The 72,089-nt window shown below is 41.5% G+C and overlaps 1 protein-coding gene across 1 annotated transcript; it reads right to left on the reverse strand.

Annotated features, from left to right (window-relative positions):
• Nucleotides 1-21,607: 21,607 nt before the first annotated feature.
• Nucleotides 21,608-51,199, reverse strand: STMND1 (stathmin domain containing 1). The gene is made up of 5 exons (XM_070405689.1): nucleotides 50,727-51,199; nucleotides 39,498-39,678; nucleotides 35,270-35,421; nucleotides 26,809-26,940; nucleotides 21,608-26,201 (listed from the first exon to the last, which is right to left on the reverse strand). The coding sequence occupies exons 1-5, from the start codon at nucleotides 50,805-50,807 to the stop codon at nucleotides 25,917-25,919; spliced, it is 831 nt and encodes a 276-aa protein (XP_070261790.1). The 5' UTR covers nucleotides 50,808-51,199; the 3' UTR covers nucleotides 21,608-25,916.
• Between the last annotated feature and the right edge of the window lie 20,890 nt (nucleotides 51,200-72,089).

The following is a 72,089-nucleotide window of genomic DNA, read 5'->3' on the forward strand; positions in this document are numbered from 1 at the left end:
CCTATTTTTTTGTTCAGATCAGCGGAAAATATATTTGTAATATAGTTCAGTAATAAAATATTTTAGTAATCAGTTTATCTGTGCCATGAGATGAAGAAGATTGAAAATTGCTGGGCGATCTATATCAACATAGATGCCAGAAAGAATGCACAAGGCAGGGCCTGGGTTGGATGAAAATGAACTCTGGAAACAATGTGGTGTTTGGGCCTCCTGGATGGTCAAGAATCCTGCCCTTTCCAGGGTAGCTGAAGGAATGGCAGTGACCAGCTGCCTCTGGAAATTCTGATCTAGCTTCCTGAGAATTTGCCCGACCTCTATGGGCAGCCACTGTACCCCCAGTGGTGCTTCTGAGCCTGGCCTGTCATTTGCTGAACGGTATTTCATTCCAGCCATGGACTCAACCGGGCCCAGGGCCAGGGGCGGCCCTGCCTCTGTTGAGAAGAGTCAGGAATGCTTTCCATTTAATCCTGTCTCAGATAACATTCAGATGCTTTAAGCCATAAACATAAATCCAATTCTTCCAGGTCTAATGTGTGTTTGGGTTTTAATATAGAGGATGGGAGCTATATTTCATTATTGGCTTCAACAGAAAAAGTAGGCAGTAAATATCTGTAGGACAAAGCCTGTGAAGCCATTTCAAAGCTTATAATTGTCTTGATAATTGGGGGGGAATGGAGTAGAATTCAATAAAATGATAAGGTAGAGTTTTTAAATTCTAAAGACAATATCTGAATTGATAGTTATAAATATTGTTCACCTTTATTTCTCAATTAGCAAAAGGGAAGAAAACCGTTTCTGATTCCTTCAGATCTGGACCATGAATGAACAGTCATTTCTGCCACAGAATGAGACTTGTTTCTCAGGGACATTAATTGTGGTAAACCCACCCATGTATGAGTTTGTCCAGAGCACCACCTACTGAACAGACTGGTACTACTGCAGAAACCTGAGGGAGGGATATACATGGGTCTAAATTTCTTGTTAAGAGAAATAAAGTGAAAACCCATTTTTGTCTCTAGTCTTTAAATGATTTTTCTAATATATTTTCTAACATATATTTTGCCTTAGTAAATACATCATAGCGAACATAACCAACCATTTCTCAGGCAAGTCAGAAGCAGATGGTGCTGTAAGGTCTTCCTCTTGAGAAATTGGTATTGTAGGTTGGTAGTGACAGAAAGTGTAGAGATCGTCACAAACTATTTCAGCCTTTGTGTCTTTCGAACAAGTCTCTTTGTTTTTATATATTTTACCTCTTAATGACAAAAACTGGGTGCAGAAAAGTTCCATTAAGTTAATGCCACTGATTGTTTAAGTTATAAGTAGCAGTTAATAAAGTGGTGGATATATAGGGTGTCCCCAAAAATGTATACGCACACTTTGAATAATTATAAAGGCAGTATTTATTAAAATACATTTGTTTTTAAAATTGAGCTATCAGCTGTTAAGTGTGTATATATTTTTTGGGATACCCTCTATGTGTATGTACATGTCTCTGTGTGTGTGTCTATATATGTATACACATACACATAACATTCAGCGTGTACGTTGCTACCTAAACCGCCCAGCTGTGAGCTCCCCGGGGGCAGAGGCCCCTGCAAATGGGCAATTGTCCCCTCAGTATAGGCATAGTGCTCCTACAACTGTGAATTTAAAGCAGTGGTTCTCGACCTTGGCTGCACTTTGGAATCCTCAGGTGAGCTTTCAAAAACGATGCCACAATCCACCCCCAGAGACTTATTTAATTGGTGAGTAGACAGTGCTTGGTATTGGGAATTTTAAAAGTTCCCCAGATGGCCGAAGCTGGTTTGGCTCAGTGGATAGAGCATTGGCCTGCGGACTGGAGGGTCCCAGGTTCGATTCCGGTCAAGGGCATGTACCTTGGTTGCGGGCACATCCCCAGTAGGGGGTGTGCAGGAGGCAGCTGATCGATGTTTCTCTCTCATCGATGTTTCTAACTTTCTATCCCTCTCCCTTCCTCTCTGTAAAAAAATCAATAAAATATATTTTTTTTTAAAAAAAGAAGAAGTTCCCCAGATGATTCTAACATTCAGTCAATGTTGGGAACCACTGATTTCAGGAATGAATTCTCCAGTTGCAGAAATAGCAGTATCCCTTCTCATAGGAGGTAAAGGGCAGCCAGAAGAAGGAAGTGGGTAACACAGAGGCCCCTGGGGATTGGCCTGGAACCACATGGCAATGTGAATGTTCCTACCGAGTTGCCTATTGTAAGAGTAGAGCATTGTGGGAATTTTCCTGGCCTGTAATCACAGGTAGTTGAGATGAGTGAAAGAGGTTGAGGGTGTTAGGAAGTTCCAGGAATAGACCTCATCTCTGCTATTGGTTTACAAACTATCCCATGAACAAACAATTTGCAAAGAACACATGAAAAATGTTTATTTTCAGTAGTAATCATGAGTGAGAATGAACATTTCCTCCCTCTTAATTACAATAACAATTATTTTAATTATAGTCAGTGTTAACAGGGAGAAAGTGAGAATAATCTTTAATTGACTAAATTTATTCTGCATCTCAGTTAGGCACCATGAATCGAGGACAATAAAAATGTTCTTACATCTTTTTAAAAAATTCGCACCCAAAGATATGTTTTTCATTGAGTTTGAAGAGAGACTGTGTGTGTGTGTGTGTGTGTGTGTGTGTGTGTGTGTGTGTGAGAAAGAGAGAGAGAGAGAGAGAGAGAGAGAGATCGGTGTGAGAAACATTGATCGGTTGCCTCCCATATGCACCCCAAACGGGGATCAAACCTTTAATCTGGGTATATGCCTTGACCCAGAATTGAACCCACCACCTTTTGATGGACAGTAGGACATTCCAACCAACTGAGCCATGTTGGCCAAAGTTGTCCTTACCCTTTGACTCCATAATGTCTTTTCTGAGAATCTGGTTTAAGGAAATAATTCACAAGTTGGGAAAATCTATATGGACAAAAATGTTTACCATGGTTATATCCAATAGTGCAATATCAGGAACAGCCAAATTACTAAATAACACAAGAAATGTTAGAAAGGTTATATAGGCGATATATCCATTGGGTGGAATATTGTGCAACCATTATAAGAACGGATGCAACTGAAAATGCTGCACTTAAAAATATTTATGTTCTAGTGCTAAATAAATTATGCTATAATGCTCTTTGTAAACTATAATTTCAACTGGGTTTTGAAAAAGTCACCTGGGACATCTTCAGTTCGAAAATATTCCTCTCCTAGAGAGCTGTTATTCTGACACACCAGACACTTGTTTCATATATTGATTCATCTATAATGGCTGTTTTGTTTTCAGCTCTTTCATCTAAACTCTCTATATCTTTTTAAAAATATATATTTTTATTGATTTCAGAGAGGAAGAGAGAGAAAGAGAGAAACACCAATGATGAGTCATTGATCGCCTGCCTCCTCCATGCCCCCCACTGGGGATCAAGCCTGCAACCGGGGCATGTGCCCTGACCAGGAATTGAACCTGGAACCCTTCAGTCCAGAGGCCAATGCTCTATCTGTTGAGCCAACCTGGCTAGGGCTAAACTCTCTATCTTTTGCAATAGCTCTTGGTCATTTTCATCAGAGGATACTCTAAGTATAGACAATTTTTTATGTTTAACTATCTATTTTGTACTTCCTCATCATAAGAGCCAGAGATCAATGAAAGAGGAGGCAATTAAAGCCAATGAAAGTTTTCTCTTTGTATTGCATGAGGAGAAATACGAAACCCATTCCATTCATCTTTTATGTGATCTATTCTCAAATTAACATTTCTGGGTGCTTTAAAATTAAAGACCCTTGCTGACTACCTTAAAAAGCAGTATGGGGCCTGGTTCATTACTCCAGCTTGAGTAAAGATAAAAATAACAAAATAGGAAACTGGATGCATGGAAGGGGAATTGCTACAAAATGAATAAGAATTATCTCTCAAATCCATCTGTGAAAATTCCAGAACTTATATGGATATTGGAGCATGGGAGTCGACTTGAAACAGTTTTGTCTGAGAAAGCAAAGCTGTTGCTTAACACAGAGGCCACAGTTCATTTTTCTGCTAATGAACCCAGCCAGAGCTCTTAGATTGTACAGAAAATGTGCCATAGCCAAGCTCTAAGCAATTAATTAACACATAGTGAACTAAATGAAGATTAAGTTGTGGTAGAGTACTTGTAATCTATTATTAACTTATTATGAAAAGTTATTAACCTATTATTTAAAAATGAGTTAGTCCAAGTCATTTCCTACATTGTGGTCTGAAGGATATAATTAAAGTCAGGCTAGATCTGATAGCATTCCTTTTTTTTTTTTTTTTAAGGGAAAAAAGGAATTTTGTTTTCTCTCCTAACTGAAAATTCCCAAGGCTTATTGTTTCTGGTATAACTTGACCGAGAGGCTAAATTTCAGTCTTTCTCTGTCTTTTGGGTTTTGTCTCCTTTGTGTTGAATCAGAATTCCATTCCTTTAGGGAGAATGGAAAGCACTCTAACCAGATGAGCAGCCACCCTCAAAGCAAGGTGATGAAAGGTGGCAATTTGGACCCTAAGAATAATTATTTATTATTAATTAATTAATAATTGTGGTGGTAAGAAACACATAACAAAATTTACCACCTTAGCCATTTTAAGTGCACAGTAGTGTTAGGTATATTTACATGGCTGTATAAAGTTCTCTAGAACTCCCTCAGCTTGCAAAACTGAAGCTCTACACCCATGAAACAACTCCCATCCCCCAACCCCACCCAAGCCCTTGGCCACCACACTCTGCTTTCAGGCTCTGAGTCTGACTACTCTAGGTACCTCATGTAAGTGGAACCACACAACATTTGTCTTGTTGGGACCGGCTTAACTCATTCAGCATCATGTCCTCAAGGTTCATCCATGGTGCAGTATGTGTCAGGATTTCCTCTTTTAAGACCAAATCTCTGTATTTTTTATTACTATTTTTAGCATATAAATATGTTCAGTGATTCCAACTCATTATAATAAAAATAACAAAAATAATCATAATTTCCTGTCTTTCCTCAGATAAACCCTCACACTTCTGGTTTTTCTCTTTTTACTCATCATCATCATCATAAAGCCCTACTCTCTACCCCTTGCTCCCTCCTTTTTACCCTTTAGGATCTGATTCCTACCTCACCACTCCTTTAAAACTATTTCCTTGAACAGTATTAGAATTCTCTTGAATAAATATTAAATATTTGTTTCCAAAAACAGAATCTGCTATAGCAGGATGTACTCATTGGAAATATACCTCTATTTTTTGGTTTATATTTTCTACCAGACAGGTTCTTTTGCATGTTCTCTTCTTTTCACTTTCTTTGAGTTTAGTATTGTTTTTAGTTGTAGAACTCCTGTAGAGCAGATAGAAATTATGCATACTTTAGACAGCTCTGCTCAAATGCCTAATTGCTCTTATACAGTGTAATGGATTCTATTTGACATATTCCCTACCTTATTTTGAGACAAATTTATTGTGCCTTTCCAGATTTAAGGCTCACTGTTGCTTTTAACTCAGTTTTCTGTTGTCTGGAGGTCTGAAGAGGGTAGAAACAAAGCCAAGCTCAGGCTGAAGTCTGAACCCAGGAGACATGAATTCTAAAAGGGTTTTGAGATTCTATCAAATGTAACAGGGCCCACTCCACCCAACAAGGGATACATCCAACTCCCATGAGGCTTGGCTCATCCCCCTTTGGAGCCCTCCCCACCCCCCCCACCCCCCCACCCCCGTTCAATACGATGTCTTGAAGGGTGGGAAGTCATTTAGTCTTTCTAACATCTTTCAAGGACTCCAGGAGAGAGAAGGACTTCTAATCTGGAAGACTATGATTTTTTTTCCTACAATTACCCCCTGGATTCCAATCCAAACTCTTGGTTTACTGCTCTGCAAATCAAAAGGCACCAATGAGAAGACTCAAGATTTTCTTGATTCATTCCCATTTCCCCAGCAGTGCTTCGGGGGAGCAGAAAGCATGTGGGAGTCACACCAGATAGTCCCACTCCAGAATCACCTGCTCCTTTCCTTGCTTCTTTGTCAAAGTGTGTGACATGAAGGTTGTTCCTTTCTTTTGTTTAATTATGCCTGGTAAGTTTTTATTGTTTCCTTTTGGCTTTTATCTTTTTTTTCCCCCAATTTCTTGTTTGTTGCTTTAATTATCGGGGAGAGAGTGTAATAATTGGCTTTGTTTGGCCATCTGTGCCTGGAAGTTCCACAGTGTTGTCCTCATTATGAAATATAATGATATTTTCTCAGTACTCACCCCCTTCCACTTTTACACATTTTCATACAGTGGCTTATGCCCTTAATGGCCTAGGGTCTTTCTTTTTCTGACAATACACATTAAAATGAAGGTAATGGACTACTTTGCAGTTCTTAATGCTAGTTGCTCATTTGAATCACCTAGGAACATTTTAGAAATGCTTCACTCTCAGGAATTCTTAATTTCATTTGCTTGAGGTGGATCATGAGCATTCGTATTAAAAAAAAACCACAACAAAACCTGTCTATAGCAGATTTAATAAATGGCCAGAATTGAGAACCATGGGTCTCTGGGTAGTGACAGCCCCTCCCAGCTGTGATGCTGTAAGACTCCCTTCCAATATAAAGAAGGCAGGTGGTACTTACCAGAAATCCCTCAAAAGTGCAAGTAGTTGAAGAACCTTAGCAAGATGGAAGATTCCAAGAACAGAAAACACAACATGTAATGAAGATATAAGAATAGTAGAAGAAGAAGAGCCCAAAACAGGAAACTGATTCTGTTTGGTATGTCATATTATATACTAGAGGCCCGGTGCACAAAAATTTGTGCACTTGGGGGGGGGGGGGGTGTCCCTCAGCCCGGCCTGTGCCCTCTTGCAGTCTGGGACCCCTCGGGGGATGTCCAACTGCTGGCTGGCAGTCAGACATCCCTCTGGCAGCCCAGGAGCCCTCGGGGGATGACCACTTACCAGTGGGGACCAGGCCTAAGCTGCAGTTGGACATCCTTAGCCCTGCTGAGGAGGTGGGAGAGGCTCCCGCCATCACTGCTGTGCTGGCAGCCGTCAGCCTGGTTTGTGGCTGAGCAGACCCCTGTGGGAGCACACTGACTACCAGGGGGCCGCTCCTGCATTAAGCGTCTGTCCCCTGTTGGTCAGTGTGTGTCATAGTGACCAGTCATTCCCAGTCGTTCTGCTGTTAGGGTCAATTTGCATATTACCCTTTTATTATATGCCTGGTGCATGGGTGGGGGCTGGCTGGTTTGCCCTGAAGGGTGTCCCAGATCAGGGTGGGGGTCCCGCTGGGGTGCCTTGCCAGGCTGGGTGAGTGGCTGATGGCTGTTTGCAGGTGCTCACAGCCCCTTCAGGGTGGGGATCCCCCCTGGGGTGCCTGGCCAGCCTGGGTGAGGGGCTGAGGGCTGTTTGCAGGTTGGCCAAGACCCCCAGCAGGAACCTTCACCCCATGGGTGAGGGGCTGATGGCTGTTTGCAGGCTGGCCACAGCCCCTTCAGGGTGGGGGTCCCCACTGGGGTGCCTGGCCAACCTGGGTGAGGGGCTGATGGCTGTTTGTAGGCTGGCCACAGCCCCCAGCCACCCAAGCTCCCAGTGGAGGCTGGCTGGAAGCAGGTATCTGGGATTTATTTATCTTCTCTAATTGAAACTTTGTTGCCTTTAGCGAAGGCCACAGCTGGCCAGGGCAGGCAGGAAGCTTGGCTTCCTCCATCACCGGGGCAACCAAGCCTCCTGCTTTGCTCCAGCTCCGTGGCTGCCAGCTGACATCTTGGTTGGGTTAACTTGCATATAGTCGCTCTGATTGGCTGGTGGGCTATCTTGGGGCATAGCAAAGGTACAGTCAATTTGCATGTTTCTCTTTTATTAGATTAGATATTTTTGAAAACACCCAGAAAATTGTGGTAACCAGTGAGATTTGAGAACTGGTACTCCAGATATTCTGTGCTTCTCTTCTGCCAAAGAGGTGCCAGAAAGTTCTCTCTAATGCATCCTGTACTGCCCAAAGTCTTGTCCCTGGCATTTTGTGTGTGTTTTTCTTTCCTCAGGGCTGAGCTCTTTGGAACAAGCTATGAAGCTTCTATCTGCCTTTACTCCACGACACCTTCCACGCTGTTACTAGAACAGAGGTTCTCAAACTTGAGGAGCCTCAGAAGCAGCTGTAAGATTGATGTGACCGATTCCCAACCTCCTGACCAGCATTTCTGATTCTGAAGTCTGGGGTTAGGACTCTAATTTGGGTGTCTATCAGGTTTCCAGATGAGGCTGCTATTGCTGGTCTGGAACCACATCTTGAGAATCACCATGTCAGAGTAATCATCCTCAGACAGATTGGCACATTCCGTCATTGGCTAAAGCCCTTTCATGTTTACAGGGCAAAGCCCAAAGTTCAGCAGGGGCACAGCAGGTCAGATTTTCCAGGACACCTTCCTCCACTTTGTATCTCCAGTTCAGGAGAACCAAACACTTGCCCATTCTACCATTGTGCCGTGTTCTTTCACACTTTCAGTCTTTGCCTATGCAATCCTCACCCGGAGTCTTTTTCTCCTGTTTCTATATTGGGGTAGACTCCCACTCATCAGTCAAGATTCTGCTTCAATGTCACTTTCTTAATGAAACTATCACAGAACCCTTCAGAAACAGTTTCTCTTCTCTCTGTTCTAATTTGGGATGCTTTGCAGTGCATTTTGATGAACTGTTTGCATATCTCTCTAATGCAGTGGTTCTCAACCTTGGCTTCACATTAGAATCACTTGGGAATCTTTTTTAAATCCTGATTTCTGGGCCTCATCCTCCAGAAATTCTGTTTCTTTGTTACTAATGTTGTGGCCCCACCCCATAAAAAAGAAACAGAATTTCTGGAGGATGGGGCCCAAAAATCAGGATTTTAAAAAGATTCCCAGGTGATTCTAATGTGCAGCCAAGGTTGAGAACCACTGCTCTAATGCATCATGAGCTGCTATAAATAAAACTAAAGTTTGTTCTCTTTACCCCTATAGTCTCTGTGTTTCTAAAACCTAGCACAGTGTCCAGCATAAAATACATGCTAAATTAACACCTTTTGCATGAAAGGCTAGATAGTCAAGGGTAAATTATAAAAGCAAAAATTTCATTGACTCTTTCTTTCATTCTTTTTTTCTTTCTTTTTAATTCTTTATTGTTTAAAGTATTACATATGTCTCCTTTTTCCCCCATTGAACTCTCCCCAGCCGTTCCCACCCCCCAGCACCTGCCCTCACCCCTCTACTGTCTGTGTCCATGGGTTATGCTTATATGCATGCATACAACTCCTTTGGTTGATCTCTTACTCTTCCCCCTCTTCGGCCCCCCTCCCCCACCTTCCCTCTGAGGTTGGATAGTCTAATCTATTTTTGTTCATCAGTTTATGTTGTTCATTATATTCCACAAATGAGTGACATCATGTGATATTTATCTTTCTCCAACTGGCTTATTTTGCTTAGGATAATGCTCTCCAGGTCCATCCATGCTGTTGCAAATGGTAAGAGTTCCTTCTTTTCTACAGCAGCATAGTATTCCATTGTGTAGATGTACCACTGTTTTTTAATCCATTCATCTGCTGATGGACACTTAAGCTGTCTCCAAATCTTAGCTATTCTAAATTGTGCTGCTATATACATAGGGGTGTATATATCCTTTCTGATTGATGCTTCTGTTTTCTTGGGATATATTCCTAGAAGTGGCATTACTGGGTCAAGTGGTCAAGTCCATTTTTAGTTTTTTGAGGAAATTCCATATTGTTTTCCACAGTGGCTGCACCAGTCTGCATTCCCACCAGCAGTGCACGAGTGTTCCTTTTTCTCCACATCCTCGCCAGCACTTGTCTCTTTGTTGATTTGTGGATGATAGCCATTCTGACAGGTGTGAGATGGTACCTCATTGTTGTTTTGATTTGCATCTCTGAGATGATTAGTGACTTTATGCATGTTTTGATATGTCTCTTGGCTTTCTGAATGCCCACTTTTGAAAAGTGTCTATGTAGGTCCTTTACTCATTTTTTGATTGGATTGTTTATCTTCCTTTTGTTAAGTTGTATGAGTTCTCTGTAAATGTTGGAGATTAAGCCCTTATCGGATGTAACATTGGCAAATATGTTCTCCCAGGCAGTGGGCTCTCTTGCTGTTTTGTTGGTTTCTTTTGCTGTGCAGAAGCTTTTTGTTTTTGTGTAGTCCCATTGTTTATTTTCTCCCTAGTTTCCATTGTCCTAGGAGATGTGTCAGTAAAGGTATTGTTATGACAAATGTCTGATATTTTGCTGCTTATGGATTCTTCTAAGATTTTATGGTTTCCTATCTTAGGTTTAAGTCTTTTATCTATTTTGAGTTTGTTTTTGTGTATGGTATAAGTTGGTGGTCTAATTTCATTCTTTTGCATGTATCTGTCCAATTTTCCCAGCACCATTTATTGAAGCGACTGTCTTGACTCCATTGTATGCTCTTGCCACTTTTGTCAAATATTAATTGAGCATAATGGCTTGGGTCGACTTCTGGGTTCTCTGTTCTATTGACATTTTCTTTTAAGCATAAAAATAATTGAAGTGAAAAGACAGAGTCAGACTTTAGTGGGGGATGGGCATATCGTTTAGCTGGATCTGTCAACTGTTTTCAGGAAACAAACTATGGAAATATGCAAAGTTCCAAAAAGAATTTCCTTAGACCACTATATTCTCTGCACAGGAATTAATACCCTGTTCACCATTTCTTACTCCAACCTCCCAAAAAGGCTTTAACATTTTAGATCTGATTGGTACGAAAGAGAGTTTGGGTGTGATCTCACTCTTTTGAGGAGATAAACTGATTATTTCACCTGACAAAAATCTAGAGAAATTATTTAATAATACCCTTCACATTTGAAATTTAAGACACACTGTAATTTGGAGAATGGAGACCCAAAATCCTTTTTTTAAAAAAATGAAATTAATGCATGTATCTTAAGGCTTATAGACATTTAAGTAGCCACAGGAAAAATTTAATGTGGTTCAAAAAATAAATTACACTCATCCATTCTCAGGATTCTCAAACATTGGCTAAGCTTGGAAACCTAAATCTATAGATGACTCTAAGGGTGTGGATGTTTTCTGGCACTGACTGGTATTTTATAAAACATGTCATTGGGTTCAGCCTTGTAGAATGCATGCCATTGGGAGTTGTACATTCAGATAAAAGCTGGATCAAGGAAAGGGGATTGTTGGCAGAGCACATGTAGGTAATTGATTTGCCAAAGCCTGTGAGTTGGTTTGTTCTGAGTTTTAATCTTTCCTTTCAATAAAACCTCGGCCAATGGCTTGTATATCTGATTATACTTGTAGTTCGGAAGGGCAAAATAGCTGTACATTATGAGTGTTTTGAGGTATTTATGTGCTGAGAAATATTCTGGGATTCAATCACTACTCAATGCAGAGTAATCATTCATATATTCACTCATCTGACAGTTTGTATTGAGGGTCAAACATGTGCCAGGCATTCTTGTTGGCCTTGGGAATGCAGCAGTGAACAAAACAGACGCGATTCTCCACCCGCATGGATCTTGTATGCTAGTTGGGGAGAAACAGGCAATAAACCAAATATGTATGTCTCTCTGTGTGTAATCACTATGGAGAAGAATAAAGCTAGCGTTAGGCTAGAAAATTATGAGAATGATGAAACTGTGGTCAGGGAAGAGCTCATTGGCCTGGAGGAGGTGGAAGAGCGAGGTGCAGCTATAGGGCAAGGAGCGTCCCAGGCAGAGGGAACACAAAGCACAAAGGCTCTCAGGTTGGAACACACCTGACATGTCTGAGCAACAGGGAGGAACTAGTGTGGTTGAAGCAAAGCAAATGAGGGAAGTGTATCAGGAGATGAGGCCCAAGAGAATACAGGATGGAGGAGGAAGCTGGTCATATATGGCCTGATAGGCTATTGTAATTAGTTGGCTTCTACTTAGTGTGAGATGAGAAATCTTTGTAATGTTGATTAGAAAAGTGATAAAATCTCTTATGTTTTAACAGGGCCAATCTGGCTGCTGTCTTCTAAGCAGCCTGAAGAGAGATGGTGCAGAAGCAGGGAGATGAATGATCCAGGTGAGAGATAGTTGTGACTTGGACAAGAATTTTAGGGCACAGGTGGTGAGCAGTGGTTAGACTCTGTATGTATTTAAAAGAAGAGCTGAAAGCATCTGCTAAAGGACTGGATAAAAAATGTGAAAGAGCCCTGGCCAGTGTGGCTTAGTTGGTTGAGCATTGTCCCATGCACCGAAAGGTTACTGGTTTGATTCCCGGACAGGGCACATACCCACGTGGTGGCTTTGATACCCATCAGGGTGTGTAGGGAAGGCAACCAATTGATGTTTCTCTCTCTCTCTCTCTCTCTCTCTTTTCTTCCTCTCTTTAAAAAACAACAACAAACCAACAAAACAAAACCCCCAAAGCCCCCAAACAATAAAAACATGTAAAAAACAGTGAAAGAGATATGTCAAAGATGACTATCAAGGTTGGGACCTGAGCCATGGGGAAGTGGAGGTGCCATTCATTGAGATAGGAAAGACCTTGGGAGAAGCAGAGCGCTGTATTTAGAGCAGGTCATGTTAAGATGTGGATGGGATATCCAAGGGGAGCCTGGACTTAGGAAAGATGTCTGTGTTGGAGATACTAATTTGTTTGGTAGTTATCGCACATGGAAAATATTTGAAGCCATCACACTGGATGAGATCACCAGAGGTGAGAATCTAGATAGAAAAGAGAAGAAGCTAGAAGAAAAACATTCTGGGGTCTCCAATGGGAAGAGATTAGGGATATGAGGAAGTCAAGGAACCGAGAAGTAAGGATGTGGGAAGGATGTTGAGATCATCAAGAATTAAGGCAAAAAGAGTGTTAAAGAATTCAATAGGGACTCAGGTGCTAAAATATTCAAAGGATAAGCCATTCAAGGTTTTGCTTATCATGCAATCAAGTAGAATGACTCAACTGGTATAAAATCCAACAGATTTTTTTTTCTACAATTGTGCCTCATATTAACTTCTATTAACTATCCTTTATCGCCACCTGCTGGACATAGACCAAAACAAATAAGTACAGAAGGATGAGGCCTCCAAGGAAAGTCTCGGTGATTTTCATAAATTTCAGGAGGGTGGGAAAAAATAGAAAAGTTCTCAGGGTACTGTGATTAATTAGATAATCACTTTGGAATGTAAACAGAGGCAATCAATTTCACAAATCTTGGCTTCTGAAATATTTAGGAAAGAAATAGAAGGAAAAAGGAAGATGTGTAAGAGAGAAGCAGAGTTTGGGGAAGACTAAAAAGAGGCACACAAAGGGAAAAGAGGAAAGGATGACAGAAGAATTGTTTAATTATTATATAATTTGTCTTTTGGGAAATATACTATCTATTTTTAAAAATTTGTCATGTATACATGTGCTTCCCCTCCCCCAATAGGTTAAAATTTTTTTGTAATCAGCTATCCCATTTTAAACATTGCTTGTGACATGTCCACCTTACTTGTATCTATTACAAGACCAGGCAAAGAATAGGTGCTTAAATTTTACCAAAGGCTGTAGAATGAAGAAGAAACAACCAAAAATAAAGGTAGTTGTGCAACAGTGTGAATACGCTTAGCAAAACTGAACTGTGCAATTAAAAATGTTAAAATAGTAAATTTTATGTGTTATTTAACCACAAATAAAAATTAAAAATAAATATTTTCAGAAGGCAATGTGAAGGATCCTCCTGGTAATGGAACTATCCATATCTTGACTGCATCAGTGTCAATACCCTGGTTGTACTACAGTTTTGTGGGACACCACTGAGAAAAACAGGGTAAAGGGCCCACGAGATCTCTCCTTATTATTTCTTATGACGACAAAATAAAAAGTTTACTTTTTAAAAAAAGAATGAAGATATAATAAAATATGATTTGGTATCAAAAAACAAACTGATCAAAGACCAGAACAAGAATACATTGGATATGGAACAACTGAATGGGCAGTCGAAAGCTCATCAGTGTACCTTTCTCAAATTCTATGAAGTTGAAGCAAATTAGTTACATCTCTTGGTGGTAAATAGTTGGCAGGAACAATATCCGGAGATAATCAGACCCAAATCCAGCAGAGTGAGAGGAGAAAGGACTGTGCACCTTTAGGTTAATTCCTAAGAACTTCTTGTGAGAAATGCCATAATGAAGAAATCCAAAAAGCAATGTGAAAAATTCAAAATAAGATATTAGTAAAATGAACCCTCCATTGAATTAAAATAATAACACTTTCTGATCCATGATTTACATCATCTCTTGCCTATCTAGCATCCATTTGCTCTTCTCTCTTCTGAATAAAATCCAGTTTTACTCAGGTGTCTAACCCTTTCCAACTTGCCTCAGGGGAAGTGATCCTATTCCCCAACTTTTAGGGAGGATTTGGTTGATCTAAAGGTAACTCCTGCTCTGCTGATAGTGGCTCAGGAATTGGCATGGACACTATCCAGGGATATGAAATGCAAGGAGACACTTTCAGGTCCTTTAGGAAATTTCCTCATGTTTTTGCAGGAGAGCTTCTGGAAGCAACTCTTTTCTGCCAAAGTTAAGTAAGGAAACATGTAGCCCCAATTGCCACTGAAAACCATCCTATGACTATAGGAATATTAATCTTAGAATAAAACTGATGGTTGTGGGTAGAAGAGCAGAGAGACAGAAAAATCTGGCTCTGAGGTGACAGCTGAGCATTGGATCAACCAACTATGGACTTTCCATATCTTGTATGTTCTGGTTATTGTGAACAAAAAGTGTGTAACAGTGGGAAATTATAACCCATCCTGCCATTCTTTTGACATTGTTTTCGTACATGCTGACTCTGACTAACATGTAGCTTGTTGATAAGCAGCATGTTTGTATAAGAATCCTAGGAACTGACTTCAAAGGATGCAGACTCTGACCTTCAGGCATTCCAGCTCTAGGAGATTTGCTGACCTTCAATCGTAGAACCAGGATGACTTAAAACCAGGATGATGCACACCAACCATCACTTGACCATTTTTGAGGTCCTTATTGGAATGGACTGTACTGGTCTGCATGTAGAGAACTTTTCAATCCCCTCCCTTTGATCTCCTTGTTCTACTTTCCCTCTTCCTCCTTATAAAAATGTCTACCTGCACAGAGATGTTAAGATGGGCTTTGCGACAAGAGTCCCCATCTGTTCAAGTAACCGGCACTTGAATAAACCTCCTTCCTTTCTCACCAGCACCTGTCTCATGAATTTGGCTCTCACAGCAGCAGATAGCCGAACCTTGGTTTTGGTTACAGAAGTTCTATGGAAAGTAACCTCACAGGGTGTTATCTGATTATAAATTCCTAACTGACAGGTCATGGTGAGTAGTCATGCCCCACGCTTCTTTAGTAAAAGGCTTCTCTTTCCTTAATCAAGCCTTGTCCATTGTTTCTGTCCATCTAGGTTAACAAACCTTTGAAATACCCCCTTTCAGATGCCTCCTTCTAAAGCATGAGAGCACATAATCTTAACTAGCCTGTAATCCCATCCCTGCCTTGCCTTCTCCTGCCTTCATTAATCTTCATGCTCCCTCCTTAATTTCAAATGCATAATAGAAACTGCATAACCTGTTCTCTGGAGCATTTGAGATCTTGCTCCCTAGCATATGTCATCAATTTGGCTCAAACCAACTATTATAAAAATTCTCTACAGATTTGGTTATTTTTTACGTGGACATTATATATCTCAGTACATTTCTTTATTGTTTAAATTGGTGTGAATTGGGCTTTTTACAACTTTTAGGTGAAAACATCTAACTGATAAGGTGACTTGGTTGGTGATTTATTCCAGCTGCGACAGTGTTGGTTTGAATTGACAACAATGTTGATACAGTCCATTCCATCCATGGGGCAGAGGAGGAAAACAGCAGGACCATTTTGAGATATACTGAAAAAACATTTGGAAAAATTCAAAACATATTTGTGGGTAAGAAACTTTTCACTTGTGAAGCAATAAATAGAAACATACTTACAAGCCCTCTCAGAGGACACAGAAGAAATGTAGCCATCTAAATGTTGCCATGTCCTTCCCTTTACTCCCAGCTCCAATCTATGTGAGTCTCCTGATCCAAACAACTGGAGGGCTCTACAGGAAGTCGGATGAAATCAACGTCTCCAGATGGATTCCAGCAGAGAAAGCCAGCACAGGGCTTTCTCTCCTAGGGGCGGGATGATTGCCTGGAGACCAGTTTCAGGGAGCTCAGGACTGGCAATAGTGGATTTGGGAAGAACACAGCTTTCAGAGATAAAAGGAGTTCCTGGCAAAAATCACCATCCACGTGGTAAAATGTGCCTGGTTCCTGGGCTCCAAAACCTTAAGAAGCTGCATGGTTTAGCTTAGCCCTCCCTGCCCTTGAGATTGGTAAAGTACACGGAGACCCATGTCAGGGCACCTTCCTCCACGCACATAATGAAGGGTGTGGCAGCAATCTGACTTCTACAATGAAACTCCTAGAAGTGGAGTTTGGTTTGCCTCCCTCTTCTTGTAACTGCTGCCTTTTAGGGTATTTAAACAATCTTACCTGGGTGCTCCACTCAGACGTGCAACAGCAACAACAGTAACAACAACAACTCCCACCTAAGGAAGGTCATCAGTTAAAGACAGGATAACAAGTTGTAACACATAGCAAATGTGCCCAAGGACATGAAGCTGCTGGAGGAGACAGAAAACAATTTAGTGGAGGTGGGAGTGGGGGTGGGGGTGGGGGGACAATAAGATCAAATGTCATTGGTAACACAGAAAAGAATTTATGAAGTGAAAAGGTAGAGCTTACCAATGAGGCAGTCCCAAAGATAAAAACAAAAAAGTTCACTGTTATGGCCCAAATTACTAGGCTTGGAAAAGCAAGTCCAGGAAATATCTCAATGACTAGAGAAATAAAGTATATCAAAAGAGAAGAGAAAAGACATTTGGAGACTAGCTTAAACATTTAATTCTGTAACAGCGTTCTAGAAAAAGAGGCAATACTACAAAAAAAAAAAATAAGTTAGAGAGAATTTCTGTAAGTTAAATTGATAATGGTGGCCTGAAAATCCAAAGGGTATACTGACTTCCAGACTGAGTGAATGAGGAAAGATACACTTTTCAGAAAATCCCAATAAAATTCCTGGATCTAAAAAAGAAAGAGAAAATCATAAAGAACATATCACTACCCAAAGGGGGGAAAAAACAGACTGGCATTGGACTAGAAGCTAAAAGAATAGAATCAAACCTACAGATTTGTGAAAGAAAATAACTATAAGCCACAGCCTTTTACCCAACCATGATATCCCATCTCATATGTTCAAGAAATTTGAAGCTATGCATGAATTCAGACATTATAAATGAGGACTTTTCTCAAGGAAATGCTCTAACAAAACCACAAACCCAAACAGACATTAAGTTAGGGTAAGACGAAGATGACAAAACAGCCATGAGCAATGAAACTGGAGAGAGTTACATCTGTAATATATCCACATTGATCTACCTGAATGAGTAAGGGTAGACTGTCAGGGAATCTGGGTGTAAGTGCAAATGTGGACTCTTGAAACAAGAGATTAGTTTATAGATAATTGACCACTATTAAATCAAAAGTGCTAAATTATCTCAGGAATGAAACAGGAATTGGAGAGAATAGTAAGTATAATCATCCTAAAATTTTTAACTTAAGACCAGGTGAAGAAGGCGAAGGAACATATTGAAAAATATTCACTGGTCTTCTGGAGGCGATGTGGAATGTAGCAGTTAGTTAACTGTTTCTCTGGAAGGGCAGCCACCGCTGGGAGGGCTCAAGCTGCCTGGTTGTTGGGAGATTCCAGGGGGCATTGTGAGGATCCTGGTGGTCCACTGAGAACCCAGGCTCCCCTTCATGTCCTCATTGCACTGGCCCAGGGGAGTGCTGCCTATACTCCCTGAAGTCTCCTTGATCATATGAAATAGCAGGCTTTTATCAGGCCAAGTGACATGAAATTGCCAATAATTGGACCCTATTTAACCTACTATTTTTATATTACAGAATGTGGAATGCAACATTTTAGTCCAGCCAGTATCCAAGGCCATCTGCTACGGACATCACTTTTTCCCGTTGCAGTACTGTATGTTATGCAGGAGATGTTAGTTTTTCTAGTTACTGATTTGCAGGCCAGCAATTATTCACCTTGGGTTGAGGACTTCAGTCCAAATGAGTTTGCCTCAGCTGCTGTAGCTGGTGAGTACTTGTTTTTCTGTTGTGAATTTCCAGATTTCAACAAATTTGGAAGGAGAAAAAAAAAAAGCACTCCCTCCTTGAAGAATTAAAAAAATGGTTCCAAGTTGTCAAGTAGCCACCCACTGTCACAATATTTCTGTGAAAATAGCAATTCCCTGCATTGTCAAATTCTCACAATGGTAGACACAAGATACAAAATGAAATTTTCCATTTACAGAACTTATGAGATGAAATTTAAGACTAATTTAATAAGGTAGCATTTGTATGTTGACTATAGGATTATTTACAATGACTTAAAATATTGATAAATTAAAAAGAATCAAAGTCTCCAACAACAGGGATTGGCTAAATAAATAATAGCATCTTCCAACTTTTTTAGAATTGCAAATCCTCTTAAATGGCATTTCCAGCAATTTTGAATGGCACGTGAGAAATATCTGATTTAAGTAAAAATACTTTAAAATATTTGATGGCTATAATAAAGACTTTGTTATAAAATTCCTTTAAATACAGAAGATGCAATCAGGTCTGGCAGATTATTAGTTAATTAAAAATAGTCAAGCAGACAGGAAGTCTTACGAAACAATGCATATATACCTTAAATATTTCATTTTAACCTAAAACATTGACATATACTTTCATTTGAAAACACTTTCATATAATACCAAGGCATGATCAACATTCTCACCTAAACCACATCCACAAAGCCTTACCAACAGTTTTAGTTTCCTTAAATTAGAGGGTAGAATTTGTACATTTTATGTGTAGAACCTTCAAAGATGTTTAAAATAATCTTGTTTATTCCTTTACAGATTCCTTTTAAAAAATATTTAAAATTAAATATAAGTAGTCAATATAAATATATTAGTAGGTTTGGGACTAAACATAGCTGACTTGGTAAATATCAACTGGACCCCTGGGGCAGGGGAACTTGAGCCCGCTGGGAAGGTGGCAGCTGACAGTGGGCATGCCTACAGGGTGCACCCCTGAGTGCGCATCAGAGCCACCGGGAGGGCTGGTTAAAACCGGGATCGGTGGCCCACAATCTGATACAGAAGGTCTGGGGTGGGGCCTGGGAACTTGCATTTGTTACCGGTTCCCAGGGGTTGCTGATATTGCTGGTGGGGAGCCACATTCTGAAAACCACCAGCAGAGACCAATCCCACAAATCAGTAAATGAAGTTTGGTTAAGTGACAATCCTCTGTAAGTCTTGCTCCCATCTAACAAAGAAGCACTGCTGTTTAAGCAGGAAAAGCATAAATTGTTATGCATTTTTAAATGGAATATTGTGTTTGATTTAAGGATTGAGTTGTATTACAAAGAGGAAATCTATGTATTAATTACTGGGAATTAAATTACTGCTTTCACTACTCTGGTGTTTAGAATGGCTGCATTTTGTGCTTAAAATAGCTGATTATTTTTCTGACTATAATTTCTTGGTGTGTTTTTGAAAAATGTGTTTCTAAATAACAAGAGAAAAGCTTTCACATCCTCAACTGCAAACACTTTTCTGTTAATAACACTTTGCAAATGTGGTTAGCCTTTATTTCTGATCAATAAGAGACCAACTCAGACATCGAATATAATGATCACTCTATTTCTCTTTATTACGTGGGCCTTTGAAACACACCTGAGATCACAGTGTAATAAGGTGAGATGCAAGTGTGAGGAGATGAATTCACGTCTTGAATGAGAGAAGAGTCTGCAAGTGGATTTGCAAAACGGGCTGCCTCTGATCTCCAGTGTTCATTTGCTCTAATGGTCTGCCATGGATTTAAAAACAAAAATGGAAACATGTTCTGTCTTTAACTACGGGGGACTTCCTTGTAACACAATAGGGAAACTAAACATTATTATAACATTATACTGTGGAAATAGATTTGTTTACATAGGAAGATACATCGTTGAGTGAAAAAAGCTAGCTACAAAACAGCTTATGTAGTATGAGTCCGTTTTTTGTGAGGAGAATTTGAAGTACGCATAACAAAATGTTCCTAGCAGTTATCTTGGTGGGAGGGAAAGATGGATTCCTGGTGGGTTTTTTTGCTCATGTTTTTCAGTATTGCCTATTACATATTAGTTATGTAATTTGCCAAAAGGCAGAGATTATTTTTAAAAAGCAAATACGAGTGACACAGAAAGACCATAACTGTCATTTCCTACAGTTTATTTTAAAGTAATGCCCTTATTTACCTGCCTGAGATGTAAATTGCACTGTTCTAAAAGAAAGCGTGGTATAGACAGGTTATGTGGGTGCAAAGTGATTTATCTGCTGACACACCATAGCATTATACATCTTTAGAATATAGCCTTTATCATATAGTTACTCCTTCAAATACTAGCTGTTTACTAATAATGGAATAACAAACACGGAAATAAGCAGTCATAAATTATTAGCAGTCACTATAGCAACACTTTATGATAAATTCTATGTTTGTCTCTGTGATTGCAAAATTACTCTGGCTGACATAAAAATCTTGCAATGTGTATTATTTTTAATGTATGTGAAATATTTTTAATATAACTTAAAAACATTATTGTAAATATAAATTAGTTATCCATAAGCCCCCTCCCCCCAAAAAACCCTCACAACACTGGAGGATTTACTATACATCAAATTATCCTCTATTTGACACAGCAAGACCATCTTTCTTGAGGAAATCTATACAGGCATTTTTTCAGCTGCCTAATTAAAATGATTATAGAGACATTTACCCAATCTTGTCTTCCTGATTCACAGATTCCTGAAAGCTGTGGTTTGATTTTAGTTGAAATACTCAGGTGGTTGTTCAAAACTTTATTTTTTTTTAAGAATGAGAAAACCAATATGTTATTTCAACAAAAAATTAAGATGATTCTAGAGCAGCCGTGGGCAAACTACGGCCCGTTTGAAATGAATAAAACTAAAAAAAAAAAAGACCGTACCCTTTTATGTAATGATGTTTACTTTGAATTTATATTAGTTCACACAAACACTCCATCCATGCTTTTGTTCCGGCCCTCCGGTCCAGTTTAAGAACCCATTGTGGCCTTCGAGTCAAAAAGTTTGCCCACCCCTGTCCTAGAGCCTCTACGTTAACTTGTATGTACATATGCATGACCAGTGGACACAGACAATGGGGCAATGAGGGCCTAGGGGTGAAGGGATGGGAGCGGGCTGGAAGAGGTTAATGGGGAAAAAAGAGAAACTATGTAATACTTTCAACAATAACGATTTTTTAAAAATCTCAATCTTTCTTTTCCATTGCAATCAATAGAAATCACCCTTCAAAAAAAGACGAAAGATGATAATGGCAGTCACATTTACATTTGAAGTTTTTTTTGTTGTTTTTTGTGTGTGGTTGATAGTTCATTGGAGGCAAAACAGGTTCAAACACAAGCATCTTTTTAAAAAAAATACATTTCATTTATTGATTTCAGAGAGGGAGGAGAGAGAGATAGAAACATCAATGATGAGAAAGAATCATTGATCGGCTGCTTCACCCCCATCTGGGGATCGAGCCCGCAACCCAGGCATGTGCCGTTGGCCAGAATCTAACCTGGGACCCTTCAGTCTGCAGGCTGACGCTCTATCCACTGAGCCAAGCCGACTAGGACAAGCTTCATCTCTCTTTGACGCTGGTGTTTTGTGAAGGTGGGGATGCTTAGTCTCTGAGCCTCTGTTTCTCTGTCCCTAGCCCTCTGCTGGTTTTGGACTATACTTAGAGCTTTACAGAAGTTCCCACTATCCAAGTGTTCTACATTTTCATTGTCTCACTTCCCCTCCTGTTAAAGTAGACAATCTCGCTAAGAAAGTACAGTTGTCATTTAGAGTGTTACTCCTTAGTATGTTTAATTCTATACATGTATAGAGGTTATCAAGCCAGAGGACAATGCTTACATCTATATTTTAATTCAACAAACATGTCATCCAAACCACCATAAATAATCAGGCAAGAGCATAAGACTTCAAGAAAAAGTATTTGGATATTTATCAATTTTAGAAATTTCATTTACAACAATTATTATAAGTTTGAATTTAATGTATTTCGGTCATTTAATTTTATTATTTACAGTGATCAAAATGATATCCAAATCTTTCCCTATGTCCTAGTATAATCATTTTAGCTACTTAATATTTTATGAGATTGGCACATATCATCACAAGATAATCTTTATAGAAAAACTTCAGGACAGATGAAAAACATCATGTTGCTCACATAAGATTTTATATAAATAATATTGTATAAATATTATGACATAGTCTAGTTTACACAGTACTTTTAAACACATTATTTGATTTGGTACAACTCCATGAAGGTGGCTATCCCAAATTAACATATAAGGTAATGGAGACACAGGACTTTCCAGCTCACACTGTAAAAGTAACTCTGGACTCTCAGTTCTGTTCCATTGGTCTGTGTGTTTGTTTTTCTGCCAATACCATGCTGTAATGGGACTATATCAAACTAAAAAGCTTTGTCTGCATAGCAAAGGAAACTGCCAACAAAACAAAAAGGCAACCAACCTAGTGGGAGAAGATATTTGCAAACAATAGGTCTGACAAGGGGTTAATATTCAAAATATATAAAGAACTCATACAAATCAACACCAAACAAACAAACAAACAAACCAATTATAAAATGCGCAGACGACTTGAACAGACACTTCTCCCAAGAAGACATACAAATGGGAAACAGATATATGAAAAGATGCTCAACTTCACTAGCCATTAGGGAAATGCAAATCAAAACTATAATGAGATACCACCTAACACCTGTCAGAATGGCTATTATCAACAAGACAAGTAATAAAAGGTGTTGGAGAGATTGTGGAGAAAAAGGAACCCTCATTCGCTGCTGATGGGAATGAAAACTGGTAGAGCCACTATGGAAAACAGTATGGAGGTTCCTCAAAAAATTAAGAATAGAGTTACTATATGTCCCAGCAACCCCTCTTCAGGATATATACCTGAAAAATTAGAAAATATTTATTTGCAAAGACATATGCACCCTTATGTACATTGCAGCATTATTCATGGTGGCCAAAACATGGAAATAAACTGAAATTTCTTTCAATAGATGATTGGATAAAGAAGATGTGGTAGATATATGCAATGGGATACTATTCAACCATAAGAAAAGATGAAATACTGCCTTTGAGACAACATGAATGGACCTTGAGAAATAAGTCAGACAGAAATCACTAAGAACCATATGATTTTGCTCATATGTAGGATATAAAACTGAAAGCAACAAATGAACAAACAAGAAAAATAAACAAAAACTCATAGACACACACAATAATATGGTGGTTACCAGAGGAAAGGGGGTGGAAGGTAGTAAAGGGTACAGGGGTTTAAATATATGGTAATGGAAGATGATTTTACTTTGGGTGGGAGGCACACAGTACAATATACAGATCATGTATCATAGAAATGCACATTTGAAACCTATATGGGTTTATTAACCAGTCACCCCAATGAATTTAATTAAAAAAAGTAAAGGCTTTGGTTCTAAAATGAGTTTTGAAAGAAGCCCCCTCCACCACCTCCATCATACCTCACTGGCTGCAGGAGCCGGACTATAGAAGCCCAACGTGTCTATTGCAATAACCCAAAGGGAATGTATAAACAGGAGGTGCTAAGAGGGCCTCAGATCAAATCGCCACTCTCCCCCCTCTCCCAGCCACTTGTTCCCAGAAAAACAAGCCATCTCCTGGGGCTGTCTTCCTGCTTCTGGAAGATGTACGCTAAAAGGAAACTACGAGAGAGGGGCACTGACCCTGATAGTGGGGTTGGAGGAAGTGGTCTGAGTGGTCTGAGTGGAGACATAAACAACAAGAAGGCATTGGTCAACTAAAATAGTGAGTTGGGAAGAGGGGAAAGAGGGAACCACATGTGCAAAGACCCAGAGGCTAGAGGTAGCGTGATGAATTTGAGGAATTGGCAGTTTAGTATGGTTGAATTATGAAAGCTGAGATCATTCCCAGTCACAAAAAGAAGTCTGGACTTTATCTTGACAATGAAAGGAGCCAAAAAGGGTTATAAACAGAGGACTGTTATATATAAAGATCAAGGAAACTGTTGAAGCAATCTAGCTGAATGATAATAGGGTGGTCTAACTAGGTAGTGGCAGGGGGAAAACTATGAAAATGGATGCAAGAGAGCCTTAGAATGTAGACCCATAGACCTGACAATTGATTGGATGTGGGTGATAAGAGAGAGGGAAGAATCAAGGTATAATTACAATAGGATGAGGGCCCCCAAGTTCTTCAGCCTGGAGTGCCTGCAGGGAAGTAAGGCACTGGCCAGGTATATGAAGTATACAGATCATTAAAATACATAATATAGCTTGTGAACCCTGAGAAAGAAGACACCTATTAAGAAGGGCTTCTGGTGGCTAATGGGATCAAATTTTTAAAAAAAGTCTAGCAGCCATTTCTATACAAGGACTTCTCACACAAACTGCACTTCAGGGAGAAGTTTGCACTGAACTACCTGCCTCTGCACTGAACTGCCTGCTTGCACTGTGTTTCTGCTATCAGGGCCAGCCCTTATAAAAAAAGTTCCTGCGATCTTATTTCAACCAACAGAAGCCCAATGCACAACATTCATGCACTGGGGGTGGGGAGGGGTCCCTCCGCCCAGCCTGTGCTCTCTCACAGTCCGGGATCCCTCAGGGGATGTCTGCCTGCTGGTTTAGACCCACTCCCCACACTGTCCTCAGAGCTACCTTGGAGGCTCTCACCAGCCGTGAGTCCGGCTTCTGGCTGAGTGGCGCTCCCCCTGTGGGAGTGCACTGGCCACCAGGGGGCAGCTCTGTGTTGAGCATCTGCCCCCTGGTGGTCAATGCACATCATAGCAACTGGTCATTCCGCCATTTGGTCAATTTGCACATTAGCCTTTTATTATATAGGATAGGACTGAAGCTTTCCCCAACAAATTGGAGTTGTGCAGCTCTGATCAACCAGAGTGGCCCTATTCTGCCCAAGCAGGACAGTGCCTTTTGGATCAATCAAACTGCAAGGATATGGTGTCCTCATTTGCATGAGGACAGACCAATCAGGGACTAGGGGTGGAGACTTCAGTCCTTATAAGCCAGCTCCTCTGTGGCTCTGAAAGTGCTCATTCTCTTTCCACCAAAGACTGAAGACGGGGTAGAAACTGAATTAGCCAGAGCAAACCAAAGCACCGTGTAGCAGACCAGCACAGCAGTGAGCAGACCAAAAGGAGCAGGGTAGAGCTGTCTAGCTGGAGAGGGCCTGGCTCCAGGGCTGCCTCAGAGCCCTGCTATTCTAATAGCATGCTCTATCACAGTTGAGCCCTTTTGCACTGAATAAACTTTCCTTCTTCACTGCACCCCAAATTTGGGATTCCTGTTGGAATTGAATTGGTGCCAATGGCCATCAGTTGACAAGATCCATGCAATTTGTCTTACAGGACCCTCAGAGGGTGGACACAGCCAAGGGGCAGGAGCAAAAAGGAAGGGTTTCATTGGGCACAAACACATTAATGTAAGCTGGAGGTACTAATAAAGACATCTTCACAATGTTTGAAGCCAACTTTTAATATCGAAAGCAGTCAAATCTTCCTTTTTGTGAAGCTAGCATAACCATTAGCCATTTAATTTACTCAGCTAACTAGCCCATGCAGCCAGGCAGTCAAAGAAAAAGATAAGACATACAAAGCCCGGCATGACTGGGGGAAACGGGTGCTTTTTCACAGAATTCACATAAATGGCTCTTTAGAATATGTGATCTTCTTGGTTGTAGGACATGTCTGACTCCACGATGCCAATACCTTCATAACTGTAGTCTCTATCATTTGAGGTCACATCACTTTTGCTCTTCTTTCTTTTCAATAGCTTTCCTCCCTGCAGGTCCCATGGCTCAAACACGGCAGAACTCACAGGGTTAAGTCCTTTGGCAAATGGAACCTCAGCCCCACCCGGGTCAGCTGAGTCTGAATGATTGGTGGAGGGCAGAAGTCGGTCACTCCGTAGTCTCTTTCTCATTTCTTCTTCTTTTGTCTGAAAGGCAGCATTGAAGAATGAAAAAGAGTCCAAATAATGTTCTCTATGTTTTCATTAATATTGCCTGTGGTTAACGTTTATGGCTTCCCAATTTCATTATTTAGTCATTTAACAAACCTACGTTAAGGAATTCCTGTTGAAGAAGACAGGCACATTTCCTACCCTCATGCAGCTCCGAGTCTAGTTGGAAAGGCCCCAGAAGAGAGATGGCAATGAAGACTGTGGGGGGGATATCAGGACCACTTGTGCAGGGGCTGCAGGTCTGTGATGGTCTGTCAGGCCTCCTCTCACCTCCCATCCTCCATCCCCACACGTCCCCTCACCCCTAGCCCCAACTAAAGTTTTTCTTTTTTCATATGAAGAAAAGTTGGCACTTAGTTCTGAGAATTGGATATTGCTTGCTTAGGCTATATTGATGAAACTAATTCAACCATTTTCAAGATATTGCCTTATTCCTTCACCATACACATGAAAAAAATTAAGCATACAGTGTAGGAAGCATACAGATAATGAAGATAATACAAATCGACACAATTTTTCTAAACGCTGCTGAAAGGAAAGGCTCATCTCAGCAGGCAGCGCCGCCCCGCCCCAGCCCAGGTACCTTCCTGCGCTCGGCCACCGCCTGCATCTTCTCCTCTATGTCCTTCATTGTGAAATCTGTTACTTCCTTTTTGATCTTGAGTTTTTTCAGCCTGGCTGGTGGCTTTCTCAGTGGCTTCTCAGTCATGTTCACCTGGAGGAAGACACGGAGGAACAAATGTACTCATTGGCAAAGAGAGGCCGAAGGTAAAATAAACACAGTTTAAAATGTAAAACCTAATGCCGAAACCGGTTTGGCTCAGTGGATAGAGCGTCGGCTTTCGGACTGAAGGGTCCCGGGTTCGATTCCGGTCAGGGACATGTACCTGGGTTGGGGCCACATCCCCAGTGGGAGATGGGCAGGAGGCAGCTGATCGATGTTTCTCTCTCATCGATGTTTCTAACTCTCTATCTCTCTCCCTTCCTCTCTGTAAAAAATCAATAAAATATACTTAAAAAAAATAAATAAAATAAAATAAAATGTAAAACCTGAAACTCTAAACTTTACAGTGTCCAATTTAAAAAACAACATGAAATCTGGTAACAACAGAACTGAGTCCTAAAGAAAAAAAAATCTATTGGTGCCTAGAAAAAAACAACAGGGTATCACCAAAAAAACATGAAAGAATGCACTAATGTCCTGGAATGGGGTGAGAACTCAGGAGAAGGGGAAAAAAAAACTTGAGAACAAACACAAGATAGGAAAAGGTGGCGGGTGAGTGATGAATTTGTGAGGCAAGGTCTAAAGTTAAACCCGATGATTTTATAATATGCCACAAACTACCAATGACTTTCCTTTGGGCTGGAGATTAGTTCCCAGCACTTCTGGTCACGGGGAGGGGAGAATTAACGATTACTGGGCAGCAGCAACCCTGTGCTGGACTTTGCTGTTGGTACATCGACAGCAGAAAAAACCACCCATTTCACATGAATGACAAAACTTTAAACAGTTCAAAGCAGTAATAATGGCTTTCCAATGATAATTTCTAGTTTCAAAAAAAGTAACATTGTTGTAAAGCAGTGGTTCTCAACCTTCCTAATGCAGTTCCTTTCCTTATGTTGTGGTGACCCCCAACCATAAAATTATTTTTGTTGCTACTTCATAACTGTAATTTTGCTACTGTTATGTATCGTAAATATCTGATATGCAGGATGTATTTTCATTGTTACAAATTGAACATAATTAAAGCATAGTAATTAATCACAAAAACAATATGTAATTATATATGTGTTTTCCGATGGTCTTAGGCTACCCCTGTGAAAGGGTCTTTCAACCCCCAAAGGGGTCGCGACCCACAGGTTGAGAATCGCTGTTGTAGAGGGTTTATAAAGAAAGTTTCACATTTATTCTTTTAAACATTGGGTTAAAATAACATACATTAATTATAAAAAATTAAAATGATACATAAATAATCTCCTAATACTCTGTTTGGCATGTGGTCTCTGATCATGACCACTTTAAATTACATCTGTAATTTTTAGCCAACCATAAATGGGATTATACTGCAGACATTGCTCTGCAATTTGCTTTCCTCACTTTATATGGACGTCTTTTTAGCTCACTATACATGGATTTATTACGACTGGGGGAGGTCTTAATGAATTCCAAGGCTTCCTTATAAAGTGAACTGAATAGATAATTTCTCTAAAGATGTTTAAAGACAAAAGAGATATTGATATCCATTGTAATATCTAAAAGACTGTCTCGTCAGACTGCAATACTGTAAGTACTGAGAAAATAAATCAGAGAGAGACAATTTAGCATAGCAGAAAAAGCACCAGAAAGACCTGTGTTTGAATCCTGGCTCAGCCATGGTGTGGCTTGGCATTAAATTCTGTAACAATTGCCTTCGTCATTTGTAAAATAAGTTTAATAATACTTTTTCATGGGATTATTTTTTTAAGCAGGGGAGGAAAAGTAGATCTTAGCCACTCAGTAAATGGAAATTATTTTTGCATGGCCAGGGTTGCTCAGTGATTGAGTATCAACCTATGAACCAGGAAGTCATAGTTCGTTTCCTGGTCAGGGCACATGCAGGCTCAATCCCCAGTGTGGGGCATGCAAGAGGCAGCCGATCAGTGATTCTCTCGCATCATTGATGTTTCTCTCTCTCTCTCTATCAGAAATCAATAAAAATATATATTTTTTAAAAAGTGCAAATTACTTTTCATTTGGAGAAAACAGTGATTTTTTTTTAATAACCACATGGAATCGTAACCAAGATATAGCATTTGTCACAAAAGGGAGGAATGAGAGTTGGAATTGCAGGGCCAACAGGCAGGGGGGCTGGCTGGGCTTTAGCCTCTGGCCTACCTACCACTCATACTTACTGTGTAACCTGAGACTGGGTACCTTTGCTCTTTGTGCTCAGTTTTCTCAAATGTAAAAATAATGAGGGGATTGAGGTTGGCTTAGCTTCCTTCCAGCCTTCAGATCTGTGATTCTCAGAAAGCCTCTTAAAGGGGAAATATTTGTCAAAGTTTTGGATCAGTTATAGCCTTGAGGCAGTTTTATGTGGTGAGTTGTTCATTATAAATAACTGGGATGGTCCTAGCTGGCTCGCTCAGTGGTTAGAGCATTGGCCTGTGGACTGAGGGTCAAGGGTTCGATTCCAGTCAAGGGCACATACCTCAGTCCCCCTTGTGCGGGAGACAACCAGTCAATGTGTCTCTCACACATTGATATTCCTCTCTCTCTGTCTCTTCCCCCACCTTCCATTCTCCCCCCACCCCCAAAAAAATCAATGGAAAATATATCCTCAGATGAGACTTAACAAAACAAACGAACAAACAAGTCACACCTAAAAAAAATGGAATGTTTGTCAAAGCAACTTCCCCTCCCCCATCACTATATTATTTTTATGACAATTGGTTTGTGGGCTTCCTACTGGCAAAAGCCATCAGCTGAAAAAGGGACCTATTTGCTAGGGAGGTTCAACTAGCGATGCCATGAAATCAGTATGAAAACAGGTTTTTGGGGAGTTCAGTCATAGAGGCTCAAAGAACATGAGATGATAACCAGGACCCTATAAAGCAGTGGTTCTCAACCTGTGGGTCGCGACCCCTTTGGGGGTCAAACGACCTTTTCAGGGGTCGAACGACCTTTTCAGGGGTCGAACGACCCTTTCACAGGGGTCGCCTAAGACCATCGGAAAACACATATATAATTACATATTGTTTTTGTGATTAATCACTATGCTTTAATTATGTTCAATTTGTAACAATGAAATTGGGGGTCACCACAACATGAGGAACTGTATTAAAGGGTCGCGGCATTAGGAAGGTTGAGAACCACTGCAAAGGAAGCTTCAACTAGGGCTTACACAGGAGTCTGAACCTTGACTAAAATAATCAGATCAGGAGTTCTGAGAGAATTTAGGATTTCCTGCTTGGGTGGACTTTTCCTGTGCCTTTATCCCAAAATGATGCCTATAAAATCATGTACTTCCTCCCCATTTTAGAAGTTAATCCTACCTGTGCAGCCCAAGTCCTTTCCTAAGTTTGACATTTTAAGTGAAAGTATTGAAAGACCTAAGGAAAAATATCTGTATTCTTTACCACTGAATATTATGAAGTCAGAATTTATCCACTGTTGGCACTTAAAAATGATAACAAAGATCACACTATACTTAGAGAGTTGCTACCCATAGAAACAATTTAAAAAATCAACTTTAAAACTTAAAGAGCCCTGGCTGCTGTGGCTCAGTTGGTTGAGCGTCCCCCCATGCATGGAGAGGTCCCAGGTTTGATTCCTGGTCAGGGCACATGTCTGGGTTGCAGGCTCGATCCCCAGTAGGGGCTTGCATGAGGGAGCCGATTGATGTTTCTCTCTCATTGATGTCTCTCTCTCTCTCTCTCTTTAAAGTCAATAAAAATGTATTTTTTTAAAAAAAAATCCCTATAGAAGTTACTAGTTCCATAATTTTAAGAACACCATTGGAGGACTGCCATGCCCTGAGATGCTGTGATAAGATTTGGGTCTTTTTTTCCAGCCAATCTAACTGTATAATATTACCTCTTGCCTCCACTGTGTACTCCTCGGAGCTTCCTTAATTAACTATTGACCTACAGATGAACCCACCTTGGCTATGGCCCGTACTGGAGCCTTGTGCATAAAATAGGCCAAAGCTTCTGGGAAGAGACGTATCATTCCTGCTCTGTCACTGCTAAACCTCCTGGGGAAGGTCAGTCTGAGTGTTATCTGGCATTATTGGTCTTTACCCAGTGACTTCAGCAAATAATGTTAGAGACTCTGATGCAATGTGGACAAACACCCTAACTGCACTAATGGTTGCCAAGTACAGAAGTTGCTGAGAAGGGAATAAACTCTGACCAGAGACAGGAGGAGTCAATAGAAAATTCAGAATCTTATGTAGGGAGACTCAGGATGCCCTAAGAGATAGGGAGAAATAAGTTTGGGATGAAAGACACTTAAAGCAGTTAATACCTATGTGGATAAATGAGAACGAATCACATCTCGCTAAAGAGATCCATCCCAATCCATACACATCTATAATAATAAAAGTGTAATATGCTAATTAGACCAGATGTCCTTCTGGACATCCTTCTGGACAACTTTCCAGATGAAGCCAGGGCTGCAAGGGAAGCCCGGGTCCTGGGTGCCAGAGGGAAGCTGGTGCCGGCAGCTGGACAAAGGAAGGCCTACTCTTGCATGAATTTCGTGCATTGGGCCTCTAGTATTTACATGTGTGCAGAACACCAATGCAAATAATACAGCCAGTTATGTCTCATTAGAATGTTTTAAAATATACTGATTCACTTAGTCTGATATTTAGCTTCTAAATATTATATTTCTTACATATCATTGTATTTTCTCTGAGTGAACATAACATCTATTAGTATAATATGCCTGAAAGCAGGTTATCCAGAGGGCATTATGGAATTGCTATAGTAGTTGCCAACAAGCAAAAGATGAAATTAAGGGGGGAAAAAAGGGCAAAGGGGGCTCTGTGGTGGACTTCTGGGGAGAGACTGGCTCACAGGGGAGTCCCCTGACTCAGAAGATGAACGAAGGACCCTCACTTTTCAGCATCTTTTATTACATGTTACTCTAAATGATAACTGAATTAAAGAGAACCTGGCTATGTCTAAAATGCCCTTGTATTTAAGTATACTGTTGGTGTACATAAATCTTGTTTCTAAAGTATTCTCATATCTATTACTCTTTTCCCCCCAACATATTTAAAATGTTTTTTTAAGCAATAAAAAAATAGTGTTTACATGTCTGACTGGATTTACCACATTGCCCTAACGGAAGACATTAACATCCCCTTTTGACCATCTTCTTTTTGTTTCCCTTCACTCTGGTTTGTTTTTTAGCCAATTTTTATCATTTGTTTCCCCCCCTCCCTAAAAATATTATTAAATATTAGATAGTCAAAAGTATTAGCTATCTAATAATATTTCCATTCTTAATATGGGTCCCTTTTTGTCCTTCAAGTTTAATTCTCATCTTTTCACAGTGGCCTTATACCTTTCTTTAAAATATGCAGGCACCTGGTGTCTGACACACTTCTGTTCTCAACTACACATGAATTGGAGATTTTACCTTGACAATGAGTGATCATATCTCTCCTTCATTTCCTTATGCTTCCTGGGTATAAGCTTAGTGTTATAACTGCTAATATGTTATATTTTTAGGAATTCTTCAGAATTCTCTTCACAGCGACTGGGGGATTTCAATTTCAAAAGCTTCAACCCTTGCCAGCTCTGGGATGAATTGGAAGGCTGTGTGCATGTTCCTTGATACTGCAGGGCAGTGGGTCTCAGCCTGGGCTGCCTCTGGGAAGCACCGGGAGCTTCCAGGCCGGCCACTGGTCCCAGGTGGAGCCTGGGCACTGGGGTTTTGAAAGCTTCCTTGGTGGTTCGAGTGTGCAGCCAGGTTAAGGACCACTGCACCAGGCCAGTGATGGCGAACCTATGACACGCGTGTCAGAGGTGACACACGAACTCATTTTTTTGGTTGAGTTTTCTTTGTTAAATGGCATTTAAATATATAAAATAAATATCAAAAATATAAGTCTTTGTTTTACTATGGTTGCAAATATCAAAAAATTTCTATATGTGACACGGCACCAGAGTTAAGTTAGGTTTTTTCAAAATGCTGACGTGCCGAGCTCAAAAGGTTCGCCGTCACTGCACTAGGCAATAATAGGCACCGCTATGGATTACTGCCGGCCTGTTTAAATCTTAGGCCAGGGCACCTTGGCCCAATTCCAAAGTAAAATCAAAACAACCCCGCCCCCCCCACCCCCCCCCGCCAAAAAAACAACACAAACAAACAAACACAAAAGAGCTGTATTATTCTTACCTACCTCTGCAATCCCATCACATTTAAATCCTGAGAACACTCCAGCTATGCTCCTGACAACCATTCCATCGCTATAGAATATGAAAACAGCCTTCATCTTTGGCTCACTTAATGATGTTATTGCAAGTCAAGCCCACAGTTTTCTTTTTTTTAAAAGAGACATCTCTTTCATGATGTAGCTCATGTTAATTAACCCTGTTGGTGCCTTTGCAAGGTCTGAGTCCGAACTCATTCATCTCTGGCGTTTGAATCACTGGAAAATGTTTGAATGTTATTCCTGTTGGCATTAACATCAAGGTTCCAGGGCATTTCCCTTAAGAAGGCATTGTTATGCCCAGATTCCAAGATCCCCAAAGTACCACACTGGGAGCCAGTTCGATGCAAAAGCAGAAGGTCCTTTTATTGGGGGCTAGCCAACCCGACTCCACTTCAGGCCAGGCCAGGGACCCGGAGCAGAGTCCCCCCGTGTGGGAAAAACCGGCTTTAATAGGGGGGTGGAGCGAGGGGATTGTGGGCCCTGCCGATTGGCCAGGCGTAAGCCGGGTCTTATTACACAGGATGTGGTCATATCTATGGCGCGCACTTCCCTTGATTGTCATTGGTTAGTTTAAAATCCCGGGCGTGGCCAGCAGAGGCCTGAGCTTCCGGGAAGAAGGCCGCACGTGGCCCCAACATGGAGGATACAGGCAAGATGGAGGGCATAGCCCTTGCCCTTTCAGGCATCACTTAGCTACTCAACATTTCCACAGTCTATCCGCCTCCAGATTGCTCTCCTGTCTTTTTCTTTTGACATACCTTCATTTTTTCTCACCCCCACCCTCGAGTCTACAGATAGGAAAAAAATCTGTCCTCTCTCTTTCTGTATTAAAGCTGCATTGTATTTGGGACTTTCAAACAAGGTACTCCAAAATGCCTTATATCATGCCACTATACAAATGTAAATTGTCACTATGTTGACATTATCTTTTCCATTTTATGGTGCATTTTTACCTTTCCCTTTCCCCACATCCTCTTGTTATTGGCAGCCATTTACAAGGTTTAGCAATCTCCTCATCCCCCCCCCCCACCACCGCCCCCCCCCCCCCCCCCCCCCCGCCCCACCTCCAAATACTTTCTATAGGGCTTATTTTCCTTCTTCAAAAGAAAATGCCACTTTAGATTTTATTCATAAATACTCAGCATTTCCTAAAAAGAAGAGAAAATTGCCTTTATTCAAACACTTAGTGACTTGGTCTAGGTGAAAACTATTTAAATAATGTATCTTTTTATTCCCAGCTGACTGTTTTCCCTACAACACAAGCCATTGATATGATTTCTCGGCTCTATTGCCACCATTTCTGTCTCTTTTTTTCTTTCCCATTCATTCCATCCCCCCCGCCCCCCCCCCCACCCCAGGCTTCTTTTCCTTGTTATTTCTTCTTTTATCTTCTTTCTTTTGACTATGCGTTAGGACTATTGGTGGTGCCTAAGTGCATTGGCTTAAAAAACAAACAAATAAGAAAACAAAACAAAATAACAAAAACAGCAACAGAACCTGCTATCCTCTTCACAAATTTGCACAGAACTTATTTAAAAATTAAAACCTCAAGACTTTGGCCACAATAAGTTAAAATCAGAGTAAACATATTACTCACACTAAAGGAAAAATAATGAAGATTAGTCAAGATGAATCAACAAAGAAAAATAAGAGGAAAACCATTTCTATAATTGCATTTTCTCATATTTGACCTTAGACTGTGTATATAAATATATAAGCTTATCTGGTTTAGCTTTGGTATTAAGGCTTATTTTCTTATTAGATAAATCAGAATTCAGTTTTATATTCACAGTTCCTAGTACATAGGCAATGCTTAATAAAAATTGCTGAAAGAATGAGGCATGTTATTCAATGGGGCTTATTGTGTCTCAAATTTAGTAAAACCCAAGATATGTTTTATTGAATTCATTAATCATTAATGATTAGGGCAATTCTGAATCCATAGAGAAGGATAGCGTGCAGAAAGGTGAGGGAATTTATGGGAGAAAAAACTGGCTAAGATAAATGCTGTCTGTACTGTGACTATAAGATGCATATGCTGGAAATAACTTGGGATCAATCATATTCTATTGCTATTTTTAACTATAAGCTAATGTTAATTATAAAATTACTTGCCGTGACATCGTATGATTCTCCATTTCTAGATACTTTGCTGTGGCTTTGTATTATTCCTTGAACAATTAATTCCTCCAGGATGTCTGATGACTTTTGTCGTTCTCTATTCTCTAGGGGTTGTGGTTTATGGATTAATCCATTGGTTGTTAAGTCTTCCAAGGGGGAAAAAAAAGCAAAATTTAAGCTTGAAGAGATTATCAATCAAATGCTAAGTGAATGCCATACAAGTCATGCTACTTAATTAAATCTTACACTCAACCCTCCTAGCTAAATATCTGTTTGTATTATAAATCTTTGAATCCTTTGAAGTTCAAATTCTTACTGTTCTAACAGAGGATACACATCAACATAATATACTGTTTACTGAGCAGACCCCATATTAACATAACAAAAAGTCTTTCATGTGCTGCTATGTACTAGCTTTTTGTTGTAACAACTCTTGTACACTTGGGTACAGCTCCATGGGTTCGCTGCACTAATTACAAAGCTAAGCCACAGCTAAGAATGAGATGTGCTTTGGGTGACTCTTCTGAGCTGCAGTTGGTTTCTATGCTTTGTATACAAAAAGATAAACAGCATGATGTCGCCAAGAGACTTCTAGTTCTGCAACTCTGAGTTTACAATTACACCATCTGCTAAGTCTCCATAAGTAAAAATATGCCTTTTTGAGAAGAGTCTTTGAACTTTATCAGAATTGGAGTCAAGTGGTATCAACTAAATTTTTATTAGTAATTCTAAAAGTGGCACTGAAACAGTTTATAGGGGAGCTTTTATAAACTGTGCGGAGACAACCCCCATTACAAATCACTCAATTATAGAAATAAACAAGCAAGCATTCATTTTTACAACTTCACATTGTAAAACAAAGATGCCAAGGGGTGTCTGCAGAAATGAGCTATCTTCTATTTTGTAACCATCAGGAAGTCTGGATAGTAACCAAGTCCATTCATCTAGTGGGTGGAGTCCTTTCATGAAAATGTATAACCTGGGACTCTATTAAGTACTTTCTATGTTTTATAACATCTAAATTAGACATAAACTCTATAGGAGAGATATTATTAACTCTATTTTATGAAAAAACCTGATATGAGAGAGGCTAATTAACTTGCTCAAGGTGACAAGGGTAGTAAGTAAATGAACTAGGATTTAAACTCAAGTCTGTTTGATTTCATCAGTCATGTTCTTCACCACCTCACTGTACTCTTCCCAAGCATGCCAAGCACACGGGCTCCCATTTATCACGATTCACTGCTCTTTCAGGATATTTCTAAAAAGAATGTCATCGTGGACACCGGTCACTAACACAATGAAATTATCTTAATCATTTCAACCAATTCTTTTCTGAATCCACTGAAGTATTTGGCTTGACATTTACAGTCATTAACCTATACAGAAATCCTTGGACTATGTCAAGTCATTCTGACCAATTTTCATTATTTCTTGGGATATTGAAGAATTTTGGGGAAATATTTAAAAATAACATTGTATTTTTTTTCTGATTATAAAAATAATACATCATAAAATTGGAAAATGTAGAAAAGAATAAAAAAGAGATAATAAAAATGTCCATTCTGTGACCATTCAGAGATCACCATTGTTAATATGTAAAATTTTCTTTTAGTAATGTGCCATCACACACTGTGTTTCCTATTCAGTGGAACATTTACATTAGCATTTTCTCTGGCCACTAGAAATTCTTCATAAGCATAAGTATAAAAAGTGAAGTCATACAAGAAAATACGGGTGAGTTTGTTTTTGACCTTGTCGTAGGGAATGGCTTTCTAACTGACTCAAAAACCAGATTCAATAAAAGAAAAGACTGATGAATTTTACTACATTAAAAAATTTTGCAAGGCCTCCAAAAACACAACCCCCCAATAAAAGTCAAATATAGATATCGCATACCTCCTGACTGATGTACTAAGCAGGATACAATATAATTTTTGATATTCTTGCTAAAAGTGCATAACTCGGACCTAATCATGAGGAAATGTATAAGACAAACCCAAACTGAGGACATTCTACAAAATAAATGGTCTCTATCTCCAAATATATCAGGGTTATAAAGGACAAAGAAAAACCGAGGGATTGTTCCAGATTAAAGGAGACTAAAACCACATGACAACTAAATTAAACATGTGATTCTGAATTAGCTCTGGAACCAGACACTTATAAAGGAGGTTTGTAAGACAACTGACAAATCTGAATATGGTTTGCAGATGAGATAGCAGTGCTGTGTCAATGGCAGTTTCCTGACTCAGACTCTTGTACTGGGATTTTGCAAAGAATGTCCTTGTTTTTAGGAAATACTTGTTGGTGTATTTAGGAGTAAATTATCTTTATGTCTTTAACTTACTCGCAGAAAGAATATACTTGTATATGAGATGGGGAGAGAGGGAAGGAGGAACAGAGGCAAGAGAGGACCATGAAAATGCAAATGTGGTGCAATGTTGACATTTGTGGAATCTGGATGAAAGAATATAGGCATTCTTTGTTTTCTGCAACTTTTCCTCAATCTGAAATTATTCAAAATAACATTTTTTTCTTTTTTTCCTCATGGGAAATACTTGGGAAATGTTAGTGTGAAACTTGGAATTTTTGCCCCAGCAGGTTGCTCAGTGGTTATAGCATCTGACCACGCACCAAAGGCTCGCCAGATGGATGGTTCCTGGTCAAGGGCACTACCTCAGTGGCAGGTTTGATCCCCCCAGTTGGAGCTCATGTAGGAGGCAACCAATCTCTCTCTCTCTCTCTCCCTACTTCCCTTCCACTCTCTAAAAATCAATAGAAAAAATCCTTGGGTGAGGATTTAAAAAAAGAAATTTAAAGAAATTTTTAACAAATACACCCTGTAGATATGAAGAGCAGGGATGCAGAGAGCAGAGGGGTGTGGGAGGGGGAGGGAGGATTGGGTAGAGAAAGAATATAAAGCTCAGGGCACTAGTTCCTACTCATTCTGTGGTAAGAGCTTTCTTGAGACCTAATTTATGCTATGGTTTGGAAACATCTGCTTTGGTAGTTCACTCCCTCCCCACGTTGGTCCCTTGTGGCACTGTCCTGCTCACCTGTGGTCCTCCCCATCCTGCTTTCAACAGTGTAGGGCTGGCAGGCTAACTATTCGAGGCCATACCCAGGTTCCTGTCCACCTGTCAATCTCTAGTCTGTTAACACCATAAATACTGAGCATTCATGTTGCAGTGTAGGAGGGATTCCCATCAACAGAATTTTCAGAGAGGGAAAAAAATATGTTCTGGTGCAACGCACAGGGTGGGAGGGGGAGCGGCGGGGGAGGGGTAAGAGGGGGAGGGGTGAGAGGGGGAGGGATGAGAGGGGGGAAGGGGTGAGAGGGGGGGAAGGGGTGAGAGGGGGGAAGGGCTGCTCCTGCGCTGCATCCCCTGTCTCTGACCTCCTTCTCAGAGGTCACGTCTGCACAATCAGAAACACAAGTTGAGGGCAAATGTGAAATTTGTGGTAACCTGCACGTGCACGAACATCCAAGAAAAAGAATCTCATGTATAACCTACCTATTTTCTAATTCTAACTGTACCTAGGGAAGAATCCGTAGCAATGAAGAATGAAATGAAAGCCTTCGCCCCAAATAAAAGACAGTACTTTTCCTTGAGGCCTGTTAGGTTCAATTTGTTTCAAAGGCTGATAGAATATAAATAAGAGCTCTCATCTCAACATCAGGGGGTAACTGAAGTAAAGTGAAAACACGCCATAAGAAAAATATTTAGAAACGAACAGTTTCAAAGGGCACACTAGGTCATAATTACTTCTTTATATTTTGAAAGATTCTTTCATTGTAGATTTGCTGATACTTTGGATGGGGAGAGACAGGGGAAACAGTTGATGCAGGTTTTATTTATTTTTTCAAATGTAGAACTTTCCCTTGAAAAAGTGTTAACACGGTGGAGTTTAAAAGAATTTAACCAAAGCCTGTGGAACTTCTATTCCTAAGGCCTATTACCAACCACCAATAAGCCTCTTAGTTAAGGGGGAAAAAGACGGTGTAATTACTCCCTGACCAGAAGACTCATAGTTAGCATCATTTACTCACAAAATGAAGATTTAAGGCTAAATTCTAATGTCTTAGAGAGGGGGACCTTGGCATTTACAGCACTGCCTGGCCCACAAAGCTGTGATAAAGGGGCCACCAGACACATACTATGAAATACATTTAGAGAAACGGTATTTTATGGAGATGAACACGAATGGGGGCTTTTACCTAAATTTATTCTTCTGTTCCTTCCCAGAGGAGATGGGGAACCCTCTGGAATGGTTCCGGGTAAGCTTTCCAGCTGGACCTGTTTTTCCAGGCCTTCGGGGCCACCCACAGTGTCCTCCTGCAGGGCAGCCTCAAGCTGGGGTCTGCAGTTCTCCCCAGAATGAGCCACATCCACATCAGCCTGGGAAAAGGGGAAAAGGGAATCGTTTTGTGAGAGTCAAGATTTCTTAGAAAATGGTTTCTTGGAAAATGAAAACAATGTAGCAAGACTTGATTTGTGGATGTGGAGCTAACTAGTATTGTGGTAGGCTGAAGAGTACGCAGGGCCCTGCAGATGCTACCTTAAACGGCAGAAGGGCCTGTGCGGGTATGATCAAATTAGACCTTGGGATGGTAAGATTATCCTGGATTGTCTAGGTCAGCGGTTCTCAACCTGTGGGTCGCGACCCCTTTGGCAGTCGAATGACCCTTTCACAGGGGTCGCCTAAGACCACCCTGCATATCAGATATTTACATTACGATTCATAACAGTAGCAACATTACAGTTATGAAGTAGCAACGAAAATAATTTTATGGTTGGGGGTCACAACATGAGGAACTGTATTTAAAGGGCCAGAAGGTTGAGAACCACTGGGGTGGACTCCAAATATAATCACCAGGTTTTTATAAGAGGAAGGCAGAGGGAGATCTGACTATGGAGGAGAGGTGATGTGACGACGGAAGCAGAGAACACTTTACAAGGTGCTGTAGGCCGGGCAATGAGGATGGGAAGGGCCACTAGGCAGGGGATGTAGGGATGCAGCCCTAGACGCTGGAAGAGGCAGGGAAAGTTCCCTCCTCAGAGCCTCTGAAAGAAACCAGCCCTGCTAACCTCCTGACTTTAGCAAGTGGAACTGATTTTGTGCTTCTGACCTCTGGTACTGTGAAAATAAAAATATTGTTTTAAGCCATTAGATGTATGTTCATTTGTTATATCAGTAATAGACAACTAATATACAGTTGACCCTTGAATAACACTGGTTTGAACTGTGTGCATCCACTTATACACAGAATTTTTTTTCAATAAATATAATCAGCCCTCTCTGTATCTGCAGGTTTCGCATTCGTGGATTCAACCAACTATGGATCGAAAACAGTATTTTCAACACTTCGCTGGGATGAGCAGATTCAGAGTCGGCTCTATGCATTGTTCTGCATTTTATAAAGGGACTTGAGCATCCTCAGATTTTAATATGGGGGTGGGGGAATTGTCCTGGAACCAGTCTCTCACGTATAACAAGGGATGACTGTAATTAAGTTTTGGGGGAACTAAAAATTATACATGGATTTTCCACAGCAGGGGCATTGATGGGACCCCCTAATCCCCTGTGCTGTTTGAGGGGCAACTGTAATATCTAATATGAATCTGTCAGGTACAAGCTGTTATGCTGGGCATTCTGAAAGATCCAAAAGTAACAAGTTCATAACCATCAAATGTGAAAAGTAAAGATACTGCTGTGTAAAATTAAAAAAAAAAAAAAAAAGAAACTAGCTTCATTGTTTTTGCTGATTAAAAAAGTATTACAGCCCTGGCCAGGCAGCTCAGTTGGTTGTAGCATCCTCCTGATACACCAAGGTCATGGGTTCCATCCTCGGTCAGGGCACATACAAGAATCAATGAATGCAAAAATAAGTGGAGCAACAAATGTCCCTCTTCCTCTCTCTTTCTCTAAAATCAGTCAGTAAGATCAGTGGTTCTCAACCTTGGCTGCACATTAGAATCACCTGGGAATCTTTTAAAAATCCTGATTTCTGGGCCCCATCCTCTGGAAATTCTGTTTCTTTGTTACTAATGTTGTGGCCCCACCCCATAACAAAGAAACAGAATTTCCGGAGGATGGGGCCCAGAAATCAGGATTTTAAAAAGATTCCCAGGTGATCCTAATGTGCAGCCAAGGTTGAGAACCACTGAATAAGATTTAAAAAATAAAAATAAAAAGTAATAGAGTCATAAGAGAAATTGATAACATTTAATGGCAGAGAGTAATCATTTATCTGATTGCATTGTAGTACATTATGTAACTACTAGAGACCCGCCTGCATGAATTCGTGCATGGGTGGGATCCCTCAGCCTGGCTTGTGCCCTCTCGCAATCTGGGACCCCTGTGGGGTGGGATGCCAGACTGCCAGGTTTTGGCCTGATCCCCGCAGGCCAGGCCTTGGGCCGAAACCCGGCAGTTCAACATCTCCCTGAGGGATGTAGCAGTGCTAAAGTGGCAGGCGGCTGGGAAGGAGCCCCAGCCGAGGCCAGGCACAGCTCCGCTACGGCTCATACAGCCCTGCTGCACCTGCCACTGGTGCCACCACTTGGTAGCACTGCCACTGAGGCGGGAAAGGCTCCTGCCACCGCAGCTGCGCTTGCCAGCCATAAGCCTGGCTTCTGGCTGAGCGGTGCTCCTGCTGTGGGAGCTCACTGACCACCAGGGGGCAGCTCCTGCATTGAGCATCTGCCTCCTGGTGGTCAGTGCGCGTCATAGCGACCGGTTGACTGGTTGTTCCAGTTGTTCGGTTGTAACAGTCGCTTAGGCTTTTATATATCTAGATATCACAATGTACTTAACCAAATCCTACGGAAGGACACCTAGGTTGTTTCTAACTTACCCGTATATCAAACAGTGCTGGCATATCTGTGCATATATGTCAGCCTGAATTCACCCAATCATCCCATGAGGATAAACTCCTAGATGTGGACATGCCGGATCAAATAATAGGCACATTTTATATCAATACATGTTTCCAGAGGGCCCTCCATAAACCCAGTGCTGACTTACAGTCCCACCTTCTCCTTTTAAGGATGCCTATTTCTTCCTACCACAGTTCCCCTGCTTGTAAATAGGTCAAAGCACAGTATGCAAAGGGGCTAAATGTGACTTAGTACACCGCTGATTCCCAAGTGCTGGCTGGTGTCAAGTGTTTCATAGTTCTACAGTCAACGAAGAAAAATAAGGGAAATGCTCAATTAATTCAATTTAAAGAACTGGAATTTATTTTTAGAAGAGGCATATTTTAAACACTAAATCTGTTCAGGAAAACACTTTTCGTATTTCCTCTAATACCGTGACCCCCTCTCTCCCAGTGCTGGCTTTTCTTGCATTGCTTGGTTTGCAACTTTCCCACTTCTCACCCAATAGAACCTTTTAGATGTTATCAGCCAACCTATTCTCTCATCTAAGACACACACTGAAGAGAGGAAGTCTCTTCATTATCTTAAGGAGAAATAAGAATATAAACATCTTCTACAGAATAGTGTCTTCCGGTTATTCTTCTTTATGTCTATGATTTCACTTTTGACCCAAGGGCTGTTCTCCGCCCCCCCTCCCCTCACCCCACCAAGTCTTCAAAGGGCCTCAGGACTCCGCCCTCCAACTCCTGCCCTCTGTAGCAAGCCCTATTATACTGACAGAAGTCTGTACCTGTTTAGGTGCAGCTGAAGGTGTTAAGGAGGAGAATGCTTGAATTGGGTCTCAATGAATGAATTTCTAGTGAGCAAAGAGGAAAGGACATTTTAGACAGAAGGAAAAGCACACAAAGACAGGGCATGAAACAATATTGTGTGTTCTATAGCAGAAACAGATTGAAGTAGAAAGTGGTAGGTGTTGAAGTGCGGAAGGGAAATCTTTTGTGACAAATAAAGGAGTTTGATTTCATTTTGAGTGCAAGAGTAATCCCTTGCAGGGCTGCCATATGTGACAGTAAAGTAAATGACCACTTGTGTTTTTTAGAAAGACCACTCTTGAGTTAGTGCAATGGCAAGAATTGAAGGATGAAAGAAACAAAACAGGGAAGCCAGAACAGTTATTACTAACCAGGTGAGATTTGATTAAATACCAGCTAAGAGCGACAGTAAAAATGGGGACAATCGGTGGGCCCAGAAATATTAGAAAGGTAGGTGATAGACCTCCATGGGCTTCCGTGTGAAGGAGGGAGGTCTCTTCTGGCTCTAAATTAGGATTCTAGGAACTAAACAGAAAACATTCCTCTTTAAAACAGGAAAAGTAAATAAAAAGCAAGGACACTGGCATGAAACTTGGTATTTCTACAATAAAAATCAGACAACATTTTTTAAACCTACAGACATTTGACCACTTTCTAGAAGAACTCCAACATTCAAAGCCCCTCAGAGGCTACATAGGAATCAGTAGGTTCTGGTGGCCCCATCACCCTCAGGTCCTCACAGTTCAGTGAGGGGTTCTCCCTGTTGGTAGGGAGACTCACAGCTCCCACCACCCTGTTTACATAACATGATCACTCCAGCTAAGCCAACATCAGTTTGTCGTGTTGAGGATTAATGAGTTCTGTGGCTCAGAACTGCATGGGAAGGTAGGAAAAATCAACCAACTGAACAAACAAAGTAAGCAAACAAAAGCTCTATGGATATGAAATATGAATCGGCACAAGGAGAAAGCCTGAGAGCAGCTATGTACTTTTTCTCTCTCTGTCTGTCTTTCCTTACAGACACAGTTACTGCCACGCAGTCCTTGTAGAGTAAGGCCACTCAGGAAAAGTCTTTACAGATAACATATTATAGGGGCCTGGTGCACAAAATTCGTGCACTGGGGGTTGGGCCCCTCAGCCCGGCCTGCACTCTCTCACAGTCTGGGGGCCCTTGGTGATGTCCAACTGATGGCTTAGGCCTGCTCCCTTCCGGGAGAGGGTCTAAGCCGACAGTTGGACATCCTTAGCGCTGCTGTGGAGGCAGGAGAGGCTCCGACCACCGCTGCTGCACTCGCCAGCTGTGAGCCTGGCTTCTGGCTGAGCAGTGCTCCCCCTGTGGGAGTGCACTGATTATCAGGGGGCAGCTCCTGCATTGAGCATCTGCCCCTGGTGGTCAGTGTGCATCACAGAGACCGGGCACTCCGCTGGTGCATGAATCTGTACATCAGGCCTCTATTATTTAATAATGGTCATTATATCAGACAGGGTCTCCTTTTCCCTTTGTAATGTATAACATATACAGGAGGGGCAAAAGTAGGTTAACAGTTGTGAGTACATGAAACAGTTTATTCTTGCATGAAATTCATGCAAGAGTAGGACTTCCTTCCCCTGGCTGCTGGCACCAGCTTCCCTCTGGCACCCAGGACCCAGGCTTCCCTCACAGCTTTGGCTTCGTCCAGAAGGACATCTGGTCTAATTAGCATGTTATGCTTTTATTATTATAGATTATTTATTAATTAGAGGCCTGGTCCACAAATTTGTGCACGGGTGGGGTCTCTTGGGGTGGCCTGCAGAGATCAGGCCCTCAGCTCGCGCCCCCAGCCTCGCAGCCCCGCCACCCTGCCTGGCACCCCACCTTCTGGTGCCGCCCCCTCACCTGCTCCACCATCTCGCCTGTGGGGCTGTCGGAGGCTGAGCCCCCCGCCCGGCTCCCTCAGTGCCTGGGAGCCAGGCGGCAGTCCCGCTCCCCATCGCTGCCACTGGTTGCCTTCTGTGGGGCGATCAGCAGGGCAACTGGGTCTCCGCTTGCACCTGCCTTGTCCTGGTACCACCAGCTCACCTGCTCCACCATCCTGCCACAGTCCCGTTCTCGTCAGGGCCCATCAAAACCGGCAGCACCTCCACTGCCACCTGCTGCCAGCACCGCGTTGTCAATGCCCGCCATGTTCCGCACCACCCCCTGGTGGTCAGCGCACATCATAGCGAGCGGTCGAACTCCCAGTCTCCTGGCCTAACTCCTGGTTGAACGACAGCCCAAGGGAACAATTTGTGTATTAGGCTTTTATTATCTAGGATTATTGTATTATTTTCCATATGAACAACTGTCAACCTACTTTTGCCCCCCCCTCTGTGTGTTGCTGTTACACATAACAAAGGAAAAGGAGAGCCTATCTGATGCTTATCTTTCAGGGGCTCACAGTTCCTATGGAAATTAAAGACCATGTTGTGTTTCTTTCCCCTCTTCCCAAATAAACTACCAAAACCAATATCTGCAGTGATAGTGCTATGGGACAGGGACCAGGCCCCAAACGGGTCTGCCTCCAGCCAGCCTGTAGTGGGGTTCTTGACTTTGTGTAGGGAAGATTTCAGAATACTAGTACAGGTGATTTTGAGAGGACATTTATTAAAGTTGGGGACAGTGAAACAAGGAGGGGCTTAGGATAGAAGCAGCAGAAGTGAGCCTAGGAGGGGCTGCTTTGGCTCATTGGAAAGTGAGAGAAAAGGAGGCCTTAGAGACAGGTTCAGAGAAGTAGCTTAGGACAAGCTGCTGCTGCCCTTTGCTCCACTGGTTGCAAGTCTCATGGGGTCCCTTAGAGTTCAGGAGATGCACACCTGTGCGGGAAGAAGAGGGAGAAGGGAAAGGTGGGAGGGAAAGCGAGCCCTGGGTCCTTTGTCTTGAGGGTTTTAAAGGTTGATACTTTAGGGGAGGTCTTAGGGGAGGATCTCAACAGAATATTCATTATCTTTATGCTGATGCAACACAATGAGATTTATTCCCTTAACTTCATCTGTTCTTGAGTGTGGCTGGTACAAATGACACTAATTGGATTTCTGCTATCTATCTCCCTGAGTAGGATGATTTAAGCTATTTGCCCTCGAGTATGCTTAAGTGTCCTTGGTTAGGGAAGATAGGGTTTTGTGATTTACTAGTAACTATATGGTCATAAACTGCTTGACCGTTTAACTATCTGTCTCGGCTTCCCTATTCCACTTGTCCTGGCTTACTAGCCTGTCTCAATTCACAAGTGAATTTTGTTTTGCAGATCTATATTTTCTTGAACCTAGTGAAGCGCTAAGTAACACAAAGAAATTAATTTTGCCAGTTCACATTTCCCAGTGGAGATCTTGAAAAATTTAACAACAATAAACAAAATGCCCACATTGGAGCTGAGAGCAAATCTGAATATTTTCAGTCTACAAGGTGTCTTTTCACAAACATATTCTGTCGACTACAAATCAGAATAGATTTAAATGCTGCCATCCTGCATGACCTCCGAGTGTTTCCTGGAAGTGACTAACCCTGGCCTTAGCAAGAAGCTTTACCCGTGTCTGCTTAGTTAGATACACTCTGCCTTCAAGCTCCGTTAGTGGCCAAAACTTAAACTGTAGCAGATAAGACACAATCTTTCAGCATAAAATAACACATACTAGCCTTCAGGTTCCGGAGTGGAAATTTAAGTTTTTTCTCTTTTGTATACTAAGAATGTCTTTCAAATATCTTATCTATGTACAACACATTCCAGAAATTTTAACCTAATTTTATAGTTTAGACTTGGGAATAGACATAATTCAAAGACCAGAGATATTTACAAACTAATGAGATCTAGGCCTCTTGGGGATACGTGAAGAGTTTTCCTGTTCTGTCTGTGCATGCAGAGTTCATAGTTTCACACCAGTAAGAATCTATCTGCGCTGATCCTGGGGGAGGGCCAGGAGGGGGTGGGAGGTTTCATTTTCTCCCTGAGATGAAGTTGTAGCAGAAGCACAACTGTAACAGTTTTATTTTATACTCCATTGTCTTGATCAGTTTTAGACAAAACTGAAAAGCTGGGAATTCCAAGCTAACAGCTATGCATAAGAATCATCAGCGTTCCAAAAAAAAAAAGGCATTGATTTTAACTATAGGCAGGATATTTTGTTGTAGTTGTTTGGTCTGCAAGTATTACATGTGTTCTAAAGCTTTTGGGAAACAACTTTTTCAAACAGCTTGGAGGGAGGCATTTGTCAAGGTTTCCTGGAGCTTGAACCTTCTAAAACCAAATTATTGGCAGATACATTTTATAAATATATTTTTCCACAGACATATAGAAAGAGTTTGTTCTTTAACATTTCTTTTTTCTACTTTAATTCTAATGAATGAAATAACAAATAGCAACTCTAAAAAAAAGTCAGAAACATGCTCTTGTAAAAATTGAACTTTAAGAAGTATTAAAGTATTAAGTCCTTCTAACTGACAATAAACAAGAATTTTCTTGTCAAATATAGAAGGAGAGTTCCCCAATGAGGAAAAGTTTCCCATCGTTTCTTATTATGCATTATTTTAGTGCAGCGACTTCTCACCACTTAGACTAAGGTAAGGTGAAGAGAAAGTCTGCAGGCAGGTCTCAAGAAATTTGATTCCAAAAATTTGAAAGTCATGCCGCCAAGAAACATAAATATTTAATGTAAGCAAACATATTCATCTAATTTTAAAGACATTGTCGAACTAGTGAACTCTCGGCCCTATGAATTTATGTAGGAAACAGTACGGTTCTGATAGCTAATGTTTAATTAATAATCATATCTTTCCCAGATTCTACATCCAAAGTCAAGTGCTCAGGGTGGGGAAAGAGAGGTATATACGTGAGTTGACTCTGAGTCTATTTTCAGGTTATTTTAATATTGGATTTCCTCCTTGCTGACTGTCATTAGTCTAGTTCTGCTACTAGGAGACAGGTAGATGCTAACCCAGGAAGGAATTGGGAAGGGCATTCAGTCACTCAAGAAACAGCCATCAGTGCCTGGTCTGCATCAGGCACTGTAGTGAGCACTGGAGATAAAAGACAAAACACAGTTCCTGGCCTCAAGCAGGTGATAGCTCAGGATGGGAAGCAAACATGGACACAAATACAATAAAAATGTTTTGAAACGTGATAGGAGAAGGTTTCATGCTCATAAGGTCAACTCTGTGAGCATGGTAACAGGGGAAACGGAGAAGAATGTTCTTGAGTCAACTTGAAAGATAGGTACATATTTGCACGTGGGCCAAGAAAAGGGAGAAGGAAAAGTCCGAAAGGAGAGAAAATAGTGGGTGCCAAAGCCTAGAGACTGAAACAGAATGGATTTGGGAACAATGAGTAGTAAGTAAGGTGTGACTAGAATGAATGTGGAGAATTTGACACAGCTTGAAGATGGCTAGGAAGGCATGGAAGGATTTGGGATTTAATCTTACATAAATAAGTGCAATAATAATTGTAATAACTAATATTAAGCACTTTTTCTGTGCCAGGCATTGGTATCAGCACTTTACATGAATTGAATTAATTTAATCTTCACAACAACTCTATAAAATCACTATTATTAATTATTCTCATATTACAGATAAGGAAACTGAGGCATGGGGAGGTTAAAAACTTGACCAAAGTCACACAGCAAGTAGTGAATCCAGAAATCCAACCTAGGTGGTCACATTCTTGATCACTGTTTTGTGTGCCTACCTAATGGGCTGGTAACTTTTTTTCAGCAGAGGATGATATTATCAGGTTTTATTTTAGAACGATCACTCTCAAGGTCATGTGGAAGACTGAAGATGGAGGCAGGTAGGGGTGATTAGTGGAAGAAGAATCTAGACAGACCAATTTGGAAATTGTTCAAAGATCCAAACAAGAGGCAATGACTACCTCAGCCAAGAAATTCTCGAAGAAACCCAGAAACCCTACCAGGTCTTGGGAGGCTTGGCCAAGGAGGACCTAGTGTATTTGACACTCAGAGCACTTGCTTTTTAGTGTGCCCTCCGGCTCTATACAAAAAATGCGTTCAATTAAAAACCATATAATGGAACAAATGACAATGACCAGAAAAGAAACATACATACTGAACATTTCTTCCATTGAAGTCTTATATGTAATCATGCCAGAAAAATTACAGATTAAATAGACCTTTGTACAAAAAAGGGAAAACAAAAAGGATTAAAACTTTAAAGTATTTTAATATATTTTTTGAAAAAAGAGAAAAAAGTATTCTCTTATGTAGGAATATAGTCCAAAGTGATACTGAGTAATAACAAAGACGAGCAAATTGTTCTCACGAAGCCCATGGATCTAAGAGGGAGAAAAAGCTTAAACAAACATTTGTTTGGGCTCAGTCCTGGAGGATAAGTAGAATCCATCAGGTAGCCGGGAATGGGGCCAGGGAAGGGCATTCCAGGAAGGAGGAATGGCATAAGGAAAGACATGCATGGTGATGAGGCTGGGAGAAGGAGCTCTGTAGGTTCTTGGCTTGAATCAACCTTGAGGGCAGGGAAAGTCCATGAGTGAGAAGGACTGGAGAGGAGAGGATGACATTAGAGAGATTGGTGGGACCAAATGCCAACGGTTTTGCACGCTCCAGAAAGTTTTTTCTTAGGAAGATAGGTGGCAGTGTGGAAGACAGACTGGCAAGGGTGGTGACAGGTGAGGCAGAAAGACCCAGGAAGAGGTAATTGGGCCCTAAACGCAGCCCGTGGTAGTTGGGGTGGAAAGCAGATGTTTTCTTCTGCTCTCCCCCAGGGCAGCAGGTAGATGCCTGAGTCTCAGCCTTCACTAGACCCTGGTTTGTTTTTCACTCCAATAGCCCAGCAGATGTGCCTCACACAGAATAGGTGCTGTAACTCGCACTGAATAGTGTCTTACACAGTGCCCGTGGATAGGAAGTGTGCTCTTTAACCTGTAGCTCCAAATATGCCCCTTAGGAAAGGTGACAGTATGGGCTTACATCAGACTGGGCAAAGTTATTATTAGAGTTCCCTTTCACTCGTAAAAGTATCCTGCTTTGGATGATAAATTATATGGTAACAGTATCTTTGGGTAACCCCTCTGAAGGGACCCTTGTGGGTTCCTAGTTTGTGGAATCTTGATGGTGGTGAGGATGGGAAGAAATCATGAACCTCATTCTGTCTGGATCAACCCATCCCTCCATTCCCCACCCTGGAAAAACTCCCCTGCCTGTCTCCAGAAGAATTAAGGGGGCGTTCAGCCTTGAGGGAGAGTGGAAAGCGTATTGGAATGAGACCTTAGAATACTAGAGTCTATCTCCAGCTCTGCCCCCAAACAAGCGGTGCAGCCTTGGGCAAGTTGACCACCGCTCTGGGCCTCAGGGTCCTCAGGAGGCAAGCGAGGTCTCTTCCAGCGCGAAGTAATTCCCACAGGGCCCACTTGCCGGAAGCTAGTAAACCACGCAGCTCTAGGCACGCTCACCTGCGCCTGAGAATCACCTCCAACCCCAGCTCCGTGCACAACGCACCACACATCCCGTTTTTCCTGCCGCTGTCTCTGCCCTGGGGTGCGAGCACCTTCGCCAGCTCTTGAAACACAAAACTCTCTCAAAGCTGACCCTATAGCAGCAAGAATCCCGATGAAGACAGCAGTTAAACACTGGCCGAATACAGTTGGTCCCAACCCGCCCACCCTACCGCGCATCCCCTGTGAGCCCCAGCAGGCCCTGCTCCAGCCCACTTCAGCTCCCCGCAGGCATGGCAAAGGCTTTTTGCCCCCCCCCCCCCCCCCCCCCCTGTTTTACCTTGAATCCCTCTTCCCAGCCCTTCCTCGGCGCGGGGACAAAGCTCTGTTCCTCAGCAGGCTGGGAAGGTCCACAGCCCATGCTGCGCGCAGCGCGCTCCTCCGGCCGGGCCCCGCCGTGCGCCCCCGCGCGCTCGCGGCCGTGTTTCTGCGCCCCAGCAACCCGCGTCCTACACCGCGGTCCCTCTCCCAGCGCCTCCGCCTCTTCCACCTCCAGCACTTAAAGGCTTTTCAGAAGGCGCTGGGCACCTGAGCAGTTGCCGGGAACTGTTGCCACAATAAACCGAATCACCGGAACCTGGGAACTGGGCGGCGATGGCACTTCTGTAACTGAAAACTGAAGATAGGAGGCGCCGAATCACACCTGGGATGCAAATCGCGGCCCTCTCCAAAGCGAACAGAGGGGAAGGCCAGCTGCTGGCCGAGTTAGTGTTTAAAGTACTGCAGTCATCAGCATCCTGCGTGGACTTTATTTCTTCTAAGGTGCCTGGGCGTACGCCCCCACCTCCGGTGCTTACCCCCACCCCCCACCCCCCCCCCGCGAGGTGTTGGCTTTGCGCTTCAGACTCTGGGGACTGTGCAGAGAGACGATTGGGAGGAAGGGACGTAGGAGGTAGGAGTCGGATTGGTGGAAGCAGCTCTTCAGGACCCGTGGGCAGCGAAGGCGGCCTGGGTAGCACCAGACGGCAGTATCACAGGGTGGCCACGGGAGAGGTCGGTCACGCTAACAGAGATCCAGATACTTAGGATTGTAAACAGCTCAGCAGCCGAGAAATGGGTCATGCAAATCATTTTTATGGAAAACGCACTTAATGAGCTGTTAGGAAATAGCACGGATATGCCTATTTCTCTCCGAGAATTAAATTAAAACGGTGTAATGCATCAAAAAGGCAGACCAGGTACACTGCTCAAATGAGCAACAAGTTGTTCCTTCCTGGATTTTTATTTCTTTTTATTCTATTTTCAAAAATTAAAACCAAAAAAAAGAGCTAACAGGGATTTTACACATCATGGACCAAGCGCTTATTTGACAGGCTGCAAACTTAGGCTCAGAGAAACTGAGTGACTTAGATTCAGGTGTGTGTGGTGGTGGTGGTGGTGCGGGGGGCGGGGGAGGGGGCGCTAGTTAATGAGGGATCTGGGATGAGGAACCTGGTGGCCTGACTCAGACCCTCTAGGCATCCATCTAGGAAAATACTAGCAAGGATTCTTGGAAATGTAAAGCTGTTGGATCCTTCCAAGGAAATTAATGGCCAGCTTTGTTATAAGAAGCTGATTGTTTACTTTATAGCATTTAAACTCATTCTATTCTCCTTACTGCTTGGATGATGTTGTCTGTTAACTTTTTTTAAAAAAATAAAATTGAAGACTAGGGCTTCTTCCCTACTTCCCCAAGCTGCTAATTAAGCATCTACCAGCTCGCACTACCTTTCCCCCCTGTATTCCAGAATGCCAAGGAATGACTGCTCTGTTCACCTTCTCCTCTGCCGATCTCTCTCTGCAGGGAAAAGGCATTGGTGACCCCACCCCTCCACAGGGGACGAGTGTGTATCACGCCCACATGTCCCTCCACCCCAGAGCTGGGCGCTATACCAAGGCTCTGTGCTCTGGATCCTGAGCTAGGGTGCCCTGGTCCCGGATAACCTGTCCACCCTGAACACTGCTAGAGGAAAAAGTGCTTGGATTCTCCCAAAGGGGGACCACTACTTGCTCATTTTAAAGTTTGACTCCAATCCTTGCCTTTTCTCTACAATTCTGAACAATCTTGAGAAGGTTAATTCTCTGCTTCCCTCCAGGATGTTTATTTAAGCCTGAGGTTCGTCTTGAGCATTTTTCTCTAGAATGATAAGGATATTATAAAGGCGCCTCTCAAACTCTAATATGCACACCCTGGGGATCTTGTTAAAATGCAGATTCTGAATGGTTTGGGTCGGGGGTGAAAATAACACATTTCTAAGAAGCTGCCATCACTCTTAGTACAGACTCACACTTTGAAGTAGGAAGAGTATAGAACACATGTGAACATTAAATTATTACTTCAAAAGGCAGAAAGGAAAGGGGGAATATGGGAGGAAGAAGAAAAAAGTGAGGAGGAAAATGATGGGGGAGAATTAAAATAAAGTATATTGCCTGGCTGGTGTGGCTCAGTGGTTGAGCGTCAACCTATGAACCAGGAGGTCACTGTTCGATTTCCTGTCAGGGCACATTCCTGGGTTGCAGGCTGGATTCCCATCAGGGGGCAGCCCATCAGTGATTCTCATCATTGATGTTTCTATCTCTCTCTCCCTCTCCCTTCCTCTCTGAAGTCAATAAAAAAGATATTTTTAAAAAGTAAAATAAAGTCGATTAGGCAATCAAGTATAGAAGAGACACTAACTTCATTTTATCAAGGTATTCTCAGTCTAGGAGCACCTTGATGCATCAAATTACAACTAGGAGTGTAATAAACCCAAGTGTCACACCAGTTTCCTGTCCCTCTACCTGGTGGAGAAGGGATCTTTGTGAATTAGGGGGTCAGGGTGAAGAAGAAAAAAAACCCCTTTGTTGCCACCACCCAAGCTCCGGAGTCACTTTCCCCTCTTCTCTCTGATCTGAGAGAGAAAGAGTTACCCTTCCTGGGCTGGTTAATAAACCAGAGAGGTTCCCTGCAGGCATCGGTATATCCAGGCAGGGTCGGTACCACACCAAGGAAGGCTTTTAAACGTCATATCGAAGCCTTTCAATTTCACTTCAGACCCTGATCTTTTCTAGGGAATGGGGAATCACACAAAGAAATCAGTAATGAGCCCAATTCACTGAGTTTACTGGCATTCTTCCAATGAATAGAAATATTATATGCTGACCTTTATTCCCAAACTTATCTCAACTGACTAATTATTAGAGTAACAGCTGACATTTTCAATGCTTGCTAACATTTAGATAAATGAGGGAAGCTGATGGCTACGCTGGTATTCTTCATTTTCAATTATTGGCTTAAAGCAAGGATTAGAAAACTATGCTCCCCTGCCCCCAACCTCCTGGCCAAACTCAGCTCACTGCCTGTCTTTGTCTGACACCTGAGTTAAGAATGGATTTAATAGCCCTAACCGGTTTGGCTCAGTGGACAGAGCATCGGCAGGTGGACTGAAGGGTCCCAGGTTCGATTCCAGTCAAAGGCATGTACCTTGGTTGCAGGCACATCCCCAGTAGGGGGGTGTGCAGGAGGCAGCCAATCAATGTTTCTCTCTCATTGATGTTTCTAACTGTCTATCCCTCTCCCTTACCCTCTCTGTAAAAAAATCAATGAAATATATATATTTTTTTAAAAAATGGATTTTATATTTTTTTAATGGTTGTAAAAAAAGAAAAAGGAAAAACATTATCAGTGATTCATGAAAATGATATGAATTTCAAATGTCAGCGTCCACAAATAAAGTTTTATTGGAACACAGGCATTCCTTTGTTTACACTTTATCTATGGCTGCTTTTGTGCTACAGGAGCAGAGCCGAGTAGCTGTGACAGAGACCATATGGCCCACAGAGCTAAAAATATTTATTATCCAGCCTTTTACGAAAAATGTTTGCTGATCTCTGATTTAAGATGACAGAGAAAGCAATTCCCACAAGGGCATTAAATAACCACGTGGAGTCCTAATGGGCTGAAAGAGCTTGTAAGGCTTCCAGAAGGGCAAGAAAACCTCCTAGGGAACAGCTGCCACCCAGGGGGGTCCTCTCATTAGCTGACTAAACTCCAGGTCTGTGAAACATGTTAAGCAGCTTCATTCAGCTGCTAAGACCCTCCCAGGCGCTGCTTGGAGCACCCTGTTCAACAGGAGGGCTGCTGAGTGGGGACAAAACCTCTCTGTGTTGCTCGGCTGCTTTGCAGCCGGAGTCACGGGGCAGAGCTTCGTAGCTCCTGGCAAAAGAAAAGACAGAGCCGGATTGTAAGAAACGGGTCATCTTTCAAGAGTCATCTTCCATTTAAAGACTTCATTTTAAAACCCCATATTGTTCTGGTCCTTCGTGTTCCTTTGTCAGACACTTCAACCCAAACACTGTATTTCTGGAAAGCAGTCCTCTGCTGCGCGCACACACACTGAGTGGCTCAGATGTGAGGGGCCTCCGAAGTTTTTATCCCCGGAATCTACTGGGGCAGGTGGCCTCAGTAACAGTACCAAGTGCATTTAGAAAGCTCAGGAATCTGTCTATAAACCGTTGTGTGCTAAAGAAAACTCTTATTATAAAGGAAAACTGTACCAGGATACTGTCATTAAAAACACACTCCACACATTTGCATAATCAAGACTTTTGTAATCCATGTGCGAACGTTCGCAGTAGCATCAGCAATGAATTAATGGAGTTGCCTCAACATGCAGAGCGCAAGCATTCCCCTTCCAGGGACTTGATATGACAGATTCTTGCAGAGAACAACCAGAAATAAATAAATAAGCCCACAAACAGGGGAACAATTGTTTGCCAAACCTTGGCATTAAGCCAACAATCTCAATGTTTGCTCATTCAACACAAACTGGGTAAATACAGAGAGAAAACGCCAACCTCGGGGGAAATAGCTCAGAGAGTGGCAGCTTAACAGTAAATTCAGCCATAACCACCTCATAGAAGGATATGACTCCCATTTACATCTACCCTTAAGAGCCTGTTCCGAAGCACGTTTAGGTATTATACGGGTCTCATTCTGTGCTGAGTGCTTAATGGGAATGTGTAAAAGGGGAAACAATACTTGCTGAATGGCAGTTGTAAAGGCGAGCTTGCTTTTCAGAAAGCTGTAACAACTCTGAAGGTTACACATGGCAATTTTCACACACTGGTATTCTCGCAGTTAAAGAAAAGTAATATTTAAATGATTTCCACTGCTTCCAATTTTGGCAGTACGTGGGCACGAAGCTCTGAGACTTTTCAAATTAGCGGTGTGATTTTTCCATGCTGGCCTTGAACATATTGTTGGACGCTCCAGGGGAGTTTGGCTGCTTGCAGGACTGAAAGACGAGAGGAAGAACAAAGCTCTCTAAGAGCCTTGCATTTTTTCTCTCCGGGAATGTGGTGGGAAGAAGGCTGGGCCAGCTGGCTGGACTCCGATTCCAGTCCTGCTCTCAGCTCGTGGAGCAGCCCCTCACTCTTGTCACGAAGGGGCTGGACTGGGAGATGCTGAGTGCTCAGCAGCCTCTGGAGCACTGGCTCTTAAAGGGAGGGACCGGAGCATCTGTTTCAGAATCATCTCTGCTGTTTGTCATAAGTGAACAAACTTATTGGATCAGAATCTTTGAGATTGGTGCCCCAGAATCTGTATTTCCAATAATTGTCTCAAGTAATTCATATGCACATGATCTCATAGAAGGATATGACTCATAGAAGGCAGAGAGAACCAGGGCTTCAGAGGGAGACTGGCCTCAGCTCACCTTTGACCTGGGCAATTATTTCACCTTCCTACGTCTCAGTTAATTCATCTTTAACATAGGACACAGCTACAACTTAAACTAATATAAAATAACATCGACTGTAAAACTTATAAATACTTTCGGTAAAAAATAAATAAAATCGGGCATAGCAATATTACCAGCTATTTTATAGTACCTAGGGTTAGTGGGAGGGTTAAATATTTTTTAAAAAGACATAGAAAGTGCTTCACTCACTGTAATTATGTAATACATGGCAGCTAAGATGATTTTGACTATGTTTTGACATTTAGAGTCAACCTATTTTTTATTGTAGATACAATTCTAAAATCTGACTTAAAGTCCATAACTACATCAAATTAACAGCACTGAGAGGAAAAAAAAGACAGTATTTGTTGAATAATCTGGCTTTTGAACAAGATTCACCTTTAAAACATTTTTTAAGCCATGAACTTGATTACATCTCTATTTTATACCAACATAGGTCAACTGCCCTCTAGCCTGAGGTATCAGGCTCCAAATCTCTAGGAAAATAAAGAAAAGAAGTGCAAGTATCACGTGTCATATACCACCAACCAGATTCAGGCATTGCCCTTTTCACAGGGGGCACTGCTCTTTCTTCTGGAGCGCGGAGCACCGGTGAGGACATGGTTCTCATGATTTTCTGCCCTGCCCTCCTTCCCTCTGTCTTCTCTTTCATTTATAGCAGCCACCGCGAGCTGCCTGTTCTTTTCCAGAACAAGCTGCAGTGAGGCCTGATATCAGGATGACTTGGAGGGAGATTATAGCTCTCTTCTCCTAGAAAGCCCGTCGAGTCTTGCCAGGAGAATAATCACAGAGGCTGCCACTTATTTCTCTCTGTGTGCAGACTGACATGCAGGTAGAAGTACTGTTATTGGATATTGGAGATGAGGGAGGGAATGTTGGGGGTGGGGGGGGGAGAGAGAGAGAGAGAGAGAGAATAGGGAGAAGGGCTGGGACAACTTTGCCATCCTTACATAAGGGTATGTATGGATGCTCAGGACCAGACTCCACTGGGAAAGGGGAACTCAATTTTTCTTCTCTGTGCATCCACACACCAGGGGGCACCAGTGTCATTGCCTGCAGAAATGGCCCAATTTCATTTGATTCCTCAAACATGGCCTGGGCACCTACTAAGTGTCAGGTGCTCTGCTGGGCCCATGCTAACTCTGCTTCAGACTCACCTTTCAGCTGTGTGAAGGGGGGTGGAACTCTCATAGTGACAGTCATTAAAATGGTAAAGGAGTCAGGCAGACATTGTGGATGTAGAATGAGAAAATGTCTTTCATTCTTCAAAAGAGAAATAGGTGGAACTCTTACCTTTTGTGACAGCATGGATGGGCCTGGAGATTATTATGCCAAGTGAAATAAGCCACTTAGAGAAAGACAAATACCATATGACCTCACTTATATGTGGAATCTGATGAACAAAATAAACTGATGAGAGGGTGCAGCGGGATTGGATAAAAGAAGGTGAAAGGATTAGCCAAAGAACATACTAGTATATGCATGACCCATAGACACAAACGAAAGTGTGATGATGGCCAGAGGGAAGGGAAGGTGGGTGGAGGTGGGCAAAGGGGAAGGGGAATGGGGACATCTTGTAAGTGTCAACAATAAAAATAAAGAAAAAAGAATTAAACATTACAAAAAAAAAGAGAAGAAGAAGAAATAGGTCTGTATTAGAGATGCCAGCTCAGAAGGGGAATGTGCTAATACAAAACACCAGCTCAGTTCTGAGCTGGTGTCTTGTATTAGCATGTGTGGGTGTGCAGGCAGAGCCTCGAGGCCAGTGTGGCCATACAGGGGATAGCAGAATGCAGAGAGGATGTCAGAGAAGCAGCTAACGTTAACACCATTGCTTTTAGGACTAGGTGGGATCCCAAGAGAAGTAGCAGCATCTAGTTCTTGTCCTTTTTTTGTTGTTGCTAATCCTCACTCGAGGATATTTCTCCATTGATGTTTTAGAGAGAGTGGAAGGGAGGAAGGGAAAGAGAGAGAGAGAGAGAAACATTGATGTGAGAGAGACACTTCGATTGATTGCCTCATGCACACACCCTGATCGGGGCCAGAAATCAAACCTGTAATCCAAGTACATGCTCTTGACTGGGAATTAAACCTGAGACCATTCAGTGTGCCGGGCAATGCTCTAACCACTGAGCAACCAACCAGGGCTAGTTCTTGTTTTGATGAGGTCATGTGTCATTATATACATCATAGGAGTTGCCTGAGGATCAGAAAGGGGCTAATGCATCAAGCTGTGGACCTAGGGTGCGGTTGCACCTAAAGGTCCCAAGTCCACCTTGCCCACTAAGGGTCCTACTATTTCCCATTCCTTTAGCTGAGCTTCTCTAGTACTTGGCAGAAAGAATACCGTATTTCATGAAAAAATCCTCCATTTCCCCCCAAATGTCTTTTACTTCACAAACAGGTGGTGTTAGCAGTGATGGGGAATGCGGATGTTGCTCAGACAGTGATGTGCTCCAGCGAGGACTGCAGTGGGAACATTCTTCTCCCAACAGGTTTCATAGCTGACAGCACCCCCAGTCCCTTGTAACGCAGTATTTCAAAACCGAAAAGGAATAATTGAAGAACTGTTTATAGTAGGCCGGCCTAAAAGTTTCCTGCTGAGTTTATTATTTTTTTAAATTGAATTTATTGGGGTAACATTAGTTGATAAAACCATACAGGTTTCAAGTGTACAATCGATAGCTCATCACCTCCTGAGTTTATTCCCCTCTAGAGTTAATCCCAACTGACTATTAGTTACACGTTTTACCAGCTCAGTGCTAAACGGGAAACAGTGCCAGCTATTTGCAATGATATTTGCAGTGGTATTCACCTGGCGAGGAGAGGCCAACTTTCAAAGGAAACTGTACAATGTAGTAAAACTGTACTTTGAATTGTTCAGAGCAGATGTGTTATCGTTTCAAATGCTGGAGGGAAACAGTCAGCTTGTTATCCTCTTACACATTTAGCTTGGGTTGAATTAAATTTAAAAATTCTTTTATTTCCCATTCTGTTTGGGAAAGAAAGCAAGGTATGCTTCAAAGTTGCCACCAGAGAAATAAAGAGGCATGTCGCCTGTCCTCTTTCCTCAATCTGTTGTATAAAAGGAAACAGAGGGTGCAATGGAAAACAACCTGAATTTATGATTATCACATATCTAGACAGCTTCAAGAAATTCAGTACAATGATGCCTCCAACCTTCTTTTCTTTCCCTTGATGTAACATGGTCCAGGTAACCTTCTGCTTCCAGTCAAAGTGGAGTAATAAGGACCAGAGATTTTCTCTTCCACTAGAAACAATTTAAAACAAAGTATGTGCCACCATGGTTTTCAAGGCATTGGGCATCAGACAATGAAAGGCCGTCATCTCTGAGAGATGGAGAGCGAATAGAGTGAGCCAGTCACCTCCAGCTGACTGCCCTGAAAATGTTCCCAGAAGATGCTGCAGGAAGGGAGAACCCCCAAGGGGCCCAGTGAGCTCTTTAATTGAGGAGAAGAGGCTGAGAATTCTGAGAGGAAAAGGGTGGCTAGAGTCCACAGTGTAAAGTGACTGAGAGGAGACAGAAAATCTCTGGAAATCTCAGAGGGCACGTCGAGTACTCAGCAGAGGACCGATCAGCACAGGCGTATGAGAAAGCTACCCAGGCTGGGGAAAGAACCACACGAAAACATTAGACCACCGGTTCTCAACCTGTGGGTCGCGACCCCTTTGGGGGTCAAATAACCCTTTCACAGGGGTCACCTAAGACCATCGGAAAACACATATATAATTACATATTGTTTTTGTGATTAATCACTATGCTTTAATTATGTTCAATTTGTAACAATGAAATTGGGGGTCACCACAACATGAGGAACTGTATTAAAGGGTTGCGGCATTAGGAAGGTTGAGAACCACTGGATTAGAGAGACTGGTACTCACAGCTCTTACTGTACCTGTTCTCACCAGCCAGCCCAGAAAACCTCAGCAGGCATAGGTTAGAGTAGTCAGAAGGTACTAAATACTTGTCATTAGCCCCGAGGAGAAATGATCCCTTCTCTAAGCATCGCTGTGATCCTACCTAACAATTGATAAAAGCAATACCTGGAATTGTGTCCACATAATGGAACTGCATTCCAAAACAAAGCTCAGGAATATTTATATATGGGAACACAAGACTCTCCAGAACCCAACAATGTAAAATTGATAACGTCAGGCATTAAATAAAATTGATCTTATCAGATATGCAAAAAAAACCAGACAAACCACTAAACAAACAGGAAAATATGATCTGCAATTCGGAGGAAAATAAGTAACCCAAAACTGACCCCAAATTAGCACAGATGTGAGACTGAGCAGACAAGGGCATTACTTTTTATTATTGCATTCTGTGTGTTCAAAGAGCTCGAGGAAAGATTTAGCATGTTAAGTAGAGACACAAAAGATGTAAAAAAGACCCAAACTGAATTTTTGGAGATACAATGTCTGAGATTTAAAAAGATATACTGAATGGGATTAATGATGGTCTTAGTCCATTCAGGCTGCTATTAACAAAGTACCATAGACTGGATGGCTTCTCCACAAGAAGGTTATAACCCACAGTCCCGGAGGTCTGAGAGCAAGGTGCCATCGTGGTTGGAAGCCGGTAGGAGCCCTCCTCCAGGGGACACACTTCTTGTATTCTCATGTGGTGGAAAGAGGATGAGAGAGCTCTTTTTCGTGTCTTTTTGATAAGGAAGGGCACCGATTCCATTTTCGAAAGCTCCATCCGCATGACCTAATCACCTGCCAAGGTTCCACCTCCTTAAAGAAAAGACGCAGGTGGGGCGACAAAGCGTCTTTCATCAAGAAAAGGTTCTCACACCTTTGTCTCTAGTTTCATTGGAGAGAAGTGAATACCACAATCTCCAGGGGCAACCTGTGGACCCCCTGCTGCAGCAGGGTCTTCAAACGTACAAGGCAAAGTAATTAATGTCACCACCAGGTGGCAATAATACCACAGCGATGCTGGAATAGTAATAGGCTTGTCTTTATTGCCTCCAAATCATCTACGCAAATAACCTTGGGTGAATTTTGTGCTACTCGTGTTCTACTATCCAATTATGTGGTAATACACTAATTACATTTCTACTCTGAAGTAACAGTAGTAATCAGCCTATGCAGCCTGTATAGTTGAGAGGGCTTTGTAGGGGAAAACTATTATTCTCCTCTGCTACCTTCCCTCTTAGAAGGAAATTAGCCTTAAAGGGATTGAGAATCACCAAGTGGGGAGTGGGCACGGACAGGAGCAGGGAACCATTCAGATAAGGAAAATGAGGCCAGCGACATGAAGAGTGAATTTCCTCAAAATCCTCCTCCTAGAAACACGATCACAGCCCAGAGATCCCGAGTCTCCTGTCAGAATTCCCACAAGACTATGCAGCCTGCTCAGCGAGGAGAGGGGGTCATCTCCTCCGTGTGCTCTCAGTATCTAACACGGGCTTATTGAGTTCCTAATGTGGAAAAGGTACTGTGCTAGGCCTGGGGTGTACTGGGGGAGCAATATTAATAACAATAATAATCATACAGATATAAATTCTTGCCCCCAGGAACTTGGGTACAGCTAATGAGTTAATGGTCAAACATGTAATCACAAACTCCCTTAGATAATGTAAAGCAGTGATTTTCAACCTTTTTTATCTCATGGCACACATAAACTAATTACTAAAATTCTGTGACACACCAAAAAATATATCTATCTATCTATCTATCATCTATCTATCTATCTTCTATTTAATCCTCACCTGAGGATATTTTTCCATTGATTTTTAGAGAGAGTGGAAGAGAGAGGGAAGACAGAGAGAAATATGAATGTGTGAGAAACACATCAATTGGTTGCCTCCTGCCCATGACCCTGACCAGGGCTTTTGCAGGGCCGGGGAGGAGCCTGCAACCAAGGTATGTACTCTTGACCAGAATTAAATCAAACTCTTCAGGCCAATGCTCTATCCACTGAGCCAAACTAGCTAGGGCAAGTATGTTATATTTTTTACTTTTCTGACAAAAAAAAAGGCATAAGTTTGATTCACTCACACCAATGACCATTGGTGTGCTGGCTATTGTCATTTTTTATAGTCAGGCATTGCATGTTTTTTTTTAAGTTTATTTTTTGATGAGAGAGAGAGAGAGAGAGAGAGAGAGAGAGAGAGAGATATTCATCGGTTGCTTCTTGTATGTGCTCCTTGGCATATTGGGATGATGCTCAAACCAACTGAGTATTGCACGTTGTAAAACTTCTTGCAGCACACCAGTGTGCCTGCTGCAGCACACTAATTGATAATCCCTGATATAAGGGAAAGTACAATTTAGTGTGACATCATATACTGGGGCCAGGGTGGGGATCAGAAACTGACCCTGAACCTGAGGCTTGAAGCAAACAAAAAAGTTGAAGAGTATTCCAGGCTGACCCTCAGGTATCCTTGATCATAGAGATAGAAAGGTGCCATTTAATACAAAGTATCCTCTAACCATGTCAATGGGTTGGGATTTCATCCTAAGTGCAAGAATAAGTGTTGAAGGTTTTGTACAGAGAATTGATGTAGATCCAGTGATATTTTTGAAAGATCAGTCTGTCTTTTATTTGGCAAAATAAAAAATAAAAAAAATTGAATGGGAACAAGAGTTAAAGCAGAGACTATTATCAGGAGGCTTTAATAGTCATCAGGTAATAAACAATGAATGCTTAGTAGTAAAAATGAAGAGAGGTAAACAGATTCCAGATATATTTTGAGCAAGACTAGGTAAGACCTGTTGTTGTCTTAGACGTTAGGGTTAAGGGAGAAGAAGGGATATGAAAGAGTGGGTGGGTGACATTTACTGAAATGGGGAAGGCAGGAAGAGGAACAGAAGATCAAGCATTCAGTTTTAGACATGATAATTTGAAATGTCAGGGAGACATCTAACTAGGGATATAAGGTTGGAGCTCAGGAGGAAGGTGTAGGCTAGACTTTCAGTTTTAGGGATCATTAGCATAAAACCTGAGAGTAGATGATATTGCCTAAGAAAATGACATAGAAAGAGAAGAGGGCCAAGAATTGATCCCAGGAGGATACCAACATTTAGAGGTCAGGCCAGAAATGGATACGTACAAAAGCGACAGAGGCACCAGGAAATGTGTTTAAGAAAAACTAGGAGTCCGGCTGGTGTGGCTCAATGGTTGAACATCGACCTATGAACCAGGAGGTCACAGTTCAATTCCTGGTCAGGGCATATGCCCGGGTTTTGGGCTCCATTCCCAGTGTGGGATGTGCAGGAGGCAGCCAATCAATGATTCTCTCTCGTTATTGATGTTTCTATCTCTCCTACTCCCTTCCTCTCTGAAATCAATACAATATATATATATTAAAAAACAAAACAAAAACAAAAGACACAGCTAGGAGAATGTGGTATCACGAAAAGAGTATCCTTCAATGAGGAGTAATCTCCTGTATCAAATGCTGCTGCATCAAATCACTATTAAGCAAAGTAAGGCCTGAAAAGGAAAATTGGATTAAACAATATAAAAACCATTGGTTACCTTCCCTAGAGCACATTCAGTTAAGTGATAGAAAAGGAAGCCAGGCTAGAGAACTTCAAGAGGAAATGGGCACACAATACTAAAATTAAATCATAGATGACTTAGATGAGAAAGGAGAAACTAAAACTTTTTGGAGAAAACATGGAAGAATATTTTCATGGTTTTAGAATAAGAAACAACTTCGTGAACAATACATAAAAAAGGAAAAATCATAGAAGTGAAGACTGCTAAATTTGACTACATGAATATTAATTTAATATTAAGAACTTCTGTTTTATAAAGAATGTAAAAGAAGTTAAATACCCATGATCTTCCTATTCCATATTTAGAAAGTAGAGAAAACTTTTCCCCATGTGCCTATATATATATTCATATATATATGAATGTTTAGTAACATTGTCTATAATAGCAAAAACCTTAAAAATGTTCAGATGACCAAACTCAAATGAACTGATATAGTAATGTGGTATATTTATTGAACAGAGTGGTATACAACACAACATTTAATGAAAGTATTTGAACTATATGTGTGCCTCTCACACAGGAAACATTGAGCAAAAAATTTGATGTGCACAAGACTATGTATTGTGTCCGGTTATACAAAGTTCAAGAATATTATTTAGAAACATGAATATAAATATCTAAAGAAAAAGCTAAAAGAATTAAAAGTATTTGTCCTTGGTCAGCAGACTTGGGCACAGAGAGCAGGGCAGAGGCTACATTTTCAATATATTTTGTAGTAATATTTGAATTTTTAAAACTATGTATATGTATTATTTTAATAAAAATGTAAAAATAATTTTAAAAGTGAAGGAGAGGTGAGGAAATGGAAACTATATCAATGTTGGTTCTGAATGGAAATATGGAGAGGGTGGTGAGCTGACACAGGAGATGAGATAAGGGGTCGTGTTTGTTTTGCCTTTTTTTTTAAGGAAACATATTTAGTATCAATGTAAGGAATTAAGAAGGGGAGATCAGGATGCAGAAGATTAGGGAGATAAGCCAGAGTATGGTCCCTGAGAAGGCAAGAGGAATTAGGACCACAGCACCTTTGATTTGAGGACATTTTGTGTGTGATAAAGAGGAAGGAGAAGACCGAAGTAGATACAGGAAGGTGGGTGAGTTTCGAAGAGGTAATATGAGAAAGTTCCTATCTGTAGGCTTACTTTTCTCTTTCTTGGGTGAGAAAGGATGATTTTTTTTCTCAGAAGGGTGGTTAGGGAGGAAGAGGGAGAGCTTTGAGAGTGGGGACATTGTAGAACTGGGTGTCCATGTGAGGCCGGGGACCATGAACTCATAGTGATATAAATTCTCTAATTTCTATACTCACTTTGGCCAGAATTTTTTAAATCAGGGAATATATACCCCCCATCCCCACCCTGAGATATATAGCAGTGTCCAAGTGGCTACTCAAGGCCACAGGATAACATGGCACAGCTTCTGGAAGATACATTTTACATGACAATGATTAATTTTTAAAAATTTATTTAAAAACCAAGAACTCATAAGATTTGAACATAAATCCAAATAGATTTTTACAGTAAATGGGAAGTTATGGTTACAAGAGGTGGCTCCAGGCTCTCCTTCAAATTCCTGGGCAAGTGACTTGTTTGCTCCCCTTTGCAGATAGGGGTTCCTGTGTAAAAAAGTTTGAGAACCAATGACAGGCTGTAATGGGTGTTGGAGTTACACAGATGTAAGTGGAGATCAGGAACCATAATTTTGGAATCTAAAGCATGTGCCTTTTCTACCTGCCCACATAACATCTAAAGATTCTTCTTCAAGGTTGCTCATTACTGTGTTCGGATATTCCGTTAAGCCATATTCTAAATGGTGCATACAATAATCTTGCATTTCTTTTATTTAACAGACAGCTGTGAAAGTAGCTCCAGAATTCTGGCTATAAATAAAATTTTATTAAAACCCAGGGCAATGTCTGCCTGCCATTTGGCTGGTGGACTACTCGACTATTTTGGCCCTTGCTTTTGGTAAAATTCAGGGCTGTACAAATTGGGCTCAAAATTGTACTAATTCTGGACGCTGTTTAGGAAAGTACATTTGCATCTCCATCATCCTTGCTGTTTGACAGATGAGTAAAAGGAGTCATAGAGGTGTTGCTTGCTCGAGATCCCAAAACTCTTAGCAGAAGCTGCTCGTTTCCTATGCTGTCAGGATAAATGGTGCTACTATTTTTGGTTCAGTGTTCTTTTCCATTTCTGGGTATCGTGGAGAGAGAGAGAGAGAGAGAGAGAGAGAGAGAGAGAGAGAGAGAAATTCTTTGTTTCTAAGATACTCCCTGATCTCTTTTGGGAACTCACAAGCCATCTATTGTCAAGGAAACTCTCATATAGTAAGGTCCTTGGGTGCAGGTGACAGATGGAGAGGATCATATGCTAAAGTGCATGTAACAAAATAAATATGAAATATTACCTCAAACTCTATGCCAGGAATTACAATGAAACCTGTGAACTTACCCCCTTTTTTAAAAAACTTGTCAAAACCTGTTATCTCCTTAATGCTGTGCCCTTTGTAAAGAGCCAGAGGTGAATACATCTCACCAGTAATGAGTAACATTCATTGAAAAAGCAGTTAAAGAGTGTTTAAAGGGATAAAAATTATTTTAAGCATTTAGGAAAACTAAAAATTCTATCTATATGCTAAAAAGGGTAATATGATAATGGAGTCTAATAATATAGTAGTGATCAGATTAGGGAGAAATCTGCCACTGACAGGAAATAGGAGATGGGGGGGAGGCAGGGAGGGCGGGGGGGGGGGGGGGGAGCAGTGCCATTGTCATTCTAGGAAGTGGCATGGTTTCATGAGTGCAACAGAGGTGCACAGATTCCTTGCAGTGTCTGAGGAGATAGAAGAAGAGTAAACTAGGAGACTGTTGTAGATTCAGCCAGAATCTTCATCATGCTTTTCAATTGGGAGGGTACTTTGCAATCAATGCAGGACATATGGGTAGAAGGCTTTCAATCTCCTTTCCCCACCACCTACGACTGACCTGTTACTAGCTATCCCTAAGTGGGGATACTAGTAAGAGGAAAATGATAGTAAGAAATACAACCTTCAAAATAACACCTTAGACCGTTATGTGGAGCTGCTTTCCTGTGGCAGGTAGACTCTAAGGTGCCCTCCCCACCCCCAAATCTCCACCTTCTGGTAACATGGCTTTGTGTGATTGTCTCTCCTTGAGTGTGGGCTGGTCTAGTAACCTGCTCTAATCAATGAAATTCAGCAAGATGATGGGTGTCACTTCTGTGATTAAACTACATAAGATTCTAATTCCCAAGTTGCTAGCAGACTCTCTCCATTGCTGCCTTTGGTGAAGCAAGCTGCTCTGTTGGAGAGGCCCACGTGCAAGGGACACGGCCAACAGCCAGCAAGAAACTGAGGCCCTCAGACCAACAGCCTGCAAGGAACTGAATTCTGCCAACAACTATCTGAGCTTGGAAGTGTATCTTCCCCAGTAAAGCCTTGAAATCAGCCCACTACAGGGCTTTGATTATGGCCTCGTGAGAGACCCTGAAGCAGAGAACCCAATTAAACCATGCTCAGACTCCTGATCCAGAGAAACTGAGATGGTAAACGTGTGCTCTTTTAACTGGGGAATATCATCTTACAAGTGCACGAGTTCATCATGCTCTCTCCGATTTCCGTACTTTTGCCCCGCTGTCCCTTCTGCCAGGAATGTCCTTCCTCATCCTCGCCTCCCATCCTGCTGACTCCAATTATTACAAAAGTCTGCCATGCACTCTCTCCCTGAAATTTTCTTGATTAGTCAGGCTTTCCCCCTGTGTGTCTTTTTGGCACCTTGTACCCACACTTGCTGCATTGTCATCGATCACATATAGACTGTGAGATTCTGGAGGATAGTTGCTGTACCTCTCCAACTCTTTCCCCAGCACCAGAGTGTCTATCCTAAAATGTTTATATTATTAGTATCTACCAATGGATAGATATCTGAAAGAAAAACATCCAGGCCATGCCTTTGTGAACATGCCAAAGATCTGCAAATTCACCCTGGTCAAATCCCATTGTCAAAACAGTTTAAATAAGCAAAATATTTCATGGTTAGTGCTGCTGGCCCACCAGGTTTGAAGCCACACTCATTGTAGTCCATTGCATGAATATTTTAACATAGACAAAAGGCCTGAGATACTGGGAAAATTTGTTGCCAGGAAATTTTGTTTGGATGAAACAGAATGAGCCTGGGATGCCTAAGATACTGTCTTGGATTCTAATCCTTTCCAAACTATGACCCCACTTTGCATTCATTCCTGCTGTCCCACTTTCACATCCTGCTTTCTGCCATCATTTTTTTGTTTCTCTGTTGCTCAACCTATCCACACTAGACTATATCTAGGGCAGCGGTTCTCAACCTATGGGTAGCGACCCCTTTGGGGGTCGAATGACTCTTTCACAAGGGTCCCCTAAGACCATCGGAAAACACATATATAATTACAGATTTTTTTGTGTGATTAATCGCTATGCTTTAATTATGTTCAATTTGTAACAATGAAAATACATCCTTCATATCAGATATTTACATTGCAATTCATAATAGTAGCAAAATTACAGTTATGAAGTAACAACAAAAATAATTTTATGGTTCGGGGTCACCACAACATGAGGACCTGTATTAAAGGGTGGTGGCATTAGGAAGGTTGAGAACCACTGATCTAGGGCATCTAGATGGTAAAGGTGAAATTTCAGTCTGTGGATACCATCTGCATAATATCTCTTGCTGCACTTCTGTCTAGGAAACCTTTATCCTTGCTCTTCCTTTGCTTGCCAATACCAGTCAATGGCAAAGCCTCACAATGGTGTGCTGAGGGATTTATTGCCTTAAAGTTGGAGGTTAGGTGCATGGGTTCCAGTTAGGCTATGTTGATTCAAATCCACTGCCTCCATTTACTAGCTTTGATACTTTGGACCAGCTATTCCTCTTTTACTTTCTGCCTCTCTCCCACTTTCTTGCCATTTCTATTTGGTTTACAGGATGACTTCCTTCCTTCAGCTATCTCTGCACACTGGTACCTCATCCCTATGATCTTAGTAATTATCCCTTACAAGGTATCACGGGACAAATTTTACCTTCATTTTTTTTTTCAAATGTGAAAACTAAGGCACTAAAAGATACAATATGAACTTATGGATACACTTTGGCCTACACTTGCCTAAATCCCTTTAGGTGAAAACTTTCCTGTCAAATCCTCATTAGTAATAATAGTCCACATTAATTTCTCCTTTATCCAAAGCCTATGACATACTCATTGCTCAATTTTACATTTTTTGGGGGTTGTTCTCTCTTTCATGCATATTAGTTATGTTTCATCAAGGATACTGACACTAAGGCTGGGGACTATATCTTGCACATTTATGTTCATTCTTTATATAAAACCCCTGCTATTGAGCTCTGAGAAATGGATTAGGGACATGGAAGGTAATGGAGAGAAGACAATCCAGTGATCTGTGCCCGTCTCTAGGAGAAGGGAGGTGCCTGCATGTCAGTAGGCAGGTGGCTTATCCAAGGATACACTATTGAATAAATATAAGCTTCAACATATCTGGGCCCTGGTCAATTTTTGCATGGAAGTTAATAGTGGTCTCACAAAGATACACACACTTTGATTAGTTCTGATCCTAATAATTATTGCCAATCTGTGGCCAATAGGAATCTGCTTTTTCCACTCAAGAATTTTTTGGTATTCCATTCTACAAAATGCTTTATTGCTCTAGTTGACCCTGGATCAATAAAAGTTACAATAAATCTTTTTAAAAATTTTATCTTTCAGCCGAAACCGGTTTGGCTCAGTGGATAGAGCGTCGGCCTGTGTACTGAAAAGTCCCGGGTTCGATTCTGGTCAAGGGCATGTACCTTGGTTGCGAGCACATCCCCAGTAGGAGATGTGCGGGAGGCAGCTGATCGATGTTTCTCTCTCATCAATGTTTCTAACTCTCTATCTCTCTCCCTTCCTCTCTGCAAAAAAAAAAAAAATCAATAAAATATATATATATAAAATTTATCTTTCATATCCCAAAATGATAGTATTAACCTAATGAGTATTCAATGTAGTTGAAATTGGATATGCTTGTAAACAATGATTAGTACATTTTTTTCTAACTGCTGATGCCCACCAATAATTCAGAAATGTCTTTGTTCTTATAGAATGTTCTCTGTTTATTTGGCTAATTATAGTGATTGTTGGGAGACCTTACTTGCCTTTACTTTATCTGACAATTGATGCTTATTTTGCAGTGTGAGTTCAGATTTACTTCTAAATTTCCTTTCCCACATAGGTCACAATGAACTTAAGCCCATAAAATGCTCATGTTCAACTTCCCTTTTTCATTACTTATTTTGCCTTGTTGACCCTTACTTCAACTTTCCCTTCCCATACAAATGTCACATTTTTAGGACAGATGATCTCTATAGATAACAACCTCTGGTCTTTACATTGCCCTGAGATCATGGAGTGTAGGAGGCAAGAATGAAACTTCAGGTGTCTGACATTGGTTTAAGATTATGGCTCTACTCCCCTTTGGTCAAGTGACTCATCTCCTTTTAAGCCTCACTTGCCTCATCTATAAAAAGGTAATAATATTTCTCTTGCAGGGTCATTGTGAGGATTAAAATCATTAAAACATTTCCAATCCTTAGTATAGAGCTTGGGACATAGCAAATGTTCAGTATGTGTTCCTTATGATTATCAACCTTCCTCTTGTCACTGTCAGCTCTATCCTCTGTATCCTCAGAGATGATATTATCATCTCATCAAGTTGGCATAATGCTAGAATAAATGTAGTGCTAATAGAAGACGCATGGATGGATTGCCAATGATATTTGTGTCATAAATAATGTTAGTCCACGTTGTCTCAAAGGAAACAATGATAACTGCTTCAATATGCCCTATGTCCACCGCCTCAGGAGGCTCTGAACTTGACTGTTAATCCTGCTAGTAAACTCCTGACCTTGACTTGGTATCAATTTCCTTTTGAAACCAATCTATGGCTTCTGCAATCTCAAGCAACTCAAGACTTCCTGTTCCCAGATGCTAGAACTCTGGGAGGCTTCCTAGGATTGCTAAATCATCAGCACCCTGACCCTACATTTTTCAGGAAGTCTGGCCTCATTGCTGCAACAGGGAATCTATGATCTGTCTTCCCCACACCCACTCCTCCAGGGAGCCTATCAGGCTTGATCAGAGGAGTCAGGGTTCCTCAATGTTGTTTAGGAACTCAGTGTCTTCTCTCCTCCTCCTCCTCCTCCTCCTCCTCCTCCTCCTCCTCCCCCTCCTCCTCCTCCTCCTCCTCCTCTCCCTCCTCCTCCTCCTCCACCTCTGTGTTAGTCTTCACCCAAGGATTTTTCCCATTGGTTTTTTTAGAGAGAGTAGGGGGCGGGGGAGAAACATCAATGCGAGAGACACATCAATTGGATGCATCCTGCACATGGCCTGACCAAGTCAGGGGATTGAGCCTACAACCTAGGCATGTGCTGTTGACCAGGAATTGAACTCCCAACCTTTGGTGCATAGGTGATGCTCTAATCACTAATGCTGGCGAGGGCAAGAACTCAGTGTTTTAATCCTCAAATACAATCTATCCCCCCAAAATGTATACACACTTTGAGATTAAAAAGTCAGTGTTTATTAACATACAGTTCATTTTCAAAATTTAAAAGAATCTACAAAAATGAGTGTGTATACATTTTTTGGGGGACACCCTATATTTAATGAGTAGATGGTAACTACATGAAAGTTTCCAACAATCAACTGGCAATTCAAGAATGAGGTTAGGAACATTAATGTTTTAGGAGGGGTAGAGATTACCTGTCACATCCTATGGTACATCTGAAGTAGACGTAGGTAAAACCCCTGTATCAGGCAATTTCTTGCTGGCTCCAGAATTGGACCATCTCTCCTTGTGTAGTTATGAATCACTTCTCTGTGCTCTTCTTTTCTGGATTTTTGTTTGTTTGTTAATTGTCACAGAGGATATTTTTTCCATTGATTTTTAGAGAGTGTGGAGTGTGGGAAGGAGGAGTGGGGAGGGATGGTGGGAGGGATAGAGAGAGAGAGCTGTCTATGTGAGAGAGACATATTGATTAGTTGCCTCAGGCACATACCCTACCGGGGATCTTGCCCACAACCCGGTAATCGAACGGAGACCTCCTGGTTCATGGGTTGATGCTCAACCACTGAACATGGGCTAGATTTAAAACAACAACAATACTATTTGATATATAACTTGGGTTCAGTATTTATTTCAAATTTCTTACCTTAAAGACCTACCCAGTCTTACTTTTCTGCCTAATCTTTTCTTATTAACCACTGCTTTATTGAGATGTAATCCACATACCATTAACTTCACCCTTCTAAAGTATACAATTTTTAACATATGC

Source organism: Myotis yumanensis, unplaced genomic scaffold, assembly GCF_028538775.1.
Source record: "Myotis yumanensis isolate MYYU_CA2020_CCGP unplaced genomic scaffold, mMyoYum1.0.hap1 SCAF_2, whole genome shotgun sequence".
NCBI lineage: Eukaryota > Metazoa > Chordata > Mammalia > Chiroptera > Vespertilionidae > Myotis > Myotis yumanensis.

Excerpts from the sequence above, each read along its gene's own strand:
- STMND1 (XM_070405689.1), bottom strand. The coding sequence starts at position 50,807 with ATGGGCTGTGGACCTTCCCAGCCTGCTGAGGAACAGAGCTTTGTCCCC. Across the intron at positions 35,422-39,497 it reads GAACAGAAGAATAAATTTAG|ACTTAACAACCAATGGATTA; the intron begins GTAAAAGCCCCC and ends CCCCCTTGGAAG. Across the intron at positions 26,202-26,808 it reads CGGTGGCCGAGCGCAGGAAG|ACAAAAGAAGAAGAAATGAG; the intron begins GTACCTGGGCTG and ends GCTGCCTTTCAG.